Source organism: Aegilops tauschii, chromosome 7, assembly GCF_002575655.3.
Source record: "Aegilops tauschii subsp. strangulata cultivar AL8/78 chromosome 7, Aet v6.0, whole genome shotgun sequence".
In the NCBI taxonomy this organism is placed as follows: domain Eukaryota; kingdom Viridiplantae; phylum Streptophyta; class Magnoliopsida; order Poales; family Poaceae; genus Aegilops; species Aegilops tauschii.
In genome coordinates, this window is record NC_053041.3 from 232,206,824 (window position 1) to 232,278,671 (window position 71,848).

The window sequence follows — 71,848 nt, forward strand, 5'->3', positions numbered from 1 at the left end:
GGCGGGGAGGGAGGTGGGGCAGCGAGTTGCCTGGCTTGTCGCGGCACCCAACCGGCTTTTATGCCGGAGAACTCATCTTCCTGCTCACCGGATGTTATGGAGAGTGGAGAAAATGGTGCAGGGAGGATATGGGGAGCAGCGGTGTGGTGCGGTTCTTGCCAGGCGTCTGGCCTTGTTTAAATAGCGAGCGGATGAGAGGAGCCAACCGACGTTGTGTTCTAAAATGCCGGCCGGCTCATGGAAGGACATGTTGCGGGCACACACGCGGATTCAATGGAGGCAGGCGGGGCAGTCTAAAGCCGGTTGCATGCGGTGAGGAGGCGTGTTCAGCCTGGCCTGCAGTGAGTGGGGCCCTCTTGGCTAACGAGCCGGTTCAATGCCTGGGCTATGAGAGGTCGTGTCCGTGTCAGAGCAATCACTCCCTCCAGTCCTTTTTTGTTTGGGTATAACAAAATCTCGTTTTCCATTCACATTTTACAAGTAAAATTCATGGACAAACTTTGACCCAAAATACGATGGGGACTAGTAAACCAGGACGAAGGTAGTAGTTTTTTTTTATCAAAGAAGGGCTTCCCCCTTCCGATTTTCATTACTGAAAACCAACATCGAAACCATAGTATTTGCCCTAGAACTACCAGGTTTAACATCTCGTAACATAAACCCATACAACCATACGCCAAGGAGGTAGTAGTTATGAATTCCATTTTCGCTCCATACCAATCGTTCTAAAAACTACTTAGTACTTATAACGCACCATTCAAAATCAGAACTCTTACCCCGCTAAAAAAATTATATTTTAAACGTGGCTACTCGATCAGTGGCAACTGGCGAGCCACCGCCTCCAGGTCGTTCACCTATGGTCCTGACCATCAACTCCAATGGATCAAATTATCGCGCGAGCTGACTATTCCTACAAAGGTGCGCTCCACCACGTACCCGGTACCCGCGCATGCAGCAATCGTGCACCTAGGGTTTTAGGGTTTATTTATTAATGGTGCATTTACGTAACTCTCATGTGTGCGAGACAGCGAGAGACCGACTGCGTGCGTGCGCCTCTTCTCTTCGTATATGTACTCCACCGTTTGTCTGGTGTCCAAAAATTTATACAATAGTAATTACTACTAGCAATGTGCCAATGCATTGCCACACGATCAAAGTAGATTAATACATATTGACCGATTTGACAGAAAAAAGAGTCTAGTTTTGAAATACGTATATCACTAAAAATATGTTATGTTTCACTCAAAATATATTCCTTTGGCGGTTTTGATGAGATAAGGGAGGAATGTGGTTGGTTTCAAGATTCGAGAAGTGGTATATCTCTAATTTCTACTCTTACTAGCAAGATGCCCGTGCGCTGCACGGAACATCAAGATCTTGTGGGAGAAAAGGATGAACAAGGGAAGGCCTTGTCTGCAAATGTGGAGAGGAGTGCGGGTAAATTGCCATAGTTTCCTTCCTATCCGTTAGATATAGATCGGACGGCCTATATTGCAGGATGGCGGGCACACTATCATCACCGACTATGCCTTTTATAAGAGTAGAGATAAAAAACAGAGTTGGTGATGATGGTGTGCCTGCCATCCTGCAATATAAGCCGTCCGATTTATATCTGATGGATAGGAAGGAAACTATGGCAATTTTGCAAAAAGATACCCACACCCCTCTCCACATTTGCAAATAAGGCCTTCCCTCGTTCATCATTTTCTCCCACAAGATAAACTACTCATACAAATGCATCTTGATGTTCCGTGCAACGCATGGGCATCTTGCTAGTTGTTGCAAAAAGCCCATGTGTGTGTGTGTTGTGTGAGAGAGAGAGAGGGCGAGAGGAGGAGGACGGAGTGCATGTGTGACAAAGACACAAAGAGTGTGTGTGCGAGAGGTATCAGCTTAAAATGAGGCGATAGTGTGTGTGTGCATGATCGAGAGGGCGTGTCTCAAGAAGGGACGAAAAATCTACATAGATACAAGGAGAGCGAGAGAGACATGTATGCGATAGTGGAAGCACGAGTGTGCGGGTGTATAAACCTATCTGGAGGCTAGTAGATCAATGTTTGTGAGATAAATACGAGTCGGGGTGCGAAAGTGAGAGTTTTGTGTGTGTGTGAGAGAGACGGTAGTCAGGAAGGGGAGTGGAAGCAGGAGTTGTGTGTGTGAGAGAGAGAGATGGTAGTCGGGAAGGGGAGTGGAAGCAGGAGTTGTGTGTGTGAGAGAGAGAGAGGGGGGAGTTTGTCTAATCGGTAAACAAATGAATAATGTCAGTTTTATAACTGGGATGGAGACAGAAAGGAGACCGCAACAAATGTTGTGTCCGCGAGAGAGAGTAATTTTAGTGGTATGAGTCATATCTAGAGAGATATAGGGTGTGTGAGAGAACCCCATAGAGAGAAAGACAAAGTGAAAGACGAGTGAGACTGTGTGTGTGGCGGTGAAAAAGAAAGCTTAGGTACATAGTGATACCAGAGAACAGTAGAGACGTGAGAGATAATGAAAACCGTGTAATGTATAATGATAGGGAGAGTGTGACACTTCTCAAGGCAGACGTCGAGATACCATGTTTGCGAAAATAGGAGAAACATGAAGTGAGCGTGCGGGTGAGCTGGAGAAAAGAGAGTGATAGCTACATGAAGGAGCATGCGAGAGAGATGGGTGTGAAAGGAGTCAACATAAAAGGGATTCAAATATTTGAATTCGAGATGATGATACATGTAATTCATACTCGAACCAAAATTGATCTATCAAACATGCATACTCATATGAATTCACGCGCATTTATGTTACTTAATATGTAGATATTACTGATCCATACATTTTAGTAGAACATATTTGGTTTAAAATTTTTGAATTCAACCTTATGATTTTGAGATCATTGTATTTATAAATCATATTATATATATAAAGGAGCAGAATTCTTTGTTGTGCTTTTGAAAGTATAGATAAAAAATGATGTATATAGAATTTTATTCCAATCAAAAATGGATCCTGCCCGAACAAAAATAGAATACAAAATGGATTCGAATTGAGTTGGCATGGTAAACGTGCACTCTTGCTCTGTAAAAATTTGAACTAAGTGGGGAAAGTCGCAGTAACCGCCCGAAACCAAAATCTGTGAGATGGAAATTACTGCCTATCCCTGACACGCAAAGCCTATCGGCTCGATTTCTATAGGTTTCGATAGGGGGTAGATTTGTAATTTCACTCAAACGTGACATAACCGCCTCTCACCCGGATTCATACATGGTGGGCGCCAAAACACAGTGTCTCCTCGGCCGAAATTGACTCCCTCCTCGATTCATACACGGTGGGCGCCAAAACAAACTCTTGTCGGCAAATATTCGGTGTATGCGAGATTACCGTCCTATCCCCAACCGACTAATATTGCTGTGATGTAGGAAATTTTAAACGGGGGCTAAGTTTGTAAATTGCCTCGCATTTGGACAAGCGCGCCCTAAAGACATGGTTCCCCCCTTCCTCTCTCCCTCCATTTCCCCATTAGTACTCCGTGGGCGCCAAAACACCCTCTCCACCCCAGCCTCCTCCGTCCGCCACCCCATCCACCGCCGTCCTCCTCCACCATGCCAGAGATGATACCCCGACGCCGTCGTCCATTACAAGAGATCGACCTCTCTCATCCACGGCTTCGGACCGGGATCCTTGCATCCCGTCCACTCGCTTCATCCCTGCCGTCGTCCACTTTGCCGGCGCCGCTCCTACGACCGTCTCGTCCACCGCGCCCCGCTGCCACCGTCTACCCTCCTAGATCTGCTTCCATGCCGCCGACAGCCATCGCTACTGCAGCACTGTCAAATTTTCAGCAGATGCATACACGGCGCCGCACCAGAGGCGGTACTATTTCGTATCTGCTCAACTTATTTATCGCATCAAGAAAATAGATCGCCACTGCTTTACTCTGATTTCTTGTCCATCACGTACTTGTTAGTTGAAAGCAAACATTGGTTGCGAAGTTGCCTTTGTCCGGTTTGCACCTTCAGATCCGTCGTGGCACACTCAACACTATACTCACAATGCTTATGGTTTTCCCCTTTTATATTCCACACTAGTTAAATGACAGTAGACTAAATTTCAAAATTGGGTCAGTCGATTTTTGTGAGCTCGCCCGAGTTCGCCGGTGGGAAGGAAGGGGCTCGGGTGGGGATGGTGGTTGTGGGGGCGGTGGTGGGGCCTCGCCGAACAAAGTAAACTCTACGCGGGTGGGGCGGGGGTGGGGGTGGGGTGGCCGAGGAACACAGGCGGTGGGGGCGGTTCAGGGGAGGGCGGGGGGGTCGGGGCCGGTGGTTCGGCCGGCGGCCCGTGCGGTGTTCTGTATGGGAAGAATCAGAGACGAGGAAGAAGAAGGGTTAGGAGACGTAGGATCTTCATCCAACCGCCTGAAATGGTCGACTAACCCAAATGACAAAAGTCACGCGACTTGCATGCAGACATGCCTTTATATTCAGTACCATCATCATAGTTGCTTAGCACTGCTCCTGAATCCATAAAGCTAAACAACACTCATAATTCCAAACTTGTTGATCAAATACAAATCTGATATGATGCTGATATTACTAAAACAGATAATGTTTAATTGGTCAGCTAATGTTCCTACTTTACTTTCGAAAAGCACGTGCACCACATATAGAGAGACAGCAGGGAGTTGCATTCTTAATGCGCTCTGGTTCATCATGTGTGGGCACTGCGCAACGAACATTTTATTATCCAAAGTCTGCTTGCTCTTCTTTAGCATGTTCCTCTTCCGTTATTCTTTAATAAGTACTCTCTCCATTCCTAAATACAAGTCTTTGTATAGATTCCACCATGGACTACATATGGAGCAAAATGAGTGAATCTACACTCTAAAATGTATCCGCATACATCTGTATGTGATCCATAGTGGAAATCTCTACAAAGACTTATATTTTGGAACGGAGGGAGTATGATAGTAGTACAGTATGTTCCTTGTAGTGAATATGAGCAGGGACATTTGCAGTATAGAGGTCTATACGGTCAGTTGTGATGGACACTTTGAACTCTTCGGGCCTCTCTGATTCGTAGGATTTTGTAAACATAGGAATAGGAATTGTAGTGGCCTGCCCACTTGAATTCTATAAGATTAGCAAGGAAATGCGGGGAGCTGTGTCGCCTTTGAGAGTTACACTGATATTAATAGTACCGCACCTTCAGTTGAAGAGAGCTGGTATCCGAAGCCTTTCTAGCCATACCGGCAATACTAGCACATATATTCCAGCAAGTTCCACTTTGCTGATTTTACTTGTGATGCTTACGGTTTTCCCGTTATATCTACACTATGATCTGTGTAGCTACTTTGTGTCGCACTAGCAGTTGTTCGCCCTTTAAAGCTAAACAACACACCAATCATACGTCCAAAGCTTACTTCTTCAAATACGAATTGTGATATGATACTGATATTAGTTAACAGACACACATTTAATTGGTCAGGTAATGCTCCCACTTGATTTTCCAAATGCAAGTGGCCACATATAGAGAGATAGGATGGAATTGCATTTCTTTGGGTGCTGTGATTCATCATGAGTGGGCAACCAACATTGTATGCAATGAAGCGGAACCTCAATAATATGCTTCCTCTTCTATTCTTTAACATGTTCCTCTTTTTTTATTCTGTATTTAGTACGTACAGTATGTTCCTTGTCAGGAAGGGGAGTAGGGACATCTGCAGTCAACAGCTGATAGAGCTGGCCTGTACGTGATCGATAGGCTTTCAATTATTAGTGGCAATACAACACCGTATTTTCCAGCCAGTTCCACTTTCCTGATTTATATATCCTGGTTATGGTGTACCGCTTTTATATACACTATGATCTGCCTAGTTGTTGTGTGCTCTTGTTATCATGGTTTGGCAATAAACTCTCTATACAGTATATTATGAACCTATCATCTGCCAACTATCCTTACTTCTGGAGCCTATTTTTTGTGTACTTGTGCCAGATTATATTAATGCACGCACCATATTACAGCACACATGGGCTCTTTCATCAGAATGCAGTGATAGCACACAAGGGTTTACAGGGCGCCCCTATATTAGAATATCCTCTGCATTACAAAGATAATCTCACTACTATTTATGTTTTCATGCTTCTCAGATATTATACGTAATCACAGTGAATATCAGAATCCGCACATCAGAAGAATATTGTGGAACACTACCACGACTTACAAAATTGGCACCAAGGCATTGAGTGCCATTCTGGATGCAATGAAACTCATACGCTCCCCACCTGTAGATTCTTGTTCAGAATATGATCCTAATGACTATTCTGACCTCGAGGAGTCAAAGGCAGATGGCATGTCCTATTCACCCATCAAGGTGCTTGTTCTAATTTGGCGAGGTTTTATTGATTGCACGTATCTTGCATAAGTTGTCTTGCATTTCTTCTACTTTGTTGCACCGCCATATGCTTAGTTTACTCATCATATATGTCAAGATGCCATGCCCATCCATTATCAATACATATTCCATCTGTCATCATACCATGTTTTTCACTCAAATGTTATTCTTGTGCATCAAACATAAAAAAGGAAGAGGGTGATTGCCGAACCTAAAGGAGCACCAGCAAAGTCCTTGAAAAATGTGGTGGTGCCGGAGAAATCAGACAGCACCCCACTTATATTGGCTCTACAACCAGTGACACAAAACGTAGGACTGACTCCAGCGGACTGTACCCATACTTCACTGGCCACACCACTAGCCCCACAACACAGGACCTGCACTCCAGCAAAAGGTATGCCGATTTCAGTTGCCATAGCACCAGCCGTACCACAGAAAAATCCCACTCCAGCAAAAAGTACAGCAACTCCACCGGTCGAAGACTTGTCCCAACTGCAGAGACGGCCAATTCCTGCAGATTGGAACCCCATTCCAGTTATTCCCAGTTTAATAGACAATGCTTTCAATGTTGTTAGGGACTACGTGCATATATTCCCATCATGGGAAGATTATAGTGAAGACAAACGCCATTTTCACATCTTCCTGTCCCACTTACGTGTAAGTGCTAGTATTCATGGTGATTATTTTCCTATTTTCTGCTGACTGAACACATCAATGATTTACATTACATTGTTGTAGGTAGGCGAGGGTCAATCTGGATAGTCATGACGAGCAAAGCTTGCTTGCGCTTTTCAAGGAAGCATTGCAGCAGTATCGGTTTTTTACCTGAGGAAATCACACTTTGATGGCAAGTCTATAAACGAATTTCCGGTGAAGTCTCCTATGCTAAATTTAGAAGACATTGAATGGAAAAACCTTGTTATGCACTGGTCTCGTTCCCAGGATGAGGTATTGTCTATGACATCACATGACAATTTGAACTTCTACTTTTCCGCATGTGCCTTACGGATCTCTTTTGCAGGAAATCTGCTCGAAGAAGAATTCCGGTTTGAAAAGGACGACAGGATATCGCAAATAAGCTGCCCGCTACTTTGCTCTTGTTAGTACCTGTTGTCCTGTATCACTATACTTGCATTCATACCTGGTTCATTATGTGACAGCAGTATGCATGATAGCTTGATTATCAGTTGTTCGCTCCAAATTATCTGATCTGTATGAATGGTTACATTAGTGTAGAATATATCCAATGCCAATGAGAATTTTTAGCTCTGCATTGTTCTTGTAAGTACCTGTTGTCCTTTATCAGTGTACTTATATTGACAACTAGTTGTTCATGTACCATCACTCTGCAACTTATTTTCCTTTGCCCTCCATTTTCTACACATCAGATCTATATTTACTCTTACCATAAGGTTGGATAACACCGATGGTACTGAAGAAGTTTAGCTCTGCATTGCTCTTGGCTGTACCTTTTGCCTGTATCGCTGTACTTACATTTATAGCTACTTGGTTATGTAGCATCACTCTTCATCTTATCTTAAATATTCTCCATTTTTTCTTATATTATCACATCTATATTTACTCTTAACAAAATATAGAATAAAGGCAATGCTTATGAAGAAGATTCTATGGTAAACTTCTTGAATCCCCCCCCCATCAGCATGGACAAGGGCTTTATAGAGCCTGTCTTCACCAATAATGTAAGTTTGTCCTTCTCAAGCCTTCAAACTTTGTTGTGTATATTTGGTTAGGCATGACTGCAGCAGCTGTTTTTTGGTGTTTGCATCAAATTGCATGTTTAAAGTTTATTATGTAGTTCATAAAGAAAAGTTTGTCCTTCTCAATTTAAGTTTTTAGTTGTACAACCAAGTTCCTTCTTCATACCATGTAAATTAAACTATACATAGCAAGTGATCTTCTTTTGCACTTCATGTATGCTTCTGTTCTTGATCCGTAATCCAGTAGTGTGGTGAACCTACCCACTACAGCACAATGTCATATTCTGCAATGTCTTAACTATGAACAATGTCATATCATTCTACTATTATTTAAACCATCTCTTTATTTGCCAATCTGAAATGGGATAAATTGACAGCACACTAGCCATTGATATTTATGAGTTCTTGATCTGTAATCCAGTGGTGTCGTGAAGCTGCCAACTCCTTCACGATGTCATTTCCTGCCATATCTTAACCTGAACAATACCATATTATGTTAATGCTATTTTAAACTATGTCACTTTATTTGTCAGTAAGAAATGTGATGAATTGTCAGCACTGATACTTATATGTGCAAAACTTGTCATCTGTCTGCTTGTTTATCTTTCAGAGTGAGGAGGATATAAGTGTCAAACAAGCGCAGTCTCATCAGCTTGCTCAGCTGCTTGCGCTGCAGCTCCCGAGCAGGGCTAACCTTTCTTGACCTCTATTGAAGTGTTGTCGGTTTTGTATATTATTTTGTCGGCGTGTTTATTTGCACTGGTGGCGATCTTTGATGCCCAGTGTATGTAATCTGTTGTCTGCTTGTGCTTTATTATCATAGTGGCGAACTTTGATGCCCAATGGATGTAATATGCCATAATTTCTTTATTGTATAGTCTAGGTTTTTTGTTATTCACGATGATGTAGTTATTTTACTGTATATATATATATATATCTTGTCTTTGCAGTAAACCGGCCAAACCGTAAAATTACGGTACATAATCGAGCCGTCATGCAAATCACCATGTATGATCCGCATCATGGGCCCAGTCATCTTGGTCCGTTAACAGGCCTAAATGTAAACTGGCCCGCTAGTAGATTCGGGCCTTTAATAGGCCGAGTAAACCGTCGGCCCTATTTTCGCAAGAAAACTCAATGGGCTTTTAGTAGGCTGAAAAGACAGCAAGCCGAAAATAGACCCCGACCCATGATTGTTCCAATCACATCACGGGCCGTTAACACGCCAAAATTGTCTCGGTCCTTGTTTGGCCCAATCAGATTATCAGCTGTGAGCAGGCCGGATGCAAACCGGGCCGTAGTTAGGCCCAACTATATGACGGGCTTTTAACAGGCTGAAATAAATATAGGGCTGAAATGTTAAGCGGGCCTTTAATAGGCCGAATTACTAAATGGGCCTTTAGCAAGTGGGCCCAAAAGCATAGAGTCCAGTTGACGGGACGAATCTGATATGGGCCATAATTTAGCCCAAAGCCTCTTAAAGGGTCGAATCTGATCTGGGCCGTAATTTGGCCCAGAATGTGGTAGGCTTTTAATGGGCCAGATCTCATATGGGCCTATTATTAGGCCCGGAACGTGGCAGGCTGTTAATGGACCGGATCAAATATGGGCCGGCATTTGGCTCAAAACATGGCAGCCTGTTAACGAGCCGGCCCATTAGTGTCCTCAAAATCTTGTGGGCCTTTAGCTAGGCCGGCCCATTATGGTCGGCAAAATCTCATGGTCCTTTAGCTGGGCCGACCCATTATGGTCCGCAAAATCTTGTGGGCCTTTAGTTGGGCCGGCCCATTTAATCTTTATGGGCCACTTTTGGGCCGGTCCACGTGTCAACATATCATAGGCGCATCTCGCACATTGGATGAGTGACACCTGTGCCAACGTGGAGCTGACACGTGGTTCCGTCGGCCAATGAGAATTTTACGCATGGAAAATCGGCATTGGTCGTGGCTGTTAGCGGGTTATCCGATCCAAAACTGGACCCGATAGCTTAACAGTGACCCGTTACGGTGGATGCCACGTGTTGGTCACCCTTGACAAAAGCACTTCCATGATGCAACATTTATCGTCATGGAAGTGAACACTTCTGTGATGATAATTTTGGTAATGTCATGGAACACTTCTACGACAGCACAGGTATGACTATCTTGATTCTGTCATAAAATCGTCATGGATGTACATGCATGACAGGAAACGTGACCTACTGTGACAAACATGTATCATCACGGAAGTGTATTTCTTTTGTAGTGACGCTTTTCACCAACTAGACGCGGAGGCCGATGCGGAGGAGCCATAGGAGACGGAGTTGCAACTGCCGCCCATGTACCCAGAGTCGAGTACGGAGATCGTGGACATCTCTGATGAGGACTAGGGTAATGCGGATTATTTAATCTATGTAGTACGCAAGTTTTCCTCTTTTGCATGTTTTGTATGGATTTAAGGTTTGAAGCATAAGGTATCAGATGCGAGCAAATTTGAGGTGTGGCCGGTCATTTCCGCAAACACGCCCGGGGTGGGTCCACGGGCTTCTGAGAGCCCGGATTTGTTGTTTGCGGCTATAGATGCTCATACTCAGTTTGTGTGCGTGTGTTACGTGGCGTCCAATATTTTCCTAAAACCGTGTTGTCGTATATGGGACACCATTCACATCCCTTGAGCCCTTCTTTTCTCAGCGGTCCGACCAAGATCTAACACTCCACAAGCATCTATTCTGGACAAATTGCCCTAAAAAGTATTTCGGATGAAACCGGCTTCCACTTAAATGCCCAAGCTGACAATCTGTACTTTTTTAATCACCGACGGCAATCTCGATCAATTCGATGCCTCTAGTAGCATCACCTTGTCCTCTCCCCCTTATTTCACACAGTGTGCGCATTTCCTTCAATCCCGTACGGATTTACTTCTTAGGTCCCACTATCAAAGACTATTTGTTGGCTATAATTATTTGACACCTTCGTCCCCGAACCCCGTGTCGCTCCCCATGGGGCGAGGAGTAGCAAACCTAACCCTAGCCTCCAGGCCTCTGCCACCACCACTCCCTTCTCACCGCCACGTTGTCGGTGGGAAAGCCCACGCGGCGACCAAGGACGGCAGCGGAGGGACATCTTGGGTTTCTTCTTCTAGTCGTTTGGGCGCGTGTGTTCTAGCTGAGCATGGTTTCTTGGTGTTGCTTCGATGGATTTCCAGGGGTCATGTCGAGATGCAATGGTTGCTGTATCAGGTTAATTCAGGTGTGCATTCATTTCCTCGCCCCTCCCCCTACCACATTGTCTCGATCGTTACTTGCCAGATTTGGTGGAGGTTCTGTCAGATCTGGTGGGGGTTCTACCAGATTTGGCGGAGGTTCTGTCGGATCTGGTGGGGGTTCTACCAGATCTGGCGGAGGTTCTTCCAGATCTGGCGGTTCTTCCTCCTAGTGGCTTGTCTCCGACTAGTAGTGAGTGGAATTTCATCGTTTGGTTCTCCACCCCGTTGATTCCACTGCCGATTTGGTCATTTGTCGTCAGCTCGTCTCCCGCCGGTGGTGAATATGGGATTTGGTAATTGGTCACTTATGATCGAGGGCTTCTTGTTTGTGATGGTGTGGACGTCATTTCGGTTCGATATCTTTCGCAGATCATGCGGCAATTCCAGATTTAGGTCATCAGTCACGATGGTTTTCATCATGGTGCTTTCTTGTGCTCTTGCTCCCCTCTAGTTGGTTCTTGTCCACCTTCTCGACCCCTCTTCTACGGCTTTGGTAAAGACCGATCTGGTAGCATTAGAATGGCCTTGGATTTTGCAAGAAGTGTTTATCTTATGGTTGGTTGTTGTTTAGTCCTTGTGGTGCTTGTGTGCGTCAGCCGTTGTCGTCGTAGGTCATCATAGGCGATCGTGGTTGTCGTGTTTAGGTCGTGTTGTAGTTGACTGGCGTTCAGGCTCTCGCATCAGATGTTTATCGCTTTTCGTGTCGTATGGCATACTTTTGCTCTACCTTAGGTTGGGTTTGGTCATCTCTTGCTTGTGGATCTTGATCCTTAGGTTGTTTAGATTCTTCCTTTTCGGTTGTGCCTCTTGGTGTTGTATGGTTCGCGCCTTCTATGGCGATGTATCATTTTCCTCCCATAATGAATTGACATGTAGCACTCCTGCTGGTTCAAGAAAAATGATTATTTGACTTAGCTTACTTCATTTTGGTATCAAGATAAAAGAATCATAGAATTCTGCAGTCTTCCATTAGAAGTATTATTATGAACTTTTTTCATCGAACTCCCGGTCTCAAGTCTCAAATATGGTATAAGCAACTCCAGAGGGTGTTAAAGCTTCAACAAGATCTATGTGGGCCTCGTTTGGAGCCGCTCCTATAAATTCATTTTTGTGTAGAATTAGGTTGTCTAGTTTCTAACCATATATTGTAAAACACATTGACACACTTCAATAAATTTGGAATTTAACCAAGTTTGTCTTCGTATGGCATTGTAGTCATTTAGCAAGGTTCCATTGCAGAAGACATAATGGTACAAAGTTTAACCAATCAAGCAGTGGCCGACCCAAGATTGGGACGAACAAGGGTTATTGTTGGGTTATTCAATGGAGCAAGGTACCTCACCTACTCATCACTAGCGACTGCGAAGCTATCAAGCATTGTCATCGTCCTCGCCCTGGCTAACCTCAACCTCTGAGTTCGCCATTATAACCAAGTAAGTTCTTGCTTCAAACCACACCTTTAACAAGATTCTTTCTCTGAAAATTACACTCAATCTGTCACAATTGTCTTAGCCAAGCCAAAGCATAGCAAAGAATTTTCCTGGGCTTAGATCTTAAAAGTAAATTCCAAAGTGAGTTTTCTAGATTGCTAAAATCATGCATTTTTTTAACTATGTCAACCTTAATTAAACAATAGCCATGTTTGTTACAAGAGATGGGATTAGAAAGTCTGGAGGATGTTCACGTCATTCCTGAAAGTTTCTCTTTATAACTTGCTGCGAGCTAGTGAATGTGCAACAACATTGCTCTCTCGGGCACAATGTGCAATCATTGCCCTGCCAAAAGAACTCAACAATGTAGCCAATCATCGATCACCATTGACCCCGAAGCTCGGCACTCTAAAGGATCTAGGATGGCATGCCCAATCTCCATTGAGTCATATTCTACCACCACCGAGTAAAATCCTCAACTCATCTACCAAGCGCAGCCCCTCGAACAACATGAATGCCTCCATCAAGACGTCCATGGAGAACTCCTAATATGAACAAGATGCAGCAATGAACTTCTCATTTGAGTCCCAGAGCAAAGCTCCCGCTGCACTAGACTCTGGATGGAAGCTAGCATCAACATTCAGTTTTATAGTTCCTGAAGTCAGTCCAATCCACTTCATTTATCTTGTTGGTTCCTTTACCTATGTTGCTAACACATTCGCCACAATCCCCTTGATGCTTAAAGCCTATCGTACAGGGGGCGTTTTCACCTCATGGGCGATTTTGCACCAATCCCACTAGATGTACCATCATGCCACCATGATAGTACGAATTCCATTACAATTGGGACGCCCGTTCCTGCTGGGAGCTCAGCACATACCAACTCTTCAAGGATCGTTGCCCCAGATAGCTCTTGAACAACAACTGATTCGGTATAGTCCCTAAGACAAGTTCCTCCCACACCTCCATAGCTCTGTCACAAATAAAAACCATGTGCCAGAGATCCTCCCGATCAGTACAATAGACTGTATAGACAACTAGAGTTTTATATGTTGGTCCGCCAACGTGCAACACCTGGGAACTATGTCGCGCAAAACCCTTCAATTGAAAATATGAACTTTCGAGGATATAGATCTTCCCCAGAAAAAGTTCCAAACCAGATGTGGACCCATGCTTCCTTCTCCCACATTAAGTCGGACCCTCAATCTATATTCTCTTTCCTCCAAGCCACATGGTACGCCGATCTCATGGTGAAGCATCTTGACTTGGTAAAGTGCCATGCAATAAAGTTTGATTGACCATGTGAAGGTAGAGGGATTTGAAGAATTCTCACAACGTCAACTGGCCAAAACCATCCTCGATCATTTGCACGTCCTAGTTCCCTAAAATTGGATCAATTAAGTCATGAACTGTCTGTAACAAACACTGCCCCCATGAGTAATTATGGTGTGATCTTGGCTCATCGGGATCCATCGTCCTTCCAAAAATTAATTGTTGCACCATCTCTAGGTCGCCATATAGCTCCGTGTTTAAGAGTTTTCAAACCAAATAGAATGCTCCGCCATGTGTATGACGATTTGTTCTTCAACATAGCCTTACAGAAGTCCTAATCTAGATAATACTTAGCTTGAAGGACCTGAGAACATGGTGATTATGGTTCAGACAATAATCTCCAACATTGTTTTGCTAGCATTGCTTTTTTGAAACAATGTAAGTCTTCAAACCCCATGCCACCTTAATTTTTTGGAACACGCATTTTCCACCGCGCCTTCCAATGCAATTTTCGTTTACCTTGAGTGCCACCCCACCAGAATCTAGCAATAGCATCATAGACGGCCTTACATATATACTCCGAGATATTAAAAACAAACATATCATAGACTGGGATTGCCTATGAAACTACCTTCAGAAGTATCTCTTTCCAACTAATAGATAACATCCCCCCCCCCCTACAGTGAAGAGACAACATCTTTGATAGCCAACCATTGATAAGTGCGCAAAGCCTATCAAAAAGATGTTGGAAGCAATCACTATGGTCAAATGGTGGTAATCCCAAATACTTATCAGTCACTGCCTCTAAAACAATGTTAAGCTATGCACATACCTCATCTCGTACCTCCATGGTCGTATTAGGGCTGAAAAAAACAATGGTCTTTGCATTGCGAACCAACTGCCCAAAGCTTGCACGATACATATCTAGAGCATTTGGGAGTGTCGTGGCATTCGACGCATCCGCTCTCCTCAATATTAGGGAGTCGTAAGCAAATAACAAGCATGAAACTGATGGTGCACTACGGCACACCCTAAGCCCTTGGATACCGCCGATCTCCTCATGTACTAGAAAACTAAATAAACCCTCACCACAAAATCAAGAACAGGCAAGGCGATAGGGATCCCCTTGCCTGAGGCCCCTCATAGGGGTAAATGTATATGTTTCATTTGAATTGAACTAAACCTTGTCGGCTGATGACTGAACAACCATGGTCCTCATGCATTGCAATATTCCACTTCCCAAAGCATAGGAACTCAGTTATGAATGTGTAGTCATCCAAGGGCCTGAATTTGACCTCCTTTGAGCAACCCCAGGCCACTTGCATGGCTGTGAAGAGCATCGTATGGCTGAAGGGAGTTCAGACACAAGGCCTGAGAATCATCGCCCAAAGCATCTCCCGTGTGGGCGTCCCGATCAGTCCCGAGAGATCCACCACCTCTCCTTACTCTTCTGTGATCTCCATCCTTTGGAGAAGAGCATCATCTTTGTTGCTGGGTTTCCTATGTTCTTTGTTGAGGCTTCCCCCGTCCCGCTACCCTTGAATTCGACGTTGCCGATAGAGATGCGGCCCAGATGACGCACACTCACCATGTGCGAAGAAGTTCTAATCCTAGGGCACTACTCCGGCGTCATCCCTCCAGGGGTAAGGTAAGGTACCAGTTTATACAGTAGAAAAGAAAATCAGAATACCAAAAACCATTCAGACTTCAACACGAAGAAAACCACCAGGGGTAAGGTAACACTGGTACTGCTGCTAGTATAAACTGGGGCAACCATCCATCCCAATAATCAGCCATGCAATTGCATCTTTAGCTACAAAATTACACATGTGACTGCATGCTTCAACTTCCTAGCTACACGGTTCCAACTCCAAAAAAAAAAAGTATCCACGGTTTTGCGGAATTTCCTACTGTTGCGGCGGTCCTCCCGCGTTTTCCTCCTCCCCGCCCTCCGGCGCGCGCGCGGCCAGCGCCGCCGACACCGCGGCGTCGTACCCGTCCGCCGATGCCGCGGCGAACTCGGCCATGGCGCCGGTGACGGCTCCCAAGCCGGCGCAGAGCACGCGCCCCGCCATGCCCTCCATGCCCGCGGCGGCTCCCGAGCACACCGACCCTACGCCGGCCACGAAGAAGTCCAGCCCGTCCATCACCCGCGCCTCTGAAGCCGCTTCGACGACGAGCCCCCACTCCATGCACACCAGGAACGCCGGCGGCACGGTGCGCGGCGCCGCGGCGCCCGCGCCAATGCCCAGGCAGCGTCGTGCCCAGGCGGCCAGGGCGCGCGCGTACGCGCGCTGCGCCGATAGCCAGGCGTCCAGGGCTCCGCGCCAGGCTCGCACCTCGCACTCGAGCGCGACGGCGGCGGGAGGCGGCGTCGTCGCCTCTGGAGGACCGAGAGCCACGGTGGTCGCGGCCGATGCGCGGTGTTGCAGGAAGAGAAGCTTGGCGTCGTCGATGGTCCGCTTCTGAGCCTCGTGGCGTTCAGCCATGGCTCGCCACATCCGCGACAGTCTGCACAATGCAACAACAGCTCTGTCATTATCAAAGGCTACGATCAGGCAAGATCCCTCAAATTCACGTGCATTCCTACATCAGCATGCCTACTATGATCAATAACCCAACAGCTACTCACCCTTTGTTTGCTGAAAATTTTAGCGATATCATATCATCAGTAAATTCCAAGTATAGGAACTGTGACATTTTTAAGTCGTGACTGCCTGGCTGGCCATCATCTACTCTTACTTGATTGGACTATGCCCATTGTTTGACCAATTAACATATTATTTATGAAATGTCGGCTTATAAAAATTGTACTAACTTCTCAATGGTGAGCAGAAGCATACCCTTGGATAAGCTCCATAAGTTGAGGGTGCAACTCCTCGTCTCTTAGAACTTCAATTCTTCTTGATATTGACTGAACAGTTTGTATTGACACCTTCATCCGAGTTTGTAAGCTTCTCAACGCTGAACGAGTCTTATCGACAGAAGAAGGCTCCTCCCCTTTCACATCCTGGCTCCGCAAATGTGCCATCCTCTTCTCATACTCAAGTCTTAATCGCTCACCCACCTACAAGTGACAAAGGCATGACTTCCGCTAGTCGGTTCTACTGATCTGTTGGTATAGGTTCGTGACGGTGACAAAGATCATACCTTCACTTCTTTGTATAATTTCTTCTCCCATGTATACAGTCTATCAAGAGTGGAGTGATGACTTCCAGACATTGTGCTGCAAGATTCTTCAGAGTAACAGCTGCTTGTATCATTGTCAAAAAGATCATCTATTGAGCCAGAGGAAGCAAGAAGGAAGCGGGAAGATGATGATCGAATTGATGCAGATCGCAAAAGTGCGACTGGGTTTAGCATCTTTACTGCATTAAAAAAATCATGAGGAAGTTCAGCGACTGAAATCTGAAACATTTTAAATAATAACTTCAGTATTGGTTTATAAAAGTGGTACCAGAGAGATCATTTGAGGTTGAGTATTGAGCTCGACTTGCCTCCAACATCCGTGAGACTTCCTGAGCAGCGCTACAGATCCCCAAGAACTGACTGTCAATATCTTTCATAGCCTCGACCAAACTCGTTGGCTTTCGGTTCAGATACACAGTGAAACCTGGGGTTTCTTCTGCATTTGCTACTTTGTTCCTCATTAGTTCTTTCTTATGTGCCTTGATCTCATGGTCTACTGCATTTCGGGGCTCGGATGAGCCTGCGCATTGAACACCTTTGGATTGATGTCCCTTTTGTTCTTGCTTGACATTGACTTCAGATTTTCCTGGGCGAGCCTCGTTAGAAGCCATACATCTTTGGTCATCTGAATGCTCACATTCATCAGATTCTTCTTCTTCATCATCATCCTCATCAGATTCTTCTTCATCATCATCATCCTCCCCCTCCCCCTCCCCCTCTTTGTTGTGCATTTGTTCATGTTTTTGACATTCATCATCTTCCTCTTCGAGTTCTGGGATTCCTTCCTCCTCTCTTACCCGCTGTAACCGTGCCAATTCATCGTCAGTGACCACATTGTCATAGCTACTCCGAGGGCGCGGGTACGGATAGCTGTCCAGCGACGAGAATGGATTCCAGAAGGAGTCCCACGGTGATGATTCTGGTTCCTGGGGTGATGAGGGTGGGTAGTTTGGCCTGTCATGAGATGCGTAATAAGATGTCCTCCTTGGATCCTGGGGTGGAGCAGGTGGATAGCTTTGCCTGTCATAAGGTGGCGTGTAATAAGAGGAATTCCTCACTGGCTCCTGGGGTGATGGAGGTACGTAGTTTGGCCTCTCATAGGGTGGCATGTAATAAGAATTCCTCACTGGCTCCTGGGGTGATGGAGCATAAGGTGGCATGTAATAAGAAGAATTCTTCACTGGATCCTGGGGTGATGAAGGTACGTAGTTTGGCCTGTCATAAGGTGGCATGTAATGAGCATTCCTCACTGGTTCCTGGGGTGATGGAGCTACATAGCTTGGCCTGTCATAAGGTGGCATGTAATAAGCATTCCTCACTGGTTCCTGGGGTGATGGAGCTACATAGCTTGGCCTGTCATAAGGTGTATAGTGAGAAGATGGCCTCATCGGTGAGGAATTGGCTGGGAAGAATCTATCTGTGCCAGCATAGCCATCCACAGGGTAATGTGACTCAACACGGATTGTTTCCACGGGCCGTGGAGCCTCTTCAACTGACACTGATGGGTTTGGTCCTGACATCAAGTACTTCGCGACATGAACAGTCCTCTTCTCATACGAACCATAAGGAAGGCCGAGCATCTCTGGCTTCTGTTGCTTGACAGGAGAAATGAATGGGTCAAAAATGAGCTCGTGCCGATCATCTCCAGCAACGAACCGCTGCAGGGCCATCGAGACACATTTCATGGACTCGATGTAGGCGATGTGAGAGGACGCAAAACGGTTGTGCTGATCCAGTGCCTGCTTGATGAAGTCCCTCCTGTCCCGGCACATCTTGACAGCCTCCTCATCTTCCAATCTGGAAGCAGCACATCCCATGTCTCCAGAGCCTTGTGTTGTCAAGAATATGTCATGCCCGGGCCAGAACTTCGGAGTCTTAACATGTCAAAACACAGAAAAGGAACGCGACAGGTAAGTTTCAGCTCCAATAACTCAAGTATCATGTGTAAGTGCAGAAATTACCTGATACTGTACAGTGGTCAATTGTTGGCAACCTGTGCATTGCAGCTGAAGCCAATGAATTGGAAGATGATTCGTACCAACCTACAATCAGGCAAATTTCAGACATTTCAGAAGCGAATTCCAGACATTTATTCAGTAGCAAATTCCAGACATTTCAGAAGCATGTGAGCGATCAAATTGTGTATCAAAAGGGAACTCAGAGATAGGCTAATCACCAGCAACAGGCAATCAATCAGGAGTGTTGAGATTGACTACTTGGGATCAAACGTGACATGCAACTACCTCTCACAAGACCCAAAAAATTCTCTTCTCAAAAGACAGTGAGAGCTACAACACCACAGAAAGATGTCCCTTTGGAAATGAAATACCCCACTGACAAAGCATACCCTACACATTTTTCGGTTTGCTAGCAGCGACATTCCTTCCTCCTAAACGAGGGCTAAAAAAGCAAGAAAGTTAGGAATGTAACCCTTGGCCCAGCAACACATAAACGGTCCTACTGCCTACTTGCGTAATCATGGCCACGGGAAACTGGAATTCAGTCCAGTACACTGAAGATATAGGGATTCAGGTCAGTACACTGAAGATAACAGAGTCAGGACGGTGCTGGGTAAAACTAATGAAACATTGGAATTCGAAACAGCATTCTTTCTTTCGTGCAGTGAAATCAGCACAAACAACAATCTTTTACCGTCCACAAATCACAAGCAACCAGAAAAGCACAATGCAAAGATATGTTGAAGGTGAAATGAGGGGTCAGCTTCCGAAGAAGTGCACCGCAGGCAAACAGAAGTATTGTCCCTGGATGGACTAAATTCCCACAGCTCTATGGTGGACTGATTTTCTGGTGTTTAAGCAGTTGGGCAAAAGGTAAAAAAAAATTGCTGTAACAAGAAGAAAATTACAAGAAAGCTGGGAAGATGATGATGGGTAATAATAACACTTGTCTCTGGGTAAACTACCCACAAGGCCACAAGGGGAAAGAGTACTAGTTCCAATCCTCCAACCAAATGTTGAATTGCTCCTGCCAACCTGCGAGTGGAACCGCGGAAGGGAATGGAAAAAATTAAGGATTTGCTGGACAGGACAAAGCACAGGCGCATCGGTGCTCGTTGCATCTTGCTGAACCAAGATACGGAACGAATGGATAAATTACGGACCCCAACCAAAAACACAACGCTTGAAGGCAAGGCAATCCTGGCTCTGAAATTTTCAGAACCAGATGAAGCAAGGAGAATTGAAGGGGAAATAAAAACAAAAATAAAAATCATGGAGCAGATACTGGGAAGAGGGAAGTGCATTACGCTACCTCCGTTATCCGCTACAGAACCGAAAGAAACTAGAGCACGGTATCTGATTCTGATGCAGGACGGGAAGGTGGAGACCACGAAATCTCGGGTAAAAAAGAAGAGAACATCACAACTGTCGCAGTAAAAAAAGAAGAGAAGAGAGCACCACAGCTGTGGCAGCAATAATCAAACAGAAACTGCCGCTGAATTCTCGTCTGGCGACATTAAAGAGCAGGCGAAATAAAATCGCATGGAAAAAGATCAGGTGCACAGTACAGGAACACATCATTCTGAAGTGTGGGTGAAGCAAAGACAGGGGAAAACAGAGAGAGGGATGCAGAGGGAGACTGCTGGGAGGGGGAGAGAGAGAGAGAAGAAACCAGGGGCACACTACTAGATAGATACGTACATGTTCTTGGAGCGCTCAAAGAGGGGAATCACGAAATTCTCTCTCTAGGGATGAAGAACATCTCTCTCTCTCTCTCTCTCGAGCACACAAACACGCAGGCAGCACTTTCTCTCTCTACTTTGGCCCAGGAAACCTCTCATCCAACCGCATCAATGGCCAACATTAAACAAAACAAAAGGGGAGGTGGGGACAAAAGGAGGGGCAAGGCAATGCGAACCTACACAAGAAGAGATTAAAAATAGGATCAGGGGAGGGAGGTCTATACCTGTTACCTGGGATTGAAGTTGAAGGAGGACCTTCTCAGACCCCTTGGGTGGGTGTGTACAAGAACAAGGGGTCGAAGAAAGATTTGTGGGGAGGGAGAGAGAGAGGAGGCGGAGAGGAGTGTGGGTGGCAGTGGCAGTGGCAGAGGGGGGGGGAGAGAGAAGAGAGAGAGAGAGGAGGGGCAACAACGGTCAAAAGACTCCAAAGGAGGGGAGGTCACCGAAGGAAGAGGGGAGAGAAAAGCGGAGGGGTGGATGAAATTGGGGTATGACCCTACGCTTGCTGTTATTTCCCAATAATGCCCTACTCATTCATTTTCCTCTTTTTTAGCCCTACTGCCCATTTATTCTCTGCCATTTTATGGAAAAAATTGGGCTCCCAGTAGTAGGTTTGTTTGTGCACTTGAGGAAACTTCCGGCCTGGAGAACTGTCTTTTCTCACACGGGAATTTTGACATTTTTGTTACTTATTACAGAGAGAGGGGGGGTGGGGGTGGGGGTGGGGGTGTTTTTTCACTAAGAACTTGTGACGAGTGCGAAAATTCATGGCGTTTGGAGGTATGCAATGCGACAGCACTTGTGGCGCTACGCAAATTAGGAACTGAAGTATGACCATGACCATGGGTTTTGGATCCTTGTGAGGGAGTGGGAAGATGCCTCGCGATCTCCAGGCTTCAATTCAATGCATTAGTAGGAGATTTGGTGTTATGGGTGTGGGAAATTGGATCGGTCATGCAAATTAAATTCTTGCAAATCGAAGAGTTCTATGATTCATGCAAATCGAAGAGTTCTAGTATGATTCATGCAAATTAAATTCTTGCGAATCAAAGAGTACCATGTTTTGGTTCATGCCAAACAAACGAAGCTTCTCGCTTAAGTATTAGTAGTATATGGTGATCAAGTCGGTTCATGCATGCATGCCGCTCTGCACGCCTCACGCTTCTCACGTTCCCTGCTACTAGGCCACGATTCAGTTGTAGTTGTACCAACAAAACAAAACCCAAATAATAATTATTATTTTTATAAAAAAACTCACAAAAGCCATCTTTTTCTTTTTGAGAAAACTCACAAACGCCATCTAAGAGCATCTACAGCCGGAATCGGCAAATCCGGCCCCCTATACGCCCGCGGGCGCGTCTGGGCGCGTCCGCGGACTGCGCCCGCCGGCCCCTCATATGTTGCGCCGCACATCCACATACCTCAAATTCCCATCCTCAAATCCATGCACGTCGATCATACGATACAAATTGTCCAAATTTAAAAGTTCGAAATAAAGCAGAGCAAATCATAGTTCAACAAACTGAACATGCCAAATTAATTCAATGTCCGAGCGTGGCGGATGGCCTCGGATCACTGGCCGGGCGCCTGCCCCGAGCGGAATGTGTCGTACTGCAGGCGGAATGCGTCCTACTCGTCTTGCTCCGCCTGCATCCGTGCCGCAGCCGCCCTCACCGCCTCGTACTCTCTACGGTCGTTGATCTTTTTCTTCTTGTCCGCAAGCCACTCCTTCGCATGCTCATCCAAGAGGGTTCCATCCGCCAACATGATCCTCGCATCCTCCGCGTCCCGTGCGAGTTGCAACTGAAAGCTGAATAAAACTGTTGCTTATTGATAATTTGGTGCGGCATACAAGAGTATATAAGAGGGTACAAACCGACTTGGGGTAGGGGTACAAAACTGACTTGGACTAGAAGTCGTATACCATAATGACTACTCTAACATCCCCCCGCAGTATCAACGGCAGGCTCGACGACGTTGAGACTGAAACAGATATCTTGAAACGGCTTAGTAGGCAGTGCCTTGGTGAAAATGTCAGCAAACTGAGCCGTAGAGGGAACATGAAGCACCCGAACCTGACCAAGAGCAACCTTTTCACGAACAAAATGAATATCAATCTCAATATGCTTTGTGCGTCGGTGTTGAACTGGATTGCTGGTCATGTAGACTGCTGATATGTTGTCACAGTAGACAATAGTGGCCTGCTCAATAGGCCTGTGTAGCTCGGAGAGTAACTGCCGAATCCAGATTGTATCTGCAACGGCATGTGCCACAGCGCGATACTCAGCCTCGGCCGACGAACGTGAGACTGTAACCTGTCTTTTCGAAGACCAAGAAATCAAATTGTTACCAAGAAAAACACAAAAACCGGAAGTGGACCTTCGAGTGTCAGGACAACCAGCCCAGTCTGCATCAGAGTATGCGGTAAGCGAGTTTGGAGAAGAATTATTGAGGTGGAGACCATGATTGAGAGTTCCTTTTAAATACCGAAGAATGCGTTTAACATGATTATAGTGAGGAACCCGGGGATCATGCATATAGAGACATGCTTGTTGAACAGCAAAAGAGATTTCAGGACGAGTAATGGTGAGATATTGGAGAGCACCTGTTAGGCTACGATAGAGAGTAGGATCGGAAAAGGGTTCACCGGTAGCCGAAAGTTTAAAACTAGTATCGACAGGAGTGCGAGATGATTGACAGTCAAGCATACCAGCACGATTAAGAAGATCAAGAATATACTGGCGTTGGGAAAGAAAAAGGCTGGAGGAATCTCGAACAACAGCAATGCCTAAGAAATGATGAAGGAGTCCTAGGTCAGTCATAGAAAATTCAGATCTAAGAAGAGAGACAATATGATCTAAGAACTTTGATGATACACAAAAAGAGAGGTGTCGGAGAGAGATGGAGTGAAGCCTATTGTTTGAATGAAGGAGGAGAAGCGTTGAAACCAAACTCGTGGGGCCTGTTTAAGACCGTAGAGAGATTTCTGAAGAAGACATACATGAGTTGGAAAGGATGGATTTTCAAAACCCAGAGGTTGCTGGCAGTAGACAGTTTCTTGAAGGGAACCATGGAGGAAAGCATTTTTAACATCAAGTTGGTGAATGGGCCATGAAGAGGAGACAACAACACTAAAAACGGTGCGAATGGTGCTGGGTTTAACAACAGGAGAGAAGGTTTCTTCGTAATCAATTCCTTGTTGCTGAGAAAAGCCACGACAAACCCACCTGGCTTTATATCGTGAGAGGCTCCCATCGGAGTGGAACTTTTGGCGAAAAATCCATTTGCCAGAAACAATATTTGTATTGGGAGGACGAGGAACAAGTTGCCAGGTGTTGTTTTGAAGTAAAGCATTATATTCTTCTTGCATGGCAGCGGCCCAATTGGGATCAAGTAGAGCAGTTTTGTAATTCTTTGGAAGAGAAGTGAGAGATACGGAGGTATGAAGGTTTAGGCGGTCTTGGGGTTGATGAAATCCTGATTTGGCCCTAGTACGCATGCGATGATCATTAATCGGGGCTGCTGTAGGAATAGCACGAGGGGGTAAGGTGGGTACTGGTGAGTCCGGCGCAGCGAAAGAGTCGGACGAAGGAGTAGGGCTGGGTGGTGGAGTGGGAGCAGGGCTGGGTGGTGGAGTGGGAGTAGGGGCCGGGGGTGTTGGGGAGGGAGCAGGGGTCGGGGGTGTTGGGGACGTCTCGGGTGGGGTGAGTGTATGGTTGGGATTGGCTATGGTGGGTGTTAATGGTGGTGGTGATAAGTTGTGTTCGGCAGGTAGGGGAGTATATAGTTGGAAAGGACGGGGAGAGGGGGTGTTTGCGGAGCTAGGGGTGTTGGATGGTGTAGTAGTGCGTTGTGAGAAAGGAAAAATGTGCTCAGCAAACGTGACATGACGAGAGACATGAACGTGTCCGGTGTGAAGGTCGAGACAGCGATAGCCTTTGTGCTCGTCAGAGAAGCCGAGAAAAGCACATGGGATAGAGCGTGGTGACAATTTATTTGCAGAAGTGGCGTAGGCATTGGGAAAACAGAGACAGCCGAAAACACGAACCGCGGAGTAGTCGGGGTGGGAAAGAAAGAGGGAATAATAGGGAGTAGTGTTGGGTTTAGTTTTAGAAGGTCGAATATTTAGAAGGAAGGTGGCCATGTGTAGGGCTTCAGCCCAAAACTTGGGAGGCATAGATGATTGAATGAGGAGAGTGCGAACTATATCATTGAGGGTGCGAAGAGAGCGTTCTGCTTTACCATTTTGAGGGGAGGTGTAGGGACATGAGAACCTAAGCAGGATGCCATGTTGTAAGAAGAAAATACGATTTTTAATGTTATCAAACTCGCGACCATTGTCACATTGGATAAAGCGAATTGGGAGGAAGAAGTGAACAGACACATAGCGTTGAAAATTAAGGAAAAGAGAATGGACCTCGGATTTGTTGCGTAGAGGAAAAGTCCAGACAAAGTGGGTGAAATCATCTAGGATAACAAGGTAGTATTTAAAACCCGAAACACTTGCAATGGGAGAGGTCCATAAATCACAATGTATTAATTCAAAGGGATAAGTGCTACAAGAACTAGAGGAACTAAAGGGAAGACGCACATGTTTGCCTAATTGACAAGACTCGCAAAACACAGAATTATGAGAGTCCCTATTACATGGTATGGTAAATTCACTAAGCATAGAAGCTAAGACGGCGGGGTTGGGATGGCCCAAGCGACGATGCCAGAGATCGACGGAGGCCAGCATGGATGTTGGAGGGGTGGCGGCAGGAACTCCATTAAGAGAATAAAGATCACCGGAGCTATTGAAGCGAGCGATCTCGGCCTTGGTCAGGTAATCCTTCACAGATAAACCAAAAGGGTCAAATTCAGCCGAAACTAGATTGTCGCAAGTAAATTGGCGAACAGAGATAAGATTTTTAATGAGGGCGGGTGCAACTAGAACATCGCGAAGTAAAAGAGGTTTGGTGGAAGAGGGAAGTTGAGCCTGACCAACACAATATATAGGAATAGATGATCCATCTCCAAGGATAATGGAAGGAAAAGGAGATTTAGTGCAAGAAGATAACCAATTACTAGATGCAGACATATGACTAGAGGCCCCTGAATCAAAGATCCAATCCGTACCTGAGTTTCCTTGTGCAGCAAAGTTATTCATGGCCTGGAGAAAGGCAGCTTGATCCCAGCTCGGCGTCGCAGGTGAGGGTGGCGTCGGAAGCAGTGCCGGCGGATACGATGGTGAAGGCAGTAGGGCCGGCTGGGGAGTGTAGTAGGCATTGGCCGGCTGTGGTGGGGGTGGCGTCGGGAGCAGGGCCGACTGAGGCGTGTAGTAGGCGCCGCCGTCGGTGCTGTAATGACCATAAGGAGAATACGTCGGGGCGTCGTGATAGGCATTGGCCGGCTGTCGGGGGTTGAGAACCCCGGGAGCACCAGTAGGCGGCCGAAGGCCGGGTTGCCAGGCACCTGAGTATGCCGGCGGAGCACCGAGGGTGGACGGAGCGGACCAGGGCATGGGCCATGCTTGAACAAGCCCCGTCCAAGGATCATGAGGAGGCCGCCATGCAACCGCAGATGGAGCACTGGTGGGTGGTGCAGGACTCGGTGCTGGTGATGTCGTAGGCGGAACCGAACGAGTCGACGGCGGCCTGTAGATAGGGTTTTTGCCGCGGTAGTTCGGACTAGGACGCCAGCCTGGGGGCGGTTCAACAGATGACGATGCGGACGGCCCGGCGGCAGGAGCCGGCCTGGAAGGCGGCGCTGGTGTAGACGACAGAGGAGGACGAGCCGCAGCATGAAAGACCTTGGGGCGAGAGTCCTTGCGAGCTTGTGTTTCCGCCGCGAGTTGTAGCAAGGAACGAACTTCAGCGAAGGTAGGAGGGGGCCGTATCATCGGTATGAACGAGGCTTGCTTGTCAAAGTCTTCGCTGAGGGCGACGACGACGATATTGATTAGCTGTGAGTCGCTAACTGTATCGCCGAGTTCGCGGAGCTCATCACCAATGGTCTTAACGCGCTGGCAGAACAGGTTCACCGGGGTGTCTCCTTGCACCATATTGCGAAGCTCGGTGTGGAGAGCGTTTTTCCGAGCGTCGGTGTTGCTTTGGAAGAGCTGACGGAGGGAGTGCCAGATGTTGGCAGCGGTGGCGCCGTCGTGATCGAGCATGTTGAAGATCTCGGTGGTGATGCGGGTGTAGAACCACTGGACGATCGCGAGATCGTCTTTCAACCATTGCGGATCGTCGGGGCGGGGAAGACAGTTGGCGGCGACATGCGAGCGCAGGTTGCAGCGACTGAGGTGGAGATCGAAGAGATGTCTCCAATGATAGTAGTTGTGGGCGGCGAGATCAAGAACTATGGGGATGTAGGGGCTGACGTCGGAGATTGTGTCAGCAAGAGATATTGGTGCGGCGAGGATGGGTGCAGGGTAGTTTTGTGGAGCTATGGTGAGGGCCGAGAGAGAAGCGGCCGCGGCGTTGGCAGCCTTGGCGATGAGTGCGGCCCGGCGCTCGAACTAGCCGGGCGGCGGCGGCGTTGGCGGAGCCATACCCTAAACCCTGGGACCGGTATCTGATACCATGAAAGCTGAATAAAACTGTTGCTTATTGATGATTTGGTGCGGCATACAAGAGTATATAAGAGGGTACAAACCGACTTGGGGTAGGGGTACAAAACTGACTTGGACTAGAAGTCGTATACCATAATGACTACTCTAACAGCAACATCTCCTTTTCAAGCTCTATGTTGCCAAATGTCTTGGCCTTCTCGAGTTCCCATTTGATCGTTGCTTCTTGCTTCTCCAACTCGATCTTCTTCCTCTCAATTTTGAGTTTCTTCTCCGCCCTCTTCCGATCCCACTCCATATTTTCTTTTTGCGCATCCAACATGAGCTTGTACCTCTCCTCCTTCTTGTTCTCCCTCACCAAAAAAATGCCCGTCCATGTGGACGACATTTCTATAGCCGCGGCGTCACGGGAGGCACTTGCCTTCTCCCACTTGTTTCCCATAACTTGACGGTTATCCTTTGGCACGGTGGCTTTTTCATTCGACACGACAACATCGTCCAACCCAATTGATTGGTTGCACCTAGCCAACACTTAGATCCGGCTCTACCCAAACTTTTTTGTTCACCCCCCAAGGTAGGATCGAGAGGAGAAGAATAGGACTCTTGCTAGTATCATAACCTCTCGATGGGAGAATGAAACCAACCGATGCCCGTGCTCATCCACGCCCGAACGAGCTGCGGCAAGTCACATACGTCGACCGACGGCATCTGCGTGGGCGGAAAGCTCTCCGAAATGGCCCAGCCGGCCGACGAATCCTCCTTTGTCTCAACAGTGTCGGACGGCGTAATCTGCGTCGACGCTCGGATGGAAGGGGTCGGTGATCCGGGCGCGTCGGAGGAGACAACTGATCCACCATGTCCAAACCTCCCTGCGCCGTCGCCGCCGCCTCCCTCTCTCGTTCCGGCGTCGCCGCAACTTTCGGACGACCTTCTCTGCCTTGCAGGTCGCAGCCGACGAAGGGACATCGCCGGCGGACGAGGCGGACCGTGTCTCCATCGCGGCGGTCTGGGTCGGGCTGGACGACATCTCCGGCGGTGGACCGGGACCGGTGGTGAGGATTGGGAGCAAGGGAGAAGGACGACGAGGCTCCGGACGCAAGAAAGGTTGGAGGGCGGTGGGAGGAGGAGAAATTTTTGATGGATTTGATGCAATTTGCGGTGGAGTCAGACTGTCGGGTCCGACGTAGCGAGTGTGTGCGGACGCCCCATATCTGTTCAATATTTGGGTTAGATATAAGGGGTGCCGGTCAGCCCGGACGATTGATGCCCATTTAAGGAGTCTGTCAATAACCGGACGGCCTTCGCGGAAGTATAAGGCGGGTTTGCAGCTGTAGACGCTCGAAGGCTCTAACAAACACTTCCAAATGCAAACCGAAAGAAACCGGCCTGATCATCTTCCTCTCCTATACGTGAATGGATTACTCTGACCAGGGAAAGAAAATAAGTAATTAATGTAGTAGCACTGCATGTGCCACCTGGCAGCCATGCATGCATATGCATGCGTAAGGTGTGAACCCCACACGCAATTTTGGCCTTGGAAAAAAAAAATTATGGAGGAAAAGCAAGGCCGACCCAAGAGAATAGAATAGATGCCCATCTTTCTTTTGTGGCTTACTCAATTTCAGATGAAGGTTCGTTTATGCGCATGCACTAAGTGGTGTGGCTTGCACTAGTTCTTTTTTTTTTGTAGCATAATAAAGGAATAATAATCTCACCGTCCATGTGTTCCTTCTTCTCCCATCTACTACTCCTACAAGCTTCTCTTCTCTTATCTCCCCCAGTGCATCTGTCTATCTAGGAGTGGTTTGTAACACAGAAAAAAAAACACAGAAAGTAAGAAAAGAATATCCTGGCATGGACGCCGCGCCGTCCTATCCACGAACACGGTATCAGCCTACCAGGTGCAGGCCGAACCCGGCGACGGCGACGACGACAAGAAGGTTCCGTACGTGCACTCATGGTTAAAAACGAAGCTTGTTTTCTCAGCCGGGACACTTGCGACATGACACGACACATGGTATTTCTTCTGCCAAAGAAGAATATTTCCTCTCTTTTTTCACCCCCAAAGCGGCTCGGAAAGTCTCTTCCATCGTATGGACGCGGATGGAGAAGAGCGTGCATGGGAATTTTCAAAAAAGATAAAGCACGGTTTGTTAGCATGCATCTGCATGCCTGTCTCAGAAGAGCAACCAAGAAAAGCAAAAGAGGTGAAAGATTCCTCCGCATGTCCTTGCTCCTTCCGAGCCTTTATCTTGCCCTAGTATGCTTTTAGATTGGTGCCTGCCCGTTCGTCCAAAACCCCTGCCCCTGCCCATAGGTCGACAAACGAGCTGTGATCCTTATTTGTCTTTTACTATAATCTTTTTCCCAAAAGGAAACTTGGCAAGATAGGAATGCTGCTGGCTGAAAGATGGCCCCCCTTTTCACCCGGTTTTCTCACTGAAAGACGGCCTTTTCGATCAGTTATTACTATCTCCCATGATCATTACGGAACTGTGCATGCAGATGAATGGTTATGCGTCTTCGGATAGTGATATATAGATTATCCAAGCGCAAATTGAGAATGCAAAAAACAAAACAAATATAGTCTTTCAGAATTGCCCGTCTAATAACTCTGAAGCTGGAATTTTTAGGTGGTTATTAATTGAAGAGACACTATACATGGAAATGCCACAAAATGTGCATGCTAAACCAGACAAATAAGGTCTTTGCCTGGCATAGTAAGAGCTTTTTATTTTAATTTGTTTGTGCCCATCTCTTGCTTGAAAAGAAAAGAGAACAAACAAGGGAATGTAACAGTTCTTCATCTCACACCAGCACTTGGCTAGATCACTCCAGCCGGTCAGCATTGCAGTCAGCTTAGAGTAGAACCTGAGAAATGACAAGCACAACAAGCCACCGCACGCTTTCCCCAAAGTCTCGTGGATCATCAGAACAAGAAGACATGATTGCCAGAAACATGGCCAAATGTGTCCTCCCTGCTAGTTAATTAATTGATTTACTGCCGCTAGATCCACAGCACAGGTCAGAACTTACCCTTAATCAAATGCCCAGCCCTGAGGACACAGCAAGAATCTTAACTTGCTCTTTCCATCAATACCATGTGGACCATCCATCACAGTGAAATATAAAAAGAGGAAAAGAAAGACTCGAATTATCTGCGATTGCGAGAGCAACCAGTACTACTCCTACTACTAAACTCCACCCAGCAGTGCAGTGTCCAATCAACACACATGCGTCCGTGCTGTAGCCTCGGCCTGCCGGTCAATTTGTCATCCATTGGATCGGGCTCGCTTTTTTCTCTAACAGCGCCTTTTGCGTTGAAAATGCGATTTACCAGTGTAGTTGTACTGGGCATGCAATTTTTGTAAGATGGGCTGGGGCTGGTGCAAATGATCAAGAAAACCCTGCAGAAGAGAAAAGCTGACAGTAAACTATTTTCTACTCCTCCCATCAGTAAAACCAGGGCCTCGCACCTGCACGGGTTTATGATGGCACTGTGCCTCCGGCGAGTAGATCTGCTGCTCATGTTATACTGCGTGTACTGTTGCACACTGTATGTGTAGTACTGGCCTAGTTGGACTGCAAGCTGGACTGATTGGTGCACGCACAAGTCACTCACTGCCAGTAATGCCAGGAAGTCCAAGGCTTCAAGTACGGCTGCTCACGGCATGGCTACAAGAGCTAAGATCCAAATGAGTTCATCTGTACTTCTCCAGTCCATGTCCTGTATTTGGTTTACTCTTTTTTCTCATCCATGTTACCTACCAGAACGGCCGTTTTATGAAATCAAACCACCTGCATTTCTTCTCTCTGAGAAAAAATAGAAACCGTGTTTGCTGTGAAAACTGTAGAGCAACTAGTATAAGAAAGGATCGAACTAGTAAAGTGTCTCTGCTCTTTCTGTCAGTCAGCACTCAGCACTGAAGAATAGCTACTCCTGCCTTCATCAGATGACCTGCTCCATCCAGTTGGCAAGCCCTGCATTACACCGAGGAATTCCATTAAGGTTACAGTTGGAAGATGCCATCGCCGTCAGATGCGGCTCTCAAGGAAAGTCTCAACAAAGTTTCCATATGAGATCGGCAGGTAAAGAGTAATGCTAGTGTGATAGTGTCAATGTCAAAGTGGTCCATGGAGGGAGAGAGAGAGATGTGAATCTGCACAGTGAAGTTTTATGGCACATGAATCGCAGGGCACAGTGAAGGATCAGTTTGTTTACACTGCATGCATGCAGTGCAGGCACACACACACAGCCGCATTGATGACCCCCACCATTGAAGGCCGTGGCAGCAGGAATTTGGTGGTAGCCATTTGCTGCTTTCATGAGCTTTGGCTGATGCTGGTTCTGGTTGTGATGATGCGCGGCACATTTTAGCTTCGCTTGCAAAGGAGGCCCACCATTCAGCTGAGAAACTGGCTTGCGGGGGTCCAGCACGGCTCTGGTCCCAAGCCCCAACATGAGACAAGCCTTCTTCATGTGCCAATACCTGCATGTCCAGCTGAATTTTTTTTTTTCCATTCACAGCTTGCAACGGTGTCCGGAATTTACCAGATGTTTATTTCTGAATTTACCAGCTGGTTTCCATAGGCTGTTGCCATGCTGCATAAAAACCCCAAACTAATGCAGAGCAACACAACTATGCTCGGGAGTACTACACTTGGCTTTAGTATAAACATTCCAGCCTAAGATGTACATATATCAGCTCAGGAAGCAGCTATGCTCGCTTGCTCTGCAGAGGGGCCAAACGAACACTAACTAGCATATGCCAAAGAGAATGCGTCAGCAGGGGAAGAGGATAGGGCATCCATCCCGCCGCAGCTTGTTGTCGGAGAGGTCCAGCTTGCTCATCTTCTCCTCGCACCACAGTAGCTGCTCCTTGCTCAGTTTTGCCATTCTCAGGACCCTCGACACCACTTTGATGTCTGTCAGGGCAAACAGCAGCTGGACTTCCTCCATTGTGGTCGGCCAGGTCTTGCTCTTCCATCCCTTCTTCTTCTTGAACAGCTCTTTCACCTTCATCTCCTTCTGCGGGTTTGGAGATATATGCATTAGCAATGCAAATAGTATCATAGGATCGCTGCAACCGCACATGTGTTGAGGGCAACTACCATATCCATAAAAATATGCTTCAAAAGTTCGTTCCATATTCAATGAACGTCACAGGTGCGTTAGGAAAAATGCATTCTACTAATAGGTGGATTTCAATAGTATTATCATCATTGAACAAAGAGATCATATTTAATTTAACCAATGCAATGCAATGGAAGGTAGCAACAAGGAACTGGAAAAATACCCGGTGACAAACAGAACTGATTTTTGACGGGAGTTATTAAGTCTAACCTTATCCAGAGAGGATTGAACTTGCTGAATCGAACTTCCAGTATGGCCATGAACGCCCATGAGGACACTGCTCTTTTTCTTGTCCTTCTTCAGGAAAACACGAAAAGTTAAGATACACTCCTCTAATAATTTCATGAGGTCAGGTGCCAAGATTGGTTCCGTTTGGTCTTCAGCATTATCTTTCCCGTCTGCAACTGAATAGACAAAAAAGGAACAAAAAGCTATATGACATCAAAATGTGTATAGCAGCAAGTATACAAAAAGATGCCAAAAGTATGTTAGACAAGCAGTGGTAGAAGGGTACTCTGTGACAGTCAGGATGCAAAGATAGAAAAAATAGCTCTAAAATATAAGCACAACATAACAGACAAAAGCTTACTTCTCCATATCAAGGAAATGAAACTACGATGCAGCAAAAATAGAAACATTAAGAGTATTGCACTCAGGACTTGCCTTACTGGATGATGAAATTAAAATCAGATCAAAGGATTTTGCTATGTTACGTTACACATAAGCACATCACATCAGTAAGAATCCATCGCTCATTTAGCAAAAGCATTATATGGAAGTAAAATACTTTGTTTCAACTAACACATTAGCTGCAGCATCTAGTTAATAGAACTTTTAACCAAGTCCTGCGGCCAGTCCAGACTGACAAAATTCTTGGAATTTATATGCAATCAATGAGGAAGTTCATGGGCATGGCAACTGACAAATCTTAAATTTGCAGGTACAGCTCCTAAACTTGTTGGCCACCTAGTCATACGCTAGGCATATGTATGGATCTTAAAAGTAGGCAACATGTGGCTCTTAGGGTTCAAGTGTTGCCATCTTCCAAGTTATTGAATGATGTTACAAAACTGACTGGCCACAGATGAATGCGAAACAGAAAAAAACCCAGATTCACCAACCATACATTATCAACCATTAATGGTGCCACAGTGTACAGAAGATTTAATTGGCTTGTAGCATGTGCATTATGTGTACGCCATTCAATGATAATCTACTTACTGTCCTATTCACCTAGTACTAGCCAAAGAGAACCACACTCAAAATAACCTGCAAAGGGACCCAGTATGATCTCATTTGATATGACAAAAATAATCCATGTGTGTATAAGCATAAACAAGATGTCTGAGATCTACCAACCATTCCCCTACAACATAGTAAAGCTTAACAATTTCCACCATAATCAAGACTGTAGGGGAAGTAAGAATAACTGAAGTTGTTGCAAATTAGCTTGTACTTATGGGGGGACATATTTCCATGTATAGAACAGCATACACATAGCAATTATCAACAGTAGGAATCATGCAGCCTCACAACAATATGAGAATTATCTCACTATCAACATTGTCTCGTACAAGCATGAGCTTTATCACGCCATTTTTTCAGATACAACTTCCTGGATATCAACATGGCTCCCAGAGTGACCAGTAAATTACACTGTACTATATTTATAACAAGCAAAATTTTAGAGTTACTTCTCAAGACCGAATTTACGCCTGTCGCAAACAATACCAAATGACGGTGTATGTTATTCATGTATCCAAACTAAACAGTTGAACAGATATTGGGAGCCAAATTTTGACTGAACGAAACCCGAAACTGCATCCATTTGGGCTAGAGGAAGTGCTAGGAAACAATTATAACCATATACCAATGTTCTTATGGTGGTAAGGTGTCCCAAGGCAAGCACTCACCGCCTTGATGCCTAAGCGCCTAAGGTGGTTAAAATTCTAAGGTGCTGCCTATGTCCAAAGCGGGATGCCTTAAAAACAATGCCATATGCACCTTCTTATTTGAAAATAAGTGGCATTTGAATCCGAAACTATTAGGCATGCTTTCACCGTAAGTGACATTTAAGATATGACCTATTCACTGAAACATCCAAGCTGTTACTCTAGTACCGACTATACCAACAAATGCACATCAGAACAGTGTTAGATCATATTGGACATCTGAGTTGTTCTCCGTCTTAGTTTACTTACCCATACCCAATGTATCCACAAACCATTGTGCATTCACTACCGGTATTTTCAAAATACATCTTTCTATTACATCTTAGTACCACGTTCATGTACGAAAGGGGAATACCAGTCTACATAATCAGATAGAATGTACTTACTAATGTACTCCCTTTGTAAAGAAATATAAGATCATTTAGATCACTAAGAAAAAAACAATTTGATATAAGATGTATCGGTAAAAACATAGTTCATCTTTCAGGTACATGACAAAATAAAAACCAATACAGCAAACAAGTAAAATTGTCAGGATGTCACAACATACTATATATAGTATCTTCGATGCTATTCATTTCCACGCCCTCAGGGTAGCTATCAAACTCCTTGGTGAAAGTGAAATGAACGACCTCACTCTTTTCTCAGTCCAGAGCTCACAGGAGTCCCATCGATGGCCTTATGAGATTCACATGGACCGTGGTGGCTCCAAAACGTGCACAAAGTCAGCATGAAACAAGCTGGACCCAGTATGGAGATTGGGTGAGTCTGCAAAGCTGGTAGGCGGGGGACCTTACAAGTAGATTTGAAAGAGACAAAACAAACTGAGCTAACAAAGTGCAACGAGGGGAGAGGGTAACGTGGCGCAACTAGAGCCATCAAATCGAGATTGTGGGCAGAGATTAGAAATTATAGATTGTCAACTTTGGCATTTAAGTGGAAGCTAGTTTTGATCGCCCCTGGAGCGTTAGATCTTGGAGCGACGGCTGAGAAAAGGAAGGCTCGAAGGATATTAGTGTTGTCCCATATTGGAAGTTCCGTGTGCTGTACAAACCCTATAAGTCCAAATCCCGATGGTTTTGGACGTATCTATGGCGACATCCACCCCTGCAATAAGGAATCCTCAATCATACCCACCCCCGATCCAGATCCCAGTCGTCTAGTTTCGTCACACGGCCCCTGCCTCATGGACGGTTTAGGCCTTGTGTCAAGTAAAACTAGGCAGTAGTACTTCTAAATCTGCAATGTACTTATGTCTTGTGATGTACTCCAATGGCAAACAATTATGTAATGCACACAGTCGATCATGATGTGTATTTATGACTGTTAGAGCCTGTCACTGCCCGCTACATATATCAGAACTCAGAAGGCTAAGTGTGGTGTGTTGGTTGTCACTGTGTGATCCATCAGAACTCAGAATAAGACGCTGATTCTTGACCAAGCAAAAAATGACAGCTATTACAACAAGTTGCAATGTGGCAATGCAAATAGATTAAATAACAAATCAAATAAGTTGCCACAAGGACTCAAGAGTTGATTGCACTAGCATCAGTAGTGAATTTCATTGTCAAATGATAGGACACATTTGTGTTAAAAAATGCAATAACTATAATCCAAGTGTCATACCTTGAAAAGTGGGAACCTGAAGCAATTTCGACAAGGAGCTCCGAGAACGTGCATATATCTCAAAACGTGAACCTTGCTCAAATGGTTCATTCTCAACAAATCTCTGCAACAGAACCTGGAACTGCTGAAATGCTTGAGCAGCACAGCTATAGGTGGTGGGGTTCTCCGGCTGTGCTGCCAGTATCAGACTCAGGTGCATGTAAGTACAATGAATAGCCTCCCAGCTTAAAGAAACCTGTGCAACATAAGCAGTCTCGAGTATTTGGTAAGGGTCATCCTCGCTCTGCTGCTGCTGAAGATTCTCACAGTCCTCCTGAAGCTCATCCCTCCTTTTGAATGATAGACTGCGCAAGGTTGATGCCAATTTTGATGCTGATCTAGGCGACTTTTTTGAGATGTTGAATGACCCTGGGAAATTTGTTTATCAACCATTAGAAAGTTGAAAGGAACGGTTTGTGGATTATCTGCACTTACAGAATAGCAAACAAATTGTCTTATTTGATAAGATTTCACACGCACATAAGAGAAGCATATTACACAAGAAAGAGGAGGTGCAACCCTCAAGTCCCAAATAGCAATCACATAGCAGCAACACATGCAGATAAGAAATAGTACACGCTTTAGTGACATTCCAAAGAGTTATGAGTACACGACATGTTTTTTTAAGTACAAGGAGAAAGACAACAGAAGTTTTATGGAGGCAACCTACACTCGGCACCAAAAGATGAAAATCATGAAATTGCTCAAACAATAGAACTGTCGGAGATGACAACTACAGTCATACCAAATGATAACCGTCGGCTAGCATAAGAATCTATATATGGTTGACCATCAAAGTTCGTAAGATGCTCAGTCACCATGTAGATTTTCAGAATCTATGATAAACCAACAAAAAATAGATGGTGCGCACTTCTGGATGGGCTAATTAATGTAGTTATGTAAAAAATGAAGAGCGATAACTGACATGGTGCTTCAAGACTAATGTGGCCAGCCAGATAGCAGCAACAAAATAGAACACATTGTGTGGGATTCTAAGGATAGAAGATGTCAATTCTATCTGCTATTTCACATAGAGTGCAGATAGCAGATGCCAATTTGGATGCTGATTTAGGCGACCTTGTTGAGATGTTGAGTGACCCTGAGAAGTTTGTTATCAACCATTTGAAAGTTGAAAGGTGTGGTTCACCTTTTTGAGATGTTGAGTAACCCTGAGAAGTTTGTTATCAACCATTTGAAAGTTGAAAGGTGTGGTTTATAGATTATCTGCACTCTAGAGAGTAGTAAACAAATCATCTAATTTCATAAGATTTTATACACACATAAGAGAAGCGTATTACACAAGAAAAGGGGGGGGGGGGGGGGGGGTCATCCTCAAGTCCCAACTAACAATCTGATAAGCAGCAACACATGCAGAAAAGAAACGGTATGCGCTTTAGCGACGTTTGAAAGAGTTATTTATGAGTACGCGACAAATTTTTGGAGTGGACAAAGACAACAAAAGTTTTATGGAGGCACACACTTAGCACCAAAAAGTGAAAAATATGAAATTGCTCAAACAATAGATCTGTCGAAGATGACAATATACCAAATGATAACCGTCAGTTAGCACAAGAATCTATTTGTGGCTGATCATTACAGCTCATATGATGCTCAGTCACCATGTAGATTTATGGCATCTATCATATACCCCCAAAAAACGATGGTGCGCACTTCTGGATGGGCTAAATAATGCAGTTGTGTTTCAAAAATAGAGCGATAACTGAAATGTTGCTTTGAGACTAATATGGCAGACCAGATAGCAGCAAAGTAAAACGCATTGTGTGGCATTCAACTCAACATGCAAAAACTATAAGCAACCATACAAAAGACTACAATGTGCTATATTTTTCACAATGTAGATTTTTAGAATCTATCATATACCAAAAAACAAAATCGATGGTATGCACTTCTAGGTGGATAAAATAGTGTCGTTATGTAGCAAATGAAGACTGAAATGTTGCTTCGAAACTAATATGGCCAGTCAGATAGCAGCAACAAAGTAAAACACATTGCGTGGCAATGTGGCATTCAAGTCAACACGCAACAACTCTAAGCACCCATACAAGAGACTACAATGTGGCTATATTTTTCACCTGAATCCTTAAAGATCTGTGTAATCATCTTATCAAACGCCACCATTCTCTGAGAGTACTTATCATAGAGCGAGTCGAAGCCACATAGCGGGAACCCTTCGGCGACGTCGGACTCCATCCACTCCCTGGAGCTACTCCCTTCCTCTTCCTCCTCCCCGTCCTCATCCTCCTCCACCTCAGCATTCTCCTCCTCCGGGATGAGCACCATGAAGGTGTTCTTCCTCATCTCCTTGAGCCTCCGCTTCACCTCGTTGGTGATGAAATCGTCGTCCTCGTCCTCCTCTTCCTCCCCAACCTCCTCTCCCCCGTTGGCCACACCAGCCCCTCCCCCATTGGCCACACCAGCCCCTGCGGCCACCTCAGGGTTCTCCTCGAAGACGTCGCCCTCCGAAGCCACATTCCCTCCGTTGGCCTCCTCGTCGCACTCCAGGGCCTCTCTCTCACGCCTGGAGCCCTTCCGGGCCTTGCCGAACTTCTTGAGCTTGAAGAAATCCATGAGCCGGGAGCTCCTAAAGCCGAAACCCGAAGAATCTCCACTCCCCCCTTCGCCTTTCCCCGGTTGGTCCAAAGGCGGCGCTCCCTTTCGCCTCCCCTGCAAGCAGCACGAGAATCGCCCGGTGCGTATAAGGTCCGACAGGGACAGGAACAGGAACAGGACAGGAGCGCGTCGCTAGAAGAACCCTAGCGGATCAGCGGGGCCGCCCGGAAATACCTCGCGGAATGGAACGATCTGCGGCCTGGGCTCGCGGGATCGGCCGGTGGAGAGCAGCGGGGGCTGAGAAACGAGATCGACGGGCCGGACCGCGGAGAGAAAACGGCCGCGCGGCGTCGCCGGGACGGGCCTCCCTCACGCCGGCGACCTCTCCCCCGCGATTCGACCGCCGTCTGCTGCAGGGGCTGCGCCGCCTGCTGGTTCTGACTCCGCTGCTGCCGCTCCTGGTGAGCCTCGTCGTCACACTCTCTCGCCTCGTGAGGGGAGGGGAGGGGAGGTTTAGGGGGGCGGCGAGTTTGGGGCTTGAACTGACACGGCGCGTCGCCGACCACTTTTTGGCCTCTCTCGGCCACGGAGTTTAACCACGGGGTGTTAGGAGGGGTTTAGGCGGCGCCGTTTTGAATCAGGTGGGGGATTTTACCGCTTTACGGCGTGATTAGGATGGTCAAAAGCGAGGGGTGCATCGGAGACCGGGCTGAATGGTACGACGCCTGTCGTCGTCTCGTCCGCGCGATTATAATAGTGGAGGATGGACGAGGACTACGGCAAAGTTTCTGACCCTGCAGGTGGGACCCTGAACCTGCCTTTTCCTTTTTCATTCAGGAAGGAGTCACGGGATCTTTTTTGTTTTTGAGGGATTTCACGGGGCCTCCTATTTGGCGCTGCAGGCGCCGGTTACAACTGTGTATCCTGCAAGCCGGCGCCTGCAGCGCGTTAACTGGACTCGGCCCATTACGTTTTTGTTAGCAACCTGCATCGCCTCTGTTTCGATAAATTCCAAAAGAAGTTGTCGGGCACGGGATCGAAGTCGCGACCTCGTGGATGCTTTCTTCGTTTCTCTATTTACTTGTTCGTCACATTGTTTTATTCTTTTTCTTGTTTTTTCTACTTTTTTTCCTTTTTTCTTTTATTTTTTTCCTAAAATGCATGGTTTTTCAATTCATGAACTTTTCTTCCAAACCGATGAACTTCTCTTTTCAAATACAATGAACTTTTTTCAAATTTGATGAATTTTTTTCAAAATTGATAATTTTTTTCAAATCGAATGAACTTTTCCAAAATTGATGATTTATTTTTCAAAATCAGTGAACTTTTTTCAAATTCGATGAATTTTTCTTCAAAAGCGGTGAATCTTTTTCAAATCCAATGAACTTTTTTTGAAAATCGATGAACATTTTAAAATTGAATGAACTTTTTTTCAAAATCGGTGAACTCTTTTTAACTTCGATGAACTTTTCTTCAAAATCGGTGAACTTTCAAATCCGATGAACTTTTTTCAGATTCATTTGGAGCTGTTTTCTAACTGACTCATTGACATGAGAGATTGGATGTGATGCGCCAGTCACTCGTACTACAGTGGACAAAGGTCACCGGCAAACGACCGTTCCACAATGGAACCTGGCACTACTGTTTGCCCTAAGGGCCAACCCACCTTTTCAGAGAAACAAACACATGACATCACTATTTTTTAAAAAAATCAATGAACTTTTTTCAAAATCGATGAACTTTTATGAAATTCATGAACCTTTTTAGAAATTTAACGAATTGTTTTCATTAAAAAAATAGACATTTTCCAAATTGTTTTCAAATAACTTAAAAATCTAAGTGGTATAGTAAATGGTTGAGTAATAAATAGCGTGGCCGCATTAGTTCTAATACAATTCGCGTTGCTTTTGTTCACTAGCATTTTGATGGTCTAGTGGTTTAGCTAAGCAGCGACAGGGTTGTGTGGTGTGAGATCGATTCCCCATGGCGCAAATTTTAGGTGTGGTTTTTTCGCGAGCGTTCCTGGGCCGCGAATAGGACCCCCATTTCATGGGGTCTCATTACTCACGATGCTGGCGACTCGGCTCGAAAGGTTTGCGTGCTGCTTTTTTTAGGCAAAGGGTGCGTGTTGCTGGACCGCTAGAATAGGAGCCCGGGCCACTCGAGGGATAGAGTGTAATAAGTTTGACCTGTTTAAGCAAGATTCTTTAAAAAACATTTTTTAACAAAATCAAAAAATATATGACCTAAAACATTTTTTTCAAAAATATGACCCGGTCTCCATTATTATCAACACTCGCATCATAGTCATCGCCCTAGCATGCAACAACGGTCGCCGTGTTTTGACGCAACTTGGGAAGGCACATGGTGGCTTCGACAATGGCATTTGGGGGAGGGGCGTGAGGGGCAACCTGCTTCACGGGGTGATAGACATCCACGACTGAGATCCAGAAGTAGACAAAGGGAGCAAGGTAGGAGCGAAAGGTGGTGCATTCGAGGAAAATAATTAGTGACTCATAGCCGCTGAGGATAAGGAAGAGAAGAAAAAAGGAGAAGCAGTGTGCGGGGCCTCTGCGGTCGACGCGCGACGTGTTTTCAGGTGGCCGAGTACAAACATTTCCCTATAAGCAAAGTCTATGCGCCAAGGAATACCCTATTTGGCGCAGGAAAGCTTCTAGAAGTTTAGAGGGGCCGGCGAGTTTGGGGCTTGAACTCACACGGCGCCTCGCCGACCTCTTTTGGCCTCTCTCTCTCTCTCTGCCACGAAGTTTAACCATAGGGTTAGGAGGGTTTAGGCGGGTCAATATAGCGGGCACCGTGCAACCCGATGGGTCAGACGGGTCGACCCGGTCTGATACAGGGAGTAAATACTGTACAAAGTAAATTGTTAATTCGTGTTCAGATCTCATTTATATTTGGTAGGCAATCTTCAATCGTTTTGGGCATACGACGTGCGAACATGTACGTGATCACCTAGTGCACCCATGCATGTGATCACCTAGCACTAATCACCTAGTGCACACATGTACGTGATCCCTATATCTTCTATTTCTAAATAATTACAACCCACTACCTATTTTTTCTTACAATACAACCATGCCACATAAGCAAGTCAAGTCATCAATCCCATTTTTGCATTACACTATGCATGCAATGGTGCCACATCAAAAATTCATGCATGTTAATTATTCACAATTTATACTTTGCACTAGATTTTGTATTGATAATGTGTTGGGCGATTGTAGCATATCTATGTAGTTGACGCTTCACATTTTCTTTGAAATGATATTATTTTAACTGAAATTCAATTTTAATACACCTTGTATGTTTTCAGATTACATTTTCCTTCCATTAGTTGTAGATGTTTTTGTAGCAACTATTTATGCATTTGTTTTCGCAAGATTTCCCGCATCAACGCGCGGGGCATCATTTAGTATCTAAAATGAGCAGGTCGCCCCAAGGTGTGGCATTTTTGCTTAGACTTTATTCCTTTACATAAACAGAGTCAATGGATCAGACAAAATTAGCGGGTAGACGAAATTAGATATGTGAAAAGATTATATCCTGTCATTTTACTGGAAAGTATAAACAGAGCTGTAAGAGTGAAATCACTATATTTTGGGTCGGCCTCATGTACCCAACGGATCTGCGAGGCCGCAATTTTGATGAAATGGGCCGACCCATGGCCTTACCTATTGATCATGGGACCACAGGGCCATGTCCAAGGCCAGATCCAGGTCAGCCCATTCCCATCTAGAAGTTTGTGTGTTGCTTATGAGTATTTTTTCAAGCAAAGGGCTTGTGTTGCTGGACTGGTAGAACAGGAGCCCCCGCCGACTTGACCGATAGAGTGCAAGATTTTTAGAAAATAATATTTTAAAAAGTTCTGAAAATATATGACCTAAATCATAATCTTCAAAAATATGACCCGGCCTCCATTATTATCAACCGGCTTTGCAGCCTTTGCAACAACACAACGCCCGCATCATCGTCGTCACCCTAGCATGCATCAACGGTCGCCGTGTTTTAACGCAACTTGGGAAGGCCCATGATGGCTTCAACAACAGCGTTTGGGGGAGTGCCTGAGGGGCAGCCTGCTTCACAGGAAGATAGACATCCACGGGTGAGATCCAGAAGTAGATAAAGGGAGCGAGGTAGGAGAGAAAGGCGTCACACTCGAGGAAACTAAAGAGAGGCTCATAGCGGCTCAGTATAAGGAGGAGAAAAAAGGAGAGGCGGTGTGCAGGGCCCTGGGACGCGTGGCGTCCATGGGAGGTGGTCGACGCGCGATGTGTTTTTATGTGGCCGGATGCAAGCATTTCCCTCTAAGCAAAGTCGGTGCGCAAGTTTGGCACGGGAAAGCTTCTAGACGTTTTCTGTGTGGTTTTTATTTTTTATTTTCTGCATTTTTTATACGGTTTGTTTTGTTTTGTTCAGGTTTTTCGTCTTTATTTTCTTTCTGTCCTTCTCCACCTTTCTCTTTTTTCTTTTTTATCCGTTCGTTTTTTCTTTTTCCGTCTTTGTCATTTTACATTTTACATTTTTTTTCTAAAAATGTCATGAATATTTTTCAAATTCGCAAACAGGTGAGCTTTTTTTAGATTCATGAATTTTTTTCCAAATTCATGAACAATTTTCAAATATTTGGACAATTTTTCTCAAATTTGCATACTTTTTAAAATTCATGGATTTTCTTAATCAAATTTTGAACTTCTTCAAATCTGTGGACATTTGTTTCTCAAATCCATGATTTTTTTTTTTAAAAATATGTTTTTCTAATCTATAGAATACCAGGGAGTAAGTTTTTCCCCAAAATCACTACTAGTTTGTCCGAATAGCAGTGAGGGAGCAGATCTGTCCAGCGGGCGAGCCTCAAACCCTATACGGCACTTGGTTTGTCCGAACTAGCATATCCGTTCAATGAGAGAGCCCAAACCCTATATGGCGCGGGTGTGTTTGGTAGCATTCCCAACCTAGCATGGTTGTTCACTGGTAGAAAATGGGCCTTTAGTCCCGGTTCGCAAAGGCCTTTAGTCCCGGCTGTGCAACCGGGACTAAATATGCGCGACTAAAGACCCCCCCCCCTTTAGTCGCGCCTCTTACGAACCGCGACTAAAGGCTTTAGTCCCGGTTCTCGTGGCTAACCGCGACTAAAGGCCCGTCCACGTGGGCGCCAGGGGTCCGTCGGGGCGGAGGACCTTTAGTCCCGGTTCTCGTGGCTAACCGGGACTAAAGGCCTCCTCCGCAGGTTTAGGGTTTTAGCCCCCCTAAACCTGGTTTTTTTGTGAATTTTTTTATTTTTTTTTTATTTTCAAATTTCTGAATTATTTTAACCTCTAATCTCTAATCACCATCCCTCATCACTGCTCAATTTATCCTCTAATCTCTAATCACCCTCATCATTCCAAATCATCTAACTTCCCGGACGGTCACCCATCCTCTCACTACTCCAGCCTGAGCACGCTTAACTTCCGGGTTCTATTCTCCCTCGTTTCCAAGTCTGCACTTGTTGTTTTCCTGACAATAGTAGGATGTCAATTCTATTAACCCTCAGGAATTTAGCTTGAGCATGAAGTGACACATTTCACTGTTTGAGTTTGAAACTATTGTTTTAAAAAACAATAATTATTTAGTAACACTAATATTTCTGGAATAATTAGTTTGACCATTGTTTGACCACAGTTTGACCAGATTTGACCAAAATTTAAAAAAAACTGAAATAATTATTTAGTAACACTAATATTCTAGAATAATTAGTTTGACCATTGTTTGACCACAGTTTGACCACAATTTGAAATTTTTTGCCTCTCCAGATCTTAAAAGCCCCATATCTTTTTTCTGTTAGGTTTTTGAGGATTTTGAAAATGTTTAACGAAGTTCCCCTGGTTAAATTCGGATGTAACTTTTCGAGTAGATGATTTTTCATATAAAAAACTTTTTCATCCGAGTTCGTATGCAAAAGTTATGCCCATTTTAAGAAATTCCAGAGAGATTTTGCAAATAAAGTCGAAATTCATATTTGTTAATTTTCCCAACAACTAGACCACATATCACATGAGAAACTTATTTTATTTTATTTTTTTGACATTTCCATCATTTTCTTTTGGTTTTTCTAAAACTGAAAAGGCGGTCCGGGGGGGGGGGTAGAGTTTGATGGGCCCTTTAGTACCGGTTGGTCTGGCCAACCGCGACTAAAGGACTAACCTTTAGTCCCGGTTGGTCTGGCCAACCGCGACTAAAGGACTAACCTTTAGTCCCGGTTGGTCTGGCCAACCGCGACTAAAGGCCTTCGGGCCAGCCTGAGGACCTTTAGTCCCGGTTGGCCAGGCCAACCGGGACTAAAGCCCCTCCCGTCCGCCAGCTGTCGACCGAGCGCGCTGGGCCCAGATAGTTGGTCGCGGGTCTCCTCCCGAACCGCGACTAAAGACCCCTTTGGTCGTGGTTCGATTATTTTGGGGACTAATGGGGGCGTATGGAAGCCTCTTTTTCTACTAGTGGTTCTTCTCTGAAACATGTTGAGCGTAGACATGTTGAGTACATGCATTTGCTATTGTTTGACAGCGGCGTATGTGTTGAGACATATTCTATTTAGCAGCTTGCATCTTTTTAGACATGTTGGTCAGCACTATAGCAACCAGTATTTTCAAATAATTGAACAAAAATTTAAACCAATTTTCAAATAAGTGAACAAAAATCTACACAAATTTTGAAAGCTTGATCTTTTTAAGAGCTTAAACAAAATTTAAAAAAAAATGGCAAATCATTTTTCCTGGAAATCCAAACATATTTTGAAAATTCAATCAAAATTTGAAATTCTAATTCATTTTTGAAAATCTAAACATTTTTTGAAAACCTTCATTTTTTTGAAAATTTTACAAATTTTGAAAATCTGGGGAAAATAATCAAATTTTGAAGAAATTTTGAAACTTTGCACATTTTTTGGTATTCTGAACATTTTATGTTTCTTTCGGAAATTCTAAACATTTTTTATAACACATTATCGCTTGCTTCGCTATGCATGCAGACCAGCGAACGACTGCTCGAGTGTTCTCTCTTCATGCATGCTATGAGGGTATTTGGGTTGAGCTCGTGCATGCTGAGGAGGCCCCGTGCAAACTACTTTTGGGTCGAGGAGGAAACTTTTGAGCTCATCTCCATGCACTCTACCAAACACACCCGCACCATATAAGCGCCAATTACAATTCATTCTACAAATTGTCGCAACCCCCCCCCCATCCGCTCTGGCCAGCCCATTCACTTCCCATCTGCTCCTTTCCGGCCCATTCACTTCTTTTCGTTTTAAGCTCCAAATCGTTTTAAGCTCCAAAAACCAGCGAACGGCTGCTGAGGTGTTCTCTCTTCATGCATGCTACGAGGGTATTTGGGTTGAGCTCGTGCATGCTGAGGAGGCCCCGTGTAGGCTATTTTTGGGTCGAGGAGGAAACTTTTGAACTCATCTCCATGCACTCTACCAAACACACCCGCGCCATATAAGCGCCAATTACAATTCATTCTACAAACTAGCGCACCCCCATCCGCTCTGGGCCAGCCCATCCGCTTTTTTCTGGCCCATTGCATGCTACAAGGGTATTTGGTCTGAACTCGTGCGTGCTAAGAAGGCCCCGTGACGGCTACTTTTGGGTCGAGGAGGAAGTGCATTTCCATGCACTCTACCAAACATACTGGCGCCAAATAGTTTATTCTACAAACTGGCGCACCCCCGCCCCCCTCCCATCCGCTCTGGGCAGCCCATTCACTTCCCATCCGCTCCTTCCGGACCCATTCACTTCTTTCCGTTTTAAGCTCCAAAAACGAGCGCTGGACTGGACATGATTCGAACTAGGCAACTCTCGATTTTAGTGCCAAACGGATAACCAAGTGGGACACCCGACCTCTTGTGCCTAGATTACATTTTTTTTGATATGCAATGCTAGAAAACGCAACAGTTTTTGTTTGGTTTTTTATTTAAAAAAAAAGGGTTTTTGTTTGGCCAATTTTTCTTATTTTTTTCGTTTTTCTCTTTCTATTTCTTTTTTCCTTTTTATTTTTCTTTGTTTTAAAATTCATAATTTTGTTTTAAATTGATGAACCTTTTTTCGAATTTATGAGTCACGGGTTCTCTTAATCAGCGGCTCGGAGGGTTTGTGCGCTGCTTATTTTTTTGGGCAAAAGAGCGTGTGTTGCTGGACCGGTAGAATAGGAGCCCCGGCCCTCTCGACTGATAGTGTAAGTTTGACATGTTTAAGCACACGGCGTCTAGGTATCCCGCTTATTGTGAGTTCTATCGAAATCACTAATTAAGGATACTTTTTTACAAAAATCACTCCCATTTTCCTAGGTTGCGACAAGTGTCATACTACATATGTGTCACTTGTCGTAACTTGAGATTTTTTTTCATAGATTTGTTTATCTAAAATGTTTAATTTCTTAAATCATGCGCCTAAATCACATACGTTATTCATTGTTGGATTTCTCACGCCGAGATCTTCGAAACTAGATTCCATGTTATTAGTTTTAATGAAAAAAATCACAAAAAACCCAAAAAACAGAAGAAAAATAAACTGAGCCGGAAGCACGATTTTTCTATACTTTTTTTTATCTATTTCCAAGAGGCATGGAAGCAAATCTATGCCTCCATGAGAAACAAATTTGTGCTTCTCACGAAAAAAAGAAACGCGTTTTCCTGTTTCTAGATGCACATATAAAATGTGCCTCCACAAGAAGCAAATTTGTGTCTCCCGCGGAAGAAAAATGAGTTTTTGTTTTCTTTTTCGAGAGGCACATCGCGAAGCAAAGCTGTGCCTCCACAAAATGCAAATTTGTGCCTCTCACGAAAGAAAAAAAAGTAAGTATTTTTGTTCTTTTCCAGGAAATATAGCTCTGCCTCTTGCGGAGGCAAAAACTATGCCTCCACAAGAAGCAAATCTGTCTCTCCCGTGGAAGAAAAAAAAAGCTTTTTCCTTTCCTGGGAGACGTAGTTGTGCCTCTCGCGAAGCAAACCTGTGCCTGCATGAGAAGCAAACATGTGCCTCTCGCGGAAGAAAAAACATTTTTTTCCTTTTCCGAGAGGCCCAGTTGTGTCGTCTCACGAAGCAAACCTGTGTCTCTAGGAGAAGCAAATATGTGCCTCTGGTGGAAGAACGAAAATGCATTCTTTTTCCTTTTCTGAGGCTCTTGCGTTGCTTTTGTTGTGCGACAAGAAGTACGGTCCCTCATATACGGGGATGGACTGTCCATGCCTTCTCTGGCTGTTTCCCCCTCTTGTCCTGGGTTGGCTGAGTGTCTGGAGTGTTGGGAAACATAGCAGAAAAAAGTCATGCCTACGCACACCCAAGATCAATATGAAGATGCATAATGGGTTGGGCTCACGATCGTTACCTTCACCGAGTTGCAGCGGAAGAAGAACGTGTCGGTGTAGATCGTACTTGGAGTCCCTCGAACCGTCGATGAGCGACCCCGCGAACCGCCCATGAACTGTCCCTCGAACGGAAGACCGAAAACATGGCCTCTCTACTTGGTTGCAAGCGTGCAACCTTCACGATCCGACATCGCCTCACTATCTAGAGCTAATCGTCGCCGGAGAATTAGAGGGAGGAGATTAGAACCACACGGGCTTCTAATTATCAGGGCAAGAGGATTAGCCTGGCTCTAATTAGTCAACTAGGACCAACTAGAACTAGAACTAGAAGAACTAGAGGAGGCTCCAAAACTTGTGTGTCCAAAAGAGCAAAATCCTCAAGTATATATAGATTGGGAGGGGAGGAGTGATGCGTCTCCAACGTATCTATAATTTTTTTATTGTTTCATGCCATTATATTATGAATCTTGGATGCTTTATATGCATTTCTATGCTATTTTATATCATTTTCTCGGACTAACCTATTAACCCAGTGCCCAGTGCCAGTTTCCTGCTTTTTGCTTGTTTTGGGGGTTTCAGAAAATCAATACCAAATGAAGTCCAAACACGATGAAACTTTATATTTTTTCTAGCTCAGAAGGGACCCTAGAATGTTGGGGAGGAGGACAAAAGAGCTACGGAGAGCCACGAGCTCCCAGGGCGCACCCTGAGCTCGTGGGCCCCATGCAACTCCGATTGACCTAATTCCACCTCTATAAATTCACATATATTCCCAAACCAACAGAGAGCCACCCAAAACACTTTTTACACCGCCGCAAACTTCTGTTCTTCTGTGATCCCATTTGGAGGCCTTTTCCGGTGCCTTACCGGAGGGGGAATCGATCATGAAGTTTGTATCACGGCTGATATTTTCAATGTCCATCACCGTTGTGTCCCAAGCCACCAGAATTCCACCTTGAGTGTCACACGCCGGCAAGTAATCAAAGATGTCCAAGGACAAACTGATACATTACATCACTATGAAACGATCAATTACATCAAGTTTAGTCTCCTGTAAGCACACTATGTTAACTCTCGCCGAAGTAATAAATTGCTTGACCGCCTTCCGTTTTGCTGGGTTGTTTAACCCTCGCACGTTCCAGCAAAGTACCTTGGGGTTTTAATGCATATGTATGGTTTGCATCCCCACCTCCTCCAAGCGCGCCCTTAGGCCGCGCCCACCACCGTGCTCAAGTTCGTCCCAAGCTCGCTCCTAGGCGGCATGTCCTTCCCGAAGAGGGCTGCTATGACTCGCACATGTTGCTCCCTGAGGGGGGAGTCAAAGAGCTCCTTGAGCTCGGATATGATTCCCTATCCACTTCCAAGTCATCGGGAGCCATTCCAAGAGCTCTCATGAGAACATTCTCCGCTTGAGAGTCTTTGTTAGCGTTGATGTCGTAGCTCGCTTGGGACCTCTAGTGGTGCGCCGAGGTGTAAATGGCTCTACCTCCGGACGCAAAGCCGACGCTTGCACTTCTTTCAAAAGGGGCGGATGTCGGTGTCAAAACCGGCGGATCTCGGGTAGGGGGTCCCAAACTGTGCGTCTAAGGCGGATGGTAATAGGAGGCGGGGGACACGATGTTTACCCAGGTTCGGGCCCTCTCAATGGAGGTAATACCCTACTTCCTGCTTGATTGATCTTGATGATATGAGTATTACAAGAGTTGATCTACCACGAGATCGTAGAGGCTAAACCCTAGAAGCTAGCCTATGGTATGATTGTTGTTGTCCTACGGACTAAACCCTCTGGTTTATATAGACACCGGAGGGGGCTAGGGTTACACAGAGTCGGTTACAAGGGAGGAGATCTACATATCCGTATTGCCTAGCTTGCCTTCCACGCCAAGGAGAGTCCCATCCGGACACGGGACGAAGTCTTCAATCTTGTATCTTCATAGTCCAACAGTCCGGCCAAATGATATAGTCCGGCTGTCCGAGGACCCCCTAATCCAGGACTCCCTCAGTAGCCCCCAAACCAGGCTTCAATGACGATGAGTCCGACGCGCAGATTGTCTTCGGCATTGCAAGGCGGGTTCTTCTCCAAATTCTGAGTACCTGTCGAGTAGTGTCCGGCTTCCCATAAATGTTGCATTCTTTGGCTTCTGCGCCCAATAATGGCTATCCTCCATGTGTCAAGCGAATGCGAGAAGTCGGGGCATTTTTACACTTGCCACCCTAACCATGTAAGTAAATTTTCTATTTAAAGAGACGGGAATCCTACAACGAGTATCCATCGGAGCGCGCCCGGAAAAGTCCATCCCATCATGGCCGGCCATCGCAGCTCCTCCTCTCGCTCCCGTAGCCCAAAGCCAAGCAATTGGAAGAAGTGTTCCGTCCCCCACAGCCAATTAGTTGAGTTACAGACCCAGGGATTTCTCCCTCCAGCGTATATGGTCCCCGTTCGAGCCGGACTCGCCACCTACAACGGCGGGGAGCAAGCGGAGAGCTTTCCCAACCCATCCATGGGGGAGCGGGTATGCCTTGTCCCTTACTTATTAAGGGGACTTGGATTTCCAATTCATCCGTTCCTCCGCGGGCTCCTGGAGTTCTACGGCCTCTAGTTGCATAGCTTTACTCCCGCCTCCATATTACACATTGCTGGCTATGTCGCCCTTTGCGAGCTGTTTTTGGGCTACGAAGCTCATTTCGAGCTATGGAAGAGGCTATTCTGCCTCGTACCCCGTACACAGGAGGGGTCAATATATCAAGTGGGCGGAGCCGAGATATGGCGCATCGCCGGGACCGGATACCTGTCCGGTACTCCGAAGACTGGCCTTCGGAGTGGTTTTATATGGAGGACGTCCCCCTTTCCGGAACCTATTCGGATGTGCCTTCCTGAGTTCGACAATGCTCCCTTGAAGAAACGCCGCAGCTGGCGCCCTCGGAGCCCCCAGGAGGAAGATAACGGAGAAGTCCTTTACCTGATGGGCCGGATAAAGACGCTGGCCCAATCAGGATTGACAATAATCGAGGTTATGTCAATATGTATAATGCGGGGGGTGCAGCCACTTCAATATCGGGGTCAACCCATGTGGTACTTCAATGGCGAAGACGATGCTACCCGCTGCGGCCGTAAGGGACCGGACTCCATCGCTGCTCTAGCGAAAATATTGTCCGATTTATATAAAGGAGAGGAAGAGGAGTTCATCCGCATTAAGCCACAAGATGGATTCTCCATGTACAACCCCCCAAACTGGGTGAGCTGCTACTTCTTACTCCAAATCTTCCCGCATTCTTCGTCATAAGTATTTACCTTGCCATTTCATAGCAGGAACTGCGAAAAGCTGTGAGGGAGGTCCACAGCCCGCCTCCACAACCAGAGGACCCTGACCGGGCCCTCGACACCGGACTCGAAGAAGATTCGGACACATTTGTGGAGTTCATTGACAGGACGTTCTATCAATTAAGCTGCGACGGTGCCCTGGTGGCCATCATAGCCGATTATCCTGGACTACTCCCTGCATCGCATGTAAGTAAAACCGGAGTCCCAACTTCCGAGAAGGATCCCTTTTCCTGCACTTCACCTACCGCACACATATGGTGTCTTACAGGGAAGGCCCTCGGGACGCCATGCCGAACCCGCAGTGACTCACCAACAAGGGGCACCGAAGCCGGGTAGGCTTAAAAGGAAGGCGGTCAGGACTGAGACGCCGTCGCAGAGGTATGAGAAAGAACCTCGCTCCGTGGTTGTCATCTTTTAAAATATAATAACGTCCATGTTTCCTAGTAGGAAAAACGCTCGCCGGGCTATATCCGGAGAGGTTGCCGGCCGCGCCTCCACCAGTCGGGCTCCAGAGCCGGACTTAGGGGCAGACGCTAACATGGGGCCAACACCGGATGTTCCTCCTATAGAGGATGCGGATAGGCTGTCCGCTACGAATTCCGAAGTGGAGAGCGCCATGAATCACAGGCGTCGCCGGGCCGTACTCCGCGACGCTTGTTTCCCCCAAGAGGCGTTTGATGCCTTCAACTCAGGAGACGCGTACATCCGAGCTGCTCAAAATGGTCTTGCCAGAGCCACGGACCAGTATATAAAGGATATACGGGTAAGAAAATCTAATAATTATGTATATCAGTAGCCCCTGAGACTTGAAACAGTTGGCACAACTGATTTAAGGATCATTGTTTGCATAGGTTCTTACGAAGAAGAATACCCAGTTGTCTCAGGAGCTGGAGGAGTGCAAAGCCCAGCTTCAGGCCGCAGTTGCCGCAGTGAAGGAGTCCAAGAAGGCCCCATCTGGTAACACTTGTTTCCATTACAAAGAATGTCATGTACAAGGTAGTATGCGGCATGCGTGCAAATCTAACAATAGATTCTGCAGATGACTCCGGAGTGAATCCGGAGGTCGTGCGAGGGGATGAGCAACATGCTAAACGACAGCTAAAGGCTGGTGAGCACGTGCTTACACGGGTTAGGCGGGAGAAAAACGATCTCCAAGACGCCAATACCCGGCTGGGCGTTGAATTGAAAGATGTTCGAGCCCAGCTTGCTGACTCCGTAAAGGAGAATAAGAGGCTTCGACGCGGCATTTTCAGTAAGTGCTTGAATGAACTTTTAAAGAGTTCGGCGAAGAAACCGACTGACAGAGTTATATCTGTAGGTATGCTGACGGGTCGTCCCGCCGAGGAAATGCCCGGGTCTGTAGGTGATCTTCTGCCAGAGCTCTCCCAACTGCACGAACAAGTTCGGCAGGTGATGCAGGGCATTGCCCAAGCCTTGTGGCCATCCGCCTCCCTGCCAGGAGAAATGGGGGAGCTTGTAAAGAAGCTCAAGGGAGCGCGGCGGCGCTTCTGATTATGGAAGATATCAGCCTGCCGACAAGGTGCAAGGGAAGCCTGGGCCACGGTGAAGACGCGATATACCAAGGCTGACCCGAACCACATGGTCGAGGTCGGACCTGTGGGGTCTGATGGGAAAGAGATCCCCGTCAGTTTGGTGTATGACCAGGTAGAATTAGCTGCAAAGTATTCCCAATAGGATTGTAGGCTAGACAGCCTGTTGGATGGTATAGAAGAAGAATTTAGTCAGTCTATGTGACCGTGTACTTCAAGTGACATGTATTGTCTCTAGCCGGATTGTAAATCATTTGTCATGGCGGACCTTTTTGCTTCGACCTCCGCACCCGACAGTCCGGAGTGTATCCGAATACCCGCTTAGTTATGTGAAAACCGGGGTATGCGTGGAAACCAGGCGTAGGGGTCATAAGTGCTTGAACAGACAAGTACCCAACCAGCTATGTTATATTACATGGATAGTAAGAAACATCTTCCAGGGAGAATAGTTCCGTTAAGGGTTCCTTTCCCTGGGTACGCATGCATTAATGTGCATGTCCGAACTGCGAAAAGAGACGTAGGATATAAACATCTGGGGGCATGTAGTACAATAAATAAAAATCGTATTTTGTTCACCGACCGAATATTCCCTTAAGAACGCTAGCTTTCGGCTTCACCCAGTCTGAGGTACACATCCGGCTGACCCGGCAGTAACAATCGCAGAGGTGCTCCCCTTATGCCCTAGCTGAATTAACGGGAACGTAGGGCATAAACACAAGACCCAGGCAACCCAGCTTGGCCAAAACTTAAGTCATATCGATGCATATAATGCCGAAAAAAGGTACATGTGAAAAGTAACACATGTGTGGGGCCTAGAGCCCGGGACGTAGCTATATTAAGCTTCTGTATAAGAAGCCCCCAGGTATCATGAGCGCGGCTGGCGTGTCAAGATTGTGTAGTCAAGACACATTTTAGCCTTTTAAGGCCTTGAAGAAAAAAGGGAAGAAAGAAAGAAAGAAAAGACAGATAACGAATATATAAAAAAATTGATAGAGGTAAGGAGACGAACATAGAGTCCGGCACTAGGCGTAGAACCTTCGGAGTGTGGCTGCGTTCCATGGGTTTGGTTCGAGTCGATTGTCCGATGCATCCCGCAGACGGTACGCTCCACCGGTCAGAACTTGGTCAATAACGAAGGGACCTTCCCATTTGGGCTTGAGCTTGTTCCTTTTCTTCTCCGGTAGGCGTAGAACGAGTTCGGCAATGTTATAAGTTTTGGCCCGTACTTCTCTGCTTTGATACCTTCAAGCCTGTTGCTGATAGAATGCGGGACAGGCTTTTGCCACGTCACGCTCCTCCTCCAGGGCGTCCAAACTGTCCTGCCGATCAAGCTCGGCTTCTTTCTCTTCATACATGCGCACTCTAGGTGGGTCATGAATTATGTCGCAGGGCAGTACCGCCTCTGCGCCGTATACCATAAAAAACGATGTGTATCCGGTAGTGCGATTCGGCGTGGTCCGCAGCCCCCATAGTACGGAGTCGAGCTCCTCTACCCAGTGCGTATCAGATTCCTTCAAGGATCGCACCAATCTAGGTTTAATGCCGCTCATGATAAGACCATTTGCTCACTCGACTTGACCGTTAGTTTGCGGGTGATAGACAGAAGCATAATCGAGCTTGATGCCCATGTTGCCGCACCAAAGTTTTACCTCGTCGGTTGTAAAGTTCGAGCCGTTATCGGTGATGATGCTGTGGGGAACGCCATAACGGTGTACAACCCCGGATATGAAGTCTATCACTGGTCCGGATTCGGCCTTTTTAACTGGTTTGGCTTCTATCCATTTGGTGAATTTGTCCACCATGACCAATAGGTATTTTTTCTTATGGCTTCCCCCTTTAAGGGGTCTGACCATATCAAACCCCCAGACCGCAAAGGGCCAAGTGATGGGGATTGTTTGGAGAGCGGTAGGTGGCATATGGCTTTGGTTTGCGAAAAGCTGGCAACCGACGCAATGTTGAACGAGGTCCTGTGCGTCTGCTCGGGCTGTCGGCCAATAAAAACATGTACGGAAGGCCTTGCTTACAAGGGCCCGAGCTGCGGCGTGGTGGCCGCTGAGTCCAGCATGAATTTCTGCCAAAAGTTGCCGTCCTTCCTCTTCGGAGATGCACCTTTGAAGGACTCCGGTAGCGCTTTTCTTATAAAGCTCTCCCTCGTGGACCTTGTAGGCTTTAGACCGTCGCACAATGCAACGTGCCTCGTTTGGGTCCTCAGGTAGTTCCTGCCTAGTTAGGTAAGCCAAGAAGGGTTCTGTCCACGGGGCGATGACGGCCATAATCACGTGGGCCGAAGGTGTTATTTCGGTGGCAGAGCCTCCGATTACGTCAGAGTGTTCGGTGTCTGGTGTTGTGACCGGGTCCGGACTATTGTTACCGGTCTCTCCTTCCCATACCACGGATGGCTTAAACAGCCTTTCCAAGAAGATATTAGGCGGGACAGGGTCGCGCTTAGCGCCGATGCGGGCGAGGATATCCGCCGCCTGGTTGTTTTCCCGGACCACATGGTGGAATTCGAGCCCCTCGAATCGAGCTGACATTTTGAGGACGGCGTTGTGATAAGCCGCCATTTTTGGATCCTTGGCATCGAAGTCTCCATTTATTTGAGATATTGCGAGGTTCGAGTCCCCACGCACCTCCAGGCGTTGAATGCCCATGGAAACTGCCATCCGGAGACCATGTAACAGGGCCTCATATTCTGCTGCGTTGTTGGAGTCTGTGTATAATATTTGGAGTACGTATTGGACTGTATCTCCGGTGGGGGATGTCAGGACGACGCCAGCCCCCAGACCAGCCAGCATTTTAGAGCCGTCAAAGTGCATGATCCAATTGGAGTACGCGTCGTACTCTTTAGGGAGTTCGGCTTCTGTCCATTCGGCGACGAAATCAGCCAGTACTTGTGGCTTAATGGCTCGCCGTGGTTTGTATATTATGTCGAACGGGAGGAGCTCAATAGCCCATTTAGCAATCCGGCCCGTGGCCTCACGGTTTTTTATTATGTCGTTGAGTGGTACTTCAGAGGGCACTGTAATTGAACACTCTTGAAAGTAGTGTCGTAGTTTCCGCGATGCCATGAAGATCGCGTATGCTATATTTTGATAATGTGGGTACCGTGATTTGCATGGAGTGAGGACAATGGATACATAGTATACCGGCTTTTGAAGCGGGAACTTATGTCCGTCCGTCTCTCGTTCGACGATGAGCACTGCGCTTACAACTTGGTCTGTTGCCGCTATATATAACATCATTGGTTCACCGACATTTGGCGCGGCCAAGATTGGGTTTGTGGCCAAAACGGCTTTTATTTCCTCTAATCCGGCCGTGGCCGCACCTGTCCACTCGAAGTGTTCGGTGCGTCGAAGAAGGCGATAAAGAGGCAATGCCTTTTCTCCTAATCGGGAGATGAAGCGGCTTAAGGCAGCCACGCATCCAGTTAGTTTCTGGATTTGCTTGAGGTCTGTTGGGATGGCCAACTGTGACAGAGCTCGGATTTTAGCCGGATTTGCTTCGATTCCTCTGTTGGAGACAATGAAGCCTAAGAGCTTTCCGGCGGGCACGCCGAAGACGCATTTTTCCGGATTGAGCCTAATGTCGTTTGTTTGGAGATTGTCGAACGTGAGCCTCAAGTCGTCTATTAAGGATTCGACGTGTCTGGTTTTAATGACCACATCGTCTATGTATGCCTCCACTGTTTTGCCGATCTGTGTCTCCAAGCATGTCTGAATCATGCGTTGATAGGTTGCACCGGCGTTTTTGAGCCCGAAAGGCATGGTGTTAAAACAGAAGGGGCCGTATGGAGTGTTAAATGCCGTTGCGGCTTGATCGGACTCCGCCATCTTAATTTGATGGTATCCGGAGTATGCGTCGAGGAAACACAATGAGTCATGTCCTGCGGTAGCGTCGATAATTTGATCGATGCGAGGGAGGGGGAAGGGATCCTTGGGGCAAGCCTTGTTAAGGTCCTTGAAGTCGACACATAGGCGCCAGGATTTGTCCTTCTTTGGTACCATCACCAGGTTTGCTAGCCAGTCCGGATGTTTTATTTCTCGAATGAATCCGGCCTCAAGTAACTTGGCTAGCTCCTCTCCCATGGCTTGTCGCTTAGGCTCAGAGAAGCGCCGAAGAGTATGCTTGACCGGCTTGAATCCCTTTAGAATGTTAAGGCTATGCTCGCCAGCCTGCGTGGGATTCCTGGCATGTCTGAAGGATGCCAGGCGAAGATGTCCCAATTCGCGCGCAAGAACTCCCGTAGCGCGGCGTCTACTGTGGGGTTTAACTGTACCCTGATGGATGTTGTTTTTGTAGGGTCCGTTGGATGGACTTGGAATTTGACTATTTCATCCGCTGGTTTAAAAGAGGTGGACTTGGATCTTTTGTCGAGTATCACGTCGTCCCTGTCCACTATGGAGCATACCACAGTTAATTCTTCGTCCGCGAGGGCTTCAGATAACGCCTCGAGGGCCAGTGCGGCTGTTTTATTTTCGGCGCGGAGTGCTATGTCCGGATCACTAGCTAGAGTGATGATTCCATTGGGCCCGGGCATTTTGAGCTTCATGTACCCGTAATGGGGTATAGCTTGGAAGATCGTGAATGCCTCCCGCCCTAGAAGGGCGTGGTATCCGCTATTGAACGGGGCCACTTGGAATGTGATTTCTTCGGACCTATAATTCTCCGGCGTGCCGAATACCACATCTAGTGTGATTTTCCCAGCGCATCGTGCCTCCCGACTAGGGATGATTCCTCTGAAGGTCGTGTTGCTTTGCTCAATGCGGCTTTTGTCTATTTTCATTTTTCGAAGAGTCTCCTCATAGATGAGGTTTAATCTGCTGCCGCCGTCCATGAGCACTTTAGTAAGCCGGAAGCCGTCCACAATTGGACTAAGGACCAAGGCGGCTGGTGCTCGGGCTGTTCGGAATTTATGTTCATCACTGGCATTGAAGGTGATAGCCATATCACTCCATGGATTTATTGCTGCCACGTGGTAGACTTCGGCAAGGCTGCGGAGTGCTCGCTTACGCCTATTATTTGAGGCGAAGGTCTCGAAGACTGTCAATACTGTATTGCTGTTTTCCGCGGGATGGTGCTCTGCGGTATTGTTGATGAGGAGATCATCACCGCTCTTGGCCACCTGCCGGAGTACCCAACATGCTCTAAGGCTGTGTGTTGGCATGGTATCCGCCGTACTGTGAATTTTGCATGTCCGATTAAGCCATCCCTCCAATACGGTTCCGCGCCCTATAGTGGGCCTTTGTTTCTTTGTAATTGGATTGGGTGACTTACGAGAGTACACCCTTTTAGTTCAGACGGGGGGTTTTGTGAGAGCCGGAGGATCCCAGAATTTTGTTTGGGTTTTCCAGGCGCTTTCCATCGCACAGTACTTCCGTACTATGGCCGCCAAGTCAACGAAGTGTGCTATGTCACGGCGACTTATGGCGTTGAGGATTCCCCTGTCCGTGCAATTTTTGCAAAAGAATGAAATTGCGTCTTCCTCGCGACAGTCCTTAACCTTGCTCATTACAAGGAGGAATCTGGCCCAATAGTGGTGTACTGTCTCTTGGGGCTCTTGTCTAATGTGGGAAAGATCATTTATATCTGGGTGGGTGGGTGGATTTAGGTCCGAACCCTGACCCGATCTGAGACCCAGGGGCGGAGGAGTTTCCGAGCTTGGCAGTTCGGGCTCCGGGATGTTGCCCAATAGGTCTGGCCCGCTGCCTGATTCTAGGTTCAAGGCTTGGGCCATGTCCTCCCGTAGACAGGTATCCGGCTCGGAGAGCTCGGGAATCCGGACATAGTTTGTCCTCAAGATAGAGGAAGAATCGCTGCATTGCTCCTCCACCACCGCTATCCGATGGGTGACCGGCGGGGAGTTAATCTCCCTTTGGTCGGGTTTAAGCCCGATCTGATCATAGTCCGTGGCGACTCCCAAGGCGGTGATGCGATCCAAGAGCTCATTCAAGGAAGAGAGCTCCATTGGATCCAACTGCTCGGCGAATTCTGAGCCGAATTAGAGGCTGTTTTCGATGACCCGAGAAGTCATCGTCGGCGCAACGGCCGAACGGGCGGTCATGACGAAACCGCATAGCCGGAGAGTTTGGCCTACAGCCAGGGCTCCCCCAGAGGTGATGTTGTCCTTGACAACGAGACGAGCCATCCAGCCTTATGATGACGGCACAGTGGAACTCTCAATGAAAGCACAAATGTCGGTGTCAAAACCGGCGGATCTCGGGTAGGGGGTCCCGAACTGTGCGTCTAAGGCGGATGGTAACAGGAGGCGGGGGACACGATGTTTACCCAGGTTCGGGCCCTCTCGATGGAGGTAATACCCTACTTCCTGCTTGATTGATCTTGATGATATGAGTATTACAAGAGTTGATCTACCACGAGATCGTAGAGGCTAAACCCTAGAAGCTAGCCTATGGTATGATTGTTGTTGTCCTACGGACTAAACCCTCCGGTTTATATAGACGCCGGAGGGGGCTAGGGTTACACAGAGTCGGTTACAAGGGAGGAGATCTACATATCCGTATTGCCAAGCTTGCCTTCCACGCCAAGGAGAGTCCCATCCGGACACGGGACGAAGTCTTCAATCTTGTATCTTCATAGTCCAACAGTCCGGCCAAAGGATATAGTACAGCTGTCCGAGGACCCCCTAATCCAGGACTCCCTCAGCGGAGCAATCTTGTTCACCAATTGGGAGCGGAACCACTTTTGAGCTTCTCATATGCTTCCGCTTCCTGAGCAGTCATACCACCATTGCATGTTGCTTGGACGATGTGCATGTCGCTCTGTATGTCTAGAATCAACTCGTTCGCCTCCAACTACTACCGACGCGCCACGGGTACCCCTGCTTCTATGTCCTCTGAAGCGGCAGGGCGTATCTCCTCAATGATTGGCGCCATCATCACCCTCCGGCCTGTCTCCACATTAACCTCCGTGCCGCTAATCAAATCAGTCCTAGTGGGGGTAGCTCGCCACGCATCCCACCGTTGGCATCTGTTGCAGTTATGATTCCACTCGCCTCAGGGCTTCCCCCAGTTGGGACGTCCTGGACCGCGTTATCCACAGCTCGCAATTGGTCCTCTAGTGTGTCCCCACAGTGCCTAGCCACCACTGGCAGCGCAACCAAAACCACCACAGGATCCGTATCTTGTTCGACTGCAGCCTCCATGTCCCCGAAGCGATCAACTCGCCCTCTAGTCTGACCGGGACGTCCGCCACCACCACACTTGCAGCTGGCACGCCTGTGATGTCTAGTATGCAACCTTCTTCTTGTAGAATCGTGTTGGGCCTCCAAGCGCAGAGTTTTGTAGGACAGTAGCAAATTTCCCTCAAGTGGATGACCTAAGGTTTATCAATCCGTGGGAGGCGTAGGATGAAGATGGTCTCTCTCAAACAACCCTTCAACCAAATAACAAAGAGTCTCTTGTGTCCCCAACACACCCAATGCAATGGTAAATTGTATAGGTGCACTAGTTCGACAATGAGATGGTGATACACGCGTAATATGGATAGCAGATATAGGTTTTTGTAATATGAAAATATAAAAACAACAAGATAACTCGTAACAAAAGTAAGCAAAAACGGTATTGCAATGCTTGGAAACAAGGCCTAGGGTTCATACTTTCACTAGTGCAAGTTCTCTCAACAATGACAACATAATTAGATCATATGGAAATCCCTCAACGTGCAACAAAAGTCACTCCGAAGTTCCTATTGTGGAGAACATAAGATGAAATTGCTTGTAGGGTACGAAACCACCTCAAAGTTATTCTTTCGGATCAATCCATTGAGCTATTCCTAGAAGTGTCACAACCAGCCCTAGAGTTCGTAGTTAAATAACACCACATGATACACATCAATCAACCCTAATGTCACCTAGATACTCCAATGTCACCACAAGTATCGGTGGGTCAATTATACGATATGCATCAAACAACTTCAGATTCATAATATTCAATCCCACACAAAGAACCTCAAAGAGTGCCCCAAGATTTCTACCGGAGAAACAAGGACGAAAACGTGCATCAACCCCTATGCATAGATTACCCCAATGTCACCTCGGGAATCAGCGAGTTGAGTGCCAAAACTGAAAAATATGCCCTAGAGGCAATAATAAAGTTGTTATTTATATTTCCTTATATCATGATAAATGTTTATTATTCATGCTAGAATTGTATTAACCAGAAACCTAGTATGCGTCTACTTGACTAGATCATTAATCAAAGATGGTTAAGTTTCCTGACCATAGACATGTGTTGTCATTTGATGAACGAGATCACATCATTAGGAGCATGATGTGATGGACAAGACCCATCCGTTAGCTTAGCATGTTGACCGTTCAGTTGTATTGCTATTACTTTCTTCATGACTTATACATATTCCTCTGACTATGAGATTATGCAACTCCCGAATACCGGAGGAACACCTTGCGTGCTATCAAACTTCACAATGTAACTGGGTGATTATAAAGATGCTCTACAGGTGTCTCCAAAGGTGTTTGTTGGGTTGGCTTAGATCGAGATTAGGATTTGTCTCTCCGAGTATCAGAGAGGTATCTCTGGGCCCTCTCGGTAATACACATCACTATAAGCCTTGCAAGCAATGTGACTAATGAATTAGTTGCGGGATGATGTATTACAGAACGAGTAAAGAGACTTGCCGGTAACGAGATTGAACTAGGTATGATGATACCGACGATCGAATCTCGGGCAAGTAACATATCGATGACAAAGGGAATGACGTATGTTGTTATGCGGTTTGACCGATAAAGATCTTTGTAGAATATGTAGGAACCAATATGAGCATCCAGGTTCCACTATGGGTTATTGACCGGAGATGTGTCTCGGTCATGTCTACATAGTTCTCGAACCCGTAGGGTCCGCACGCTTAATGTTCGATGACGATTTGTATTATGAGTTATGCGATTTGATGACCGAAGTTTGTTCGGAGTCTCGGATGAGATCACGGACATGACGAGGAGTCTCGAAATGGTCCAGAGGTAAAGATTCATATATTGGAAGGCTATATTCGGACATCGGAATGGTTCCGAGTGATTCGGGTATTTTTCGGAGTACTAGAGAGTTACGGGAATTCGCCCAGGGAAGTTAATGTGCCTTATTGGGCTTTAGTGGAGAGAGGGAAGAAGGGCCACGAGGTGGCGCGCGCCTCCCCCCTGCCCAAACGGAATTGGACAAGGGGTGGGGGCGCGCCCCCCCTTCCTTCTCCCTCTCCCTCCTTTCCTTCTTTCCCACTCCGAAAAGGAAAGGGAATCCTACTAGGACTTGGGAGTCCTAGTAGGACTCCCTACACTTGGCGCGCCCCTAGGAGGGCCGGCCTCTCTCCCTCCCTCCTTTATATACGTGGGCGGGGGGCACCCCAAAGGCACTCCAAGATTTGTCTTAGCCGTGCGCGGTGCCCTCCTCCACAGTTACACACCTCGGTCATATCATCGTAGTGCTTAGGCGAAGCCCTGCGCCGGTAACTTCATCATCACCGTCACCACGCCATCGTGCTGACGGAACTCTCCCTCATCCTCAACTGGATCAAGAGCTCGAGGGACGGCATCGTGCTGAACACGGAGGTGCCGTACGTTCGGTACTTGGATCGGTTGGATCGTGAAGACGTTCGACTACATCAACCGCGTTACTAAACGCTTCCGCTTTCGGTCTACGAGGGTACGTGGACACACTCTCCCGTCTCATTGCTTTGCATCTCCTAGATAGATCTTGCGTGATCGTAGGAATTTTTTTGAAATACTGCATTCCCCAACAGTGGCATCCGAGCCAGGTCTATGCGTAGATGTTATATGCACGAGTAGAACACAATGAGTTGTGGGCGATAATAGTCATACTGCTTACCACCAACGTCTTACTTTGATTCGGCGGTATTGTTGGATGAAGCGGCCCGGACCGACATTGCATGACCGCGTTCATGAGACTGGTTCCACCGACGTGCTTCGCACACAGGTGTCTGGCGGGTGTCTGTTTCTCCAACTGTAGTTGAATCAAGTTTGACTACGGCCGGTCCTTGTTGAAGGTTAAAACAACACACTTGAGGAAAAATCATTGTGGTTTTGATGCGTAGGTAAGAACGGTTCTTGCTAGAAGCCCGTAGCAGCCATTTAAAACTTGCAACAACAAAGTAGAGGACATCTAACTTGTTTTTGCAGGGCATGTTGTGATGTGATATGGTCAAGACGTGATGAGATATAAATTGTTGTATGAGATGATCATGTTTTGTAAAAGTTATCGGCAACTGGCAGGAGCCTTATGGTTGTCGCTTTATTGTATGAAATGCAATCGCCATGTAACTGCTTTACTTTATCACTAAGCGGTAGCGATAGTCGTGGAAGCAATATTTGGCGAGACGACAACGACGCTACGATGGAGATCAAGGTGTCAAGCCGTTGATGATTGAGATCATGACGGTGCTTTGGAGATGGAGATCAAAGGCACAAGATGATGATGGCCATGTCATGTCACATATTTTGATTGCATGTGATGTTTATCCTTTATGCATCTTATTTTGCTTAGTACGGCGATAGCATTATAAGATGATCCCTCACTAAATTTCAAGGTATAAGTGTTCTCCCTGAGTATGCACGGCTGCCACAGCTCATCGTGCCGAGACACCACGTGATGATCGGGTGTGTTAAGCTCTACGTTCACATACAATGGGTGCAAGCCAGTTTTGCACATGTAGAATACTCGGGTTAAACTTGACGAGCCTAGCATATGCAGATATGGCCTCGGAACACTGATACCGAAAGGTCGAACGTGAATCATATAGTAGATATGATCAACATAGTGATGTTCAGTTGTGACCTCGATGCTGATATACGCAATGTGCACGATCAAGATACACCCAAAGGTGATTGAACATCTGGATAAGCTGCGTAGACATTGCCTCTGGGCTAAAAACTCTGACGACGGGATCAAAAATAACTCTCTTGCGGCCTGGGAGCTGGTCTGCCGCCCAAAACGCTGCGGAGGCCTTGGTGTTATTGATCTTAAAACACAGAATGCAGCCCTCCGCCTAAAGTATCTTTTCAAATTCTATAATCATGAAGATGTTCCCTGGGTGGAGCTTGTTTGGGATGCCTACTACAGAAACAAGATATCGCATGCATCTGAGGCGGTTGGTTCTTTCTGGTGGAGAGATGTGATGCAACTCAGTGGGATATTCCGAGGGATCACTAAAGTCACCCCGGGGAATGGCTCTAGTGCTCTGTTCTGGAAAGATGCTTGGTTTGATAGTACTCAAGGCTCCCCGCTAATGGATATATACCCACGAGCCTTTTCATTTTGTTTGAATGAGGACGATTCCATTGCTAAGGTTCTTGCTGCAACTGACCCATCCACGATTTTTAGTCTACCTCTCTCGACCCAGGCGAGAGAAGAAATCAAAGAGATCCAGGAGGGGTTGCCGCAAAATCGATTGGCCGTCGATAACAGCGATGTCTGGGAATGCTTGCTCGGGCATTTTTCGTCCAAGAAGTTCTATAATCACTGCTACAAACAGGTGGTGGCAGACGAGGTGTTTGGATGGCTCTGGAAAGCTAAAAGCCCGATCAAATTCAAGATGTTTGGATGGCTACTCCTAGTTGATCGCCTGAATACCAGGAATATGCTCAAACGCAGACACTTTGTTGTCATGGGGGGCAACTATGCATGCATGTTCTGTCAAAACCCTCCAGAGGAAACGGTGGAACATCTGTTCTTCAACTGCCCCTTTAGCCAACGCTGCTGGGATGTGGTTGGAGTGACATGGCCGACAGCTGATAACAGACTGGCTCTTCTGCATGGAGGTAGGGGTAGTTGGAGACAACCCCTCTTCATGGATATCTTTCTCCTGGCTGCTTGGAGTCTCTGGATGGAGAGAAACAATCAACACTTTAGAGGGATTCAGCACTCTCATGGAGCATGGCTAGCTAGATTTAAGCATCTCTTGGAGCTGCTAACACATAACTGCCGGGAGGATCTTCATCCTTTCCTGTCTAATTACATTGTAAACTTGGGCCACTAAGACCGTGGATAGCTAGCATGGCCGGGGGGCCTCAAAACCCTTTTGTAATACATATGTAATTGTTCCTTTGTGAGTAATACAAAGTCAGTGGGAGCCTCTCCCACTGTCGCTCTTCCTAAAAAAAACATAGTGATGTTCACCATTGAAAACTACTCCATCTCACGTGATGATCGAACATGGTTTAGTTGATATGGATCACATGATCATTTAGATGACTAGAGGGATGTCTATCTAAGTGGGAGTTCTTAAGTAATATGATTAATTGAACTTTAATTTATCATGAACTTAGTCCTGATAGTTTTTGCATATCTATGTTGTAGATCAATAGCTTGCGATGTAGCTCCCCGTTTATTTTTGATATGTTCCTAGAGAAAAATAAGTTGAAAGATGATAGTAGCAATGATGCGGACTGGGTCCGTGATCTGAGGATTATCCTCATTGTTGCACAGAAGAATTATGTCCTTGATGCACCGCTAGGTGACGGTCCTATTGCAGGAGCAGATGCAGACGTTATGAACGTTTGGCGAGCTCGGTATGATGACTACTTGATAGTTTAGTGCGCCATGCTTTACGGCTTAGAACCGGGACTTCAAAAATGTTTTGAACGTCAAGGAGCATATAAGATGTTCCAAGAGCTGAAATTGGTATTTCAGACTCATGCCCGAGTCGAGAGGTATGAGATCTCTGACAAGTATTTTGCCTACAAGATGGAGGAGAATAGCTCAACCAGTGAGCATGTGCTCAGAATGTCCGAGTACTACAATCGCTTGAATCAAGTGGGAGTTAATCTTCCAGATAAGATAGTGATTGACAGAATTCTCTAGTCACTATCACCAAGTTATTGGAACTTCGTGATGAACTATAATATGCAAGGGATGACAAAAACGATTCCCCGAGCTCTTCACGATGCTGAAATCGGCGAAGGTAGAAATCAAGAAAAGCATCAAGTGTTGTTGGTTGACAAGACCACTAGTTTCAAGTAAAAGGGCAAGGTAAATAAAGGGAAATCCAAGAAGAATGGCAAGCAAGTTGCCACTCCCATGAAGAATCCCAAAGCTAGACCAAAGCCTGAAACTGAGTGCTTCTACTACAAAGGAAATGGTCACTGGAAGCGGAACTGCCCCAAATACTTGGCGGATAAGAAGGATGGCAAAGTGAACAAAAGTATATATGATATACATGTTATTGATGTGTACTTTACTAGTGTCCATAGTAGCCCCTGGGTATTTGATACTAGTTCAGTTGCTATGATTAGTAACTTGAAACAGGAGTTACAAAATGAACAGAGACTAGTTGAGGGTGAGGTGATGATGTGTGTTGGAAGTGATTCCAAGGTTGATAAGAATACCATCGCACACTCCCTTTACCTTCGGGATTAGTGTTGAACCTAAAATAAATGTTATTTGGTGTTTGCGTTGAGCATAATATGATTGGATCATGTTTATTGCAATACGGTTATTCATTTAAGTCAAAGAATAATTGTTATTCTGTTTACATGAATAAAACATTCTGTGGTCATACACCCAAAGTGAATGGTTTATTGAATCTCGATCATAGTGATACACATATTCATAATATTGATGCCAAAAGATGCAAAGTTGATAATGATAGTGCAACATACTAGTGGCACTGCCGTTTAGGTCATATTGGTGTAAAGCGCATGAAGAAACTTCATGCGGATGGACTTTTGGAATCACTTGATTATTAATCATTTGATGCTTGCGAACCATGCCTCATGGGGAAGATGACTAAGACTCCGTTCTCCGGAACAATGGAGCGAGCCACTGACTTATTGGAAATAATACATATCGATGTATGCGGTCTGATGAGTGTTGAGGCTCGCGGCAGGTATCATTATTTTTTGACCTTCACAGATGATTTGAGCGGATATGGGTATATGTACTTGATGAAACATAAGTCTGAAACATTTGAAAAGTTCAAAGAATTTCAGAGTAATGTGGAAAATCATCGTAACAAGAAAATAAAATTTCTATGATCTGATCGTGGAGGTGAATATTTGAGTTACGAGTTTGGCCTTCATCTAGAACAATGTGTAATACGATTCACAACTCACGCCACCTGGAACACCACAGCGTAATGGTGTGTCCGAACGTCATAACCGTACTTTATTGGATATGGTGCGATCTATGATGTCTCTTACCGATTTACCACTATCGTTTTGGGGTTATGCATTAGAGATAGCTGCATTCACGTTAAATAGGGCACAATCTAAATCCGTTGAGACGACACCATATGAACTATGGTTTGGCAAGAAACCTAAGCTGTCATTTCTTAAAATTTGGGGCTGCGATGCTTATGTGAAAAAGCTTCAACCTGATAAGCTCGAACCCAAATCGGAGAAATGTGTCTTCATAGGATACCCAAAGGAGACTGTTGGGTACACCTTCTATCACAGATCCGAAGGCAAGATATTTGTTGCTAAGAATGGATCCTTTCTAGAGAAGGAGTTTCTCTCGAAAGAAGTGAGTGGGAGGAAAGTAGAACTTGATGAGGTAGTTGTACCTTCTCCCGAATTGGAAAGTAGTTCAACACAGAAATTAGTTCGAGTGATTCCAACACCAATTAATGAGGAAGTTAATGATGGTGATCATGAAACTTCAGATCAAGTTACTACCGAACCTCGTAGGTCAACCAGAGAATGGTCCGTACCAGAGTGGTGCGGCAATCCTTTCTGGAAGTCATGTTACTAGACCATGGCGAACCTACGAACTATGAGGAAGCGATGATGAGCCCAGATTCTGCGAAATGGCTTGAGGCCATGAAATCTGAGATGGGATCCATGTATGAGAACAAAGTATGGACTTTGATTGACTTGACCGATGATCGGCGAGCCATTGAGATTAAATGGATCTTCAAGAGGAAGAAGGACATTGATAGTAGTGTTACTATCTACAAAGCTTGAATTGTCACAAAAAGGTTTTCGACAAGTTCAAGGTGTTGACTACGATGAGAGTTTCTCACTTGTATCTATGCTTAAAGTCTGTCCGAATCATGTTAGTAATTGCCGCATTTTATGAAATTTGGCAAATGGATGTCAAAACTGCATTCCTTAATGGATTTCTTAAAGAAGAGTTGTATATGATGCAACCAGAAGGTTTTTTCAATTCGAAAGGTGCTAACAAAGTGTGTAAGCTCCAGTAATCCATTTATGGACTGGTGCAAGCATCTCGGAGTTGGAATGTAAGCTTTGATAGTGTGATCAAAGCATATGGTTTATACAGACTTTTGGAGAAGCCTGTATTTACAAGAAAGTGAGTGGGAGCTCTGTAGCATTTCTGATATTATATGTGGATGACATATTGTTGATTAGAAATAATACAGAATTTCTGGATAGCATAAAAGGATACTTGAATAAAAAAATTCAATGAAAGACCTCAGTGAAGCTACTTACATATTGGGCATCAATATATATAAAGATAGATCAAGACGCTTGATAAGACTTTCGATGAGTACATATGTTGATAAGATTTTGAAGGAGTTCAAAATGGATCAGTCAAAGAAGGAGTTCTTTCCTGAGATGTAAGGTGTGAAGTTGAGTAAAAACTCAAAACCCGACCACGGCAGAAAATAGAAAGAGAATGAAAAGTCATTCCCTATGCCTCAGTCATAGGTTCTATAAAGTATGCTATGCTGTGTACCAGACCTATTTTATACCTCACCATGAGTTTGGCAAGAGGGTACAATAGAGATCCAGGAGTGGATCACTGGACAACGGTCAAAATTATCTTTAGTGGAATAAGGACATGTTTCTCGGTTATGGAGGTGACAAAAAAGTTCACCATAAAGGGTTACGTTGATGCAAGCTTTGACACTGATCCAGGTGACTCTAAGTCTCAATCTGGATACATATTGAAAGTGGGAGCGATTAGCTAGAGTAGCTCCGTGCAGAGCATTGTAGACATAGAAAATTTGCAAAATACATACGGCTCTGAATATGGTAGACCGGTTGACTAAACTTCTCTCACAAAGCAAAACATGATCACTCTTTGGGTGTTAATCACATAGCGCTGTGAACTAGATTATTGACTCTAGTAAACCCTTTGGGTATTACTCACATGGAGATGTGAACTAATCACATAAAGATGTGAACTATTGGTGTTAAATCACATGACGATGTGAACTAGATTATTGACTCTAGTGCAAGTGGGAGACCGAAGGAAATATGCCCTAGAGGCAATAATAAAGTTGTTATTTATATTTCCTTATATCATGATAAATGTTTATTATTCATGCTAGAATTGTATTAACCGGAAACTTATTAGTACATGTGTGAATACATAGACAAAACAGAATGTCCCTAGTATGCCTCTACTTGACTAGCTCGTTAATCAAAGATGGTTAAGTTTCTTGACCATAGACATCTGTTGTCATTTGATGAATGGGATCACATCATTAGGAGCATGATGTGATGGACAAGACCCATCCATTAGCTTAGCATGTTGAACGTTTAGTTTTATTGCTATTGCTTTCTTCATGACTTATACATATTCCTTTGACTATGAGATTATGCAACTCCCGAATACTGGAGGAACACCTTGTGTGCTATCAAACGTCACAATGTAACTGGGTGATTATAAAGATGCTCTACAGGTGTCTCCAAAGGTGTTTGTTGGGTTGGCATAGATCGAGATTAGGATTTGTCACTCCGAGTATCGGAGATGTATCTCTGGGCCTTCTCGGTAATGCACATCACTATAAGCCTTGCAAGCAATGTGACTAATGAGTTAGTTGTGGGGTGATGTATTACGGAACGAGTAAAGAGACTTGCCGGTAACGAGACTGAACTAGGTATGATGATACCGACGATCGAATCTCGGGCAAGTAACATACCAATGACAAAGGGAATGACGTATGTTGTTATGCGGTTTGACCGATAAAGATCTTCGTAGAATATGTAGGAACCAATATGAGCATCCAGGTTCCGCTATTGGTTATTTACAGGAGATGTGTCTCGGTCATGTCTACATAGTTCTCGAACCCGCAGGGTCTGCACGCTTAACGTTCGATGACGATTTGTATTATGAGTTATGTGATTTGATGACCGAAGTTTGTTCGGAGTCCCGGATGAGATCACGGACACGACGAGGAGTCTCTAAATAGTCGAGAGGTAAAGATTCATGTATTGGAAGGCTATATTCAGACATCAGAATGGTTCCGAGTGATTCGGGTATTTTTTGGAGTACTGGAGAGTTACGGGAATTCGCGAGGGGAAGTTAATGGGCCTTATTGGGCTTTAGTGGAGAGAGGGAAGAAGGGCCACGAGGTGGCGCGCGCCTCCCCCTGCCCAAACCGAATTGGACAAGGGGTGGGGGCACGCCCCCCTTCCTTCTCCCTCTCCCTCCTTTCCTTCTTTCCACTCCGAAAAGGAAAGGGAATCCTACTAGGACTTGGGAGTCCTAGTAGGACTCCATACACTTGGCGCGCCCCTAGGAGGGCCGGCCTCTCTCCCTCCCTCCTTTATATACGTGGGCAGGGGGCACCCCAAAGGCACTCCAAGATTTGTCTTAGCCGTGTGCGGTGCCCCCCTCCACAGTTACACACCTCGGTCATATCATCATAGTGCTTAGGCGAAGCCCTGCGCCGGTAACTTCATCATCACCATCACCTCGCCGTCGTGCTGACGGAACTCTCCCTCGTCCTCAACTGGATCAAGAGCTCGAGGTACGTCATCATGCTGAACGTGTGCTGAACACGGAGGTGTCGTACGTTCGGTACTTGGATCGGTCGGATCATGAAGACGTTCGACTACATCAACCGCGTTACTAAAAGCTTCCGCTTTCGGTCTACGAGGGTACATGGACACTCTCTTCCGTCTCGTTTCTATGAATCTGCTAGATAGATCTTGTGTGATCATAGGAATTTTTTTGAAATACTGCGTTCCCCAACAAAAACATACATCAAGTGAATCAATAGAATACCCCATTGTCACCACGGGTATCCCACACAAGATATACATCAAGTGTTCTCGTATCCATAATAGTATTCAATCCGATAATAGTGAAACCTCAAAGGTAAATCTCAATTCATCACAAGAAGGTAGAGGCGGAGAACCACCATATGATTCAACTATAATAGGAAAGTTACCGGTACATCAAGATCGTGCCATATCAAGAACACGAGAGAGAGAGAGAGAGAGAGAGAGAGATCAAACACATAGCTACTGGTACATACCCTCAGCCCCGAGGGTGAACTACTCCCTCCTCATCATGGAGAGCGCCGGGATGATGAAGATGGCCACCGGTGATGGTTTCCCCCTCCAGCAGGGTGCCAGAACAGGCTCCCGGTTGGTTTTTGTGGCTACAGAGGCTTGCGGCGGCGGAACTCCCGATCTAGGTTTCTTTCTGGGGGTTTCTGGATTTATAGGAATTTTTGGCGTCGGTTTCACGTCAAGGGGGGGGTTCAAGAGGCAGCAGCAAGACAGGGGGCACGCCCTAGGGCGGCGCCCTCCACCCTTGCCGCTTCCTCGTGAAGCTTCTGGCCCAACTTCGATGCCCCGTGAGCTTCTTCTGGTCTATAAAAAATCACCGTAAATTTTCAGCTCGTTTGGACTCTGTTTGATATTCCTTTTCTGTAGAACTCAAAAAAGGAAAAAAACAGAAATTGGCACTGGGCTCTAGGTTAATAGGTTAGTCCCAAAAATAATATAAAATAGCATATAAATGCATATAAAACATCCAAAATAGATAACATAATAGCATGGAACAATCAAAAATTATAGATACGTTGGAGACGTATCAAGCATCCCCAAGCTTAATTCCTGCTCGTCCTCGAGTAGGTAAATGATA

General features: G+C 46.0%; 2 protein-coding genes and 1 long non-coding RNA gene across 6 annotated transcripts; 1 reads left to right on the plus strand and 2 right to left on the minus strand.

Moving 5' to 3' along the window:
* The first annotated feature begins 10,386 nt into the window (after positions 1-10,386).
* LOC120969252 (uncharacterized) lies at positions 10,387-46,016 on the plus strand. Of its 2 annotated transcripts, none has more exons than XR_006666851.1 (3): positions 10,387-11,312; positions 12,544-12,761; positions 45,819-46,016. It is a non-coding gene; the product is annotated as an uncharacterized lncRNA (long non-coding RNA). The 2 variants fall into 2 exon arrangements; XR_005763271.3 differs by lacking the exon at positions 45,819-46,016 and adding an exon at positions 33,547-36,277 and having other exon boundaries at positions 10,391-11,312.
* On the minus strand, positions 15,718-21,303 carry LOC109765279 (uncharacterized). Of its 3 annotated transcripts, none has more exons than XM_073506038.1 (6): positions 21,144-21,303; positions 19,181-19,261; positions 17,488-19,093; positions 17,181-17,398; positions 16,874-17,097; positions 15,718-16,541 (listed from the first exon to the last, which is right to left on the minus strand). In XM_073506038.1, exons 3-6 carry the CDS (start codon positions 19,034-19,036, stop codon positions 15,938-15,940), a joined length of 2,595 nt encoding a protein of 864 aa, XP_073362139.1. In that variant the 5' UTR covers positions 19,037-19,093; positions 19,181-19,261; positions 21,144-21,303; the 3' UTR covers positions 15,718-15,937. The 3 variants fall into 3 exon arrangements, with proteins under 3 accessions (XP_073362139.1, XP_073362141.1, XP_073362140.1); XM_073506040.1 differs by having other exon boundaries at positions 21,151-21,299; XM_073506039.1 differs by lacking the exon at positions 21,144-21,303 and adding an exon at positions 20,879-21,122.
* Positions 32,013-39,449, minus strand: LOC109765280 (uncharacterized). The gene is made up of 5 exons (XM_020324074.4): positions 39,029-39,449; positions 38,317-38,908; positions 36,185-36,592; positions 32,817-33,010; positions 32,013-32,501 (listed from the first exon to the last, which is right to left on the minus strand). Exons 2-5 carry the CDS (start codon positions 38,810-38,812, stop codon positions 32,256-32,258), a joined length of 1,344 nt encoding a protein of 447 aa, XP_020179663.1. The 5' UTR covers positions 38,813-38,908; positions 39,029-39,449; the 3' UTR covers positions 32,013-32,255.
* Positions 46,017-71,848: the final 25,832 nt, after the last annotated feature.

Bases quoted from the DNA above. Each gene is read 5' to 3' on its own strand.
- LOC109765279 (XM_073506038.1), bottom strand. From the start codon at position 19,036: ATGGGATGTGCTGCTTCCAGATTGGAAGATGAGGAGGCTGTCAAGATG. The intron at 17,399-17,487 runs GTACCACTTTTA...TTTTTAATGCAG, and splicing joins AACCTCAAATGATCTCTCTG to TAAAGATGCTAAACCCAGTC. The intron at 17,098-17,180 runs GTATGATCTTTG...TGTCACTTGTAG, and splicing joins AATTATACAAAGAAGTGAAG to GTGGGTGAGCGATTAAGACT.
- LOC109765280 (XM_020324074.4), bottom strand. From the start codon at position 38,812: ATGGATTTCTTCAAGCTCAAGAAGTTCGGCAAGGCCCGGAAGGGCTCC. The intron at 36,593-38,316 runs GTGAAAAATATA...CAAATTTCCCAG, and splicing joins ACAGATCTTTAAGGATTCAG to GGTCATTCAACATCTCAAAA. The intron at 32,502-32,816 runs GTTAGACTTAAT...CCAAACCCGCAG, and splicing joins TTCAATCCTCTCTGGATAAG to AAGGAGATGAAGGTGAAAGA.